This window comes from Carcharhinus amblyrhynchos, chromosome 8, assembly GCF_965287045.1.
Source record: "Carcharhinus amblyrhynchos chromosome 8, sCarAmb.v2.hapA, whole genome shotgun sequence".
NCBI lineage: Eukaryota > Metazoa > Chordata > Chondrichthyes > Carcharhiniformes > Carcharhinidae > Carcharhinus > Carcharhinus amblyrhynchos.
Window position 1 is genome coordinate 80,340,473 of NC_137331.1, and position 67,805 is coordinate 80,408,277.

General features: G+C 42.0%; 1 protein-coding gene across 3 annotated transcripts; it reads left to right on the forward strand.

The window, feature by feature from the left end:
* Nucleotides 1-324: 324 nt before the first annotated feature.
* LOC145346707 (uncharacterized) lies at nt 325-59,459 on the forward strand. Of its 3 annotated transcripts, none has more exons than XM_080194331.1 (23): nt 325-398; nt 2,880-2,970; nt 4,890-4,955; nt 5,294-5,457; nt 8,753-8,843; nt 12,574-12,616; nt 14,496-14,593; nt 17,764-17,824; nt 21,587-21,639; nt 28,141-28,260; nt 29,651-29,878; nt 31,064-31,227; nt 31,431-31,628; nt 33,688-33,867; nt 34,789-34,887; nt 36,608-36,697; nt 38,422-38,536; nt 39,497-39,615; nt 44,494-44,607; nt 45,862-45,919; nt 47,237-47,333; nt 54,835-55,003; nt 57,055-59,459. In XM_080194331.1, the coding sequence occupies exons 1-23, from the start codon at nt 354-356 to the stop codon at nt 57,133-57,135; spliced, it is 2,544 nt and encodes an 847-aa protein (XP_080050457.1). In that variant the 5' UTR covers nt 325-353; the 3' UTR covers nt 57,136-59,459. The 3 variants fall into 3 exon arrangements, with proteins under 3 accessions (XP_080050457.1, XP_080050456.1, XP_080050459.1); XM_080194330.1 differs by having other exon boundaries at nt 29,612-29,878; nt 57,055-59,458; XM_080194333.1 differs by lacking the exons at nt 44,494-44,607; nt 45,862-45,919; nt 47,237-47,333; nt 54,835-55,003; nt 57,055-59,459 and adding an exon at nt 41,757-42,348 and having other exon boundaries at nt 29,612-29,878.
* Nucleotides 59,460-67,805: the final 8,346 nt, after the last annotated feature.

The window sequence follows — 67,805 nt, forward strand, 5'->3', positions numbered from 1 at the left end:
GATGCGAACTTCTTGGAAACAGTTTTTCCTTATTTATTATAACAAAACTCTTGATGAATTTGAACTAGGTAATTAAATCTTCCCTAAACCTATTCTGAATTCAGGTGAACAGCCTCCGATAATGTTTTTGTAAGGGTGTAGCTAGATACTGCATTGTTGCTCTAAAAGGCACCATGTCTACTGAGTGGCACCATACCAGCTGACTGCACCATATTAGCTGAGTCACGTGCACCGCCAGTTGTAACAATTCTCAGCTGGTCAGGTTCAGATCACGTGCTCCTCTGCTACGTCATGACGTTCTGAAGTTTCCGGTTTCGCTCTGAATGCTGAAGGGTGGACCGTGCAGTCGGGGGATGTTGAGTGTCCCGGAAAACTCACTGCACCGCGGCTTGATCGAAGTGAGTTAGACCCAGGGGCTTCTTACTGCGCTGGGAACAGAGACTGAGCCGGCACAGCGCCTGGGACAGCCCCAGCACAGCAGCCAGAGAGCGGCATCTGGATAGTGAAAGTGTTTACACTGCGCTGAGATCTGGAGTTACAGGGCAGAGTGTTTACACTGCGCTGAGATCTGGAGTTACAGGGCAGAGTGTTTACACTGCGCTGAGATCCGGAGTTACAGGGCAGAGTGTTTACACTGCGCTGAGATCTGGAGTTACAGGGCAGAGTGTTTACACTGCGCTGAGATCTGGAGTTACAGGGCAGAGTGTTTACACTGCGCTGAGATCTGGAGTTACAGGGCAGAGTGTTTACACTGCGCTGAGATCTGGAGTTACAGGGCAGAGTGTTTACACTGCGCTGAGATCCGGAGTTACAGGGCAGAGTGTTTTACGTTGCATTGGGATCTGGTGTTACAGCGTGGAGCGTTTTACGTGCATTGGGATCTGGTGTTACAATGCAGACTGGTTACACTACACTGTAATCTGGAGTTATAGTGTAGTTGTGTTTACGCTGCATTGAAGTCTGTACACCACAAAGCTGGAGTGTCCTCTTCAGTATACTGGTCTGGGCAAATAGTATGAAGACCCTGAGTTGCTGTATTATCAGGACCATCTCCTCCTCCCTTGTCATTGTTGGTGTCATCCAAAGTAAAGGTTGAGACCAGTATATTGTATTGTACTAGTGCTGCCCCTGGATATGCTGGAAAACTGCCTGACAGATTTCAGATTACTGGACTCCTCTCCTGATGTTCTGCCAGGATTTACTCACCTTCTTTCTCAAAACACCCACATGGCAGTGTTGCTATTTACCCATTGCTGGGCATCTGATTCGTGGGCACCAGAGTGATGGGCCTGTATGTCCCTTGCCTATCTCCACAAGGAGGCTTTACATTTGTCTTGCTTATCTTCTGGTGGAAGAGGCGTACACTCTCAGCTCTCTCTTCACAGTAGTTTTACTAGCCAGTTGTCAAAACTGAAAGCAAGAGGTGAAAAGCAGATTATCCACTATGCTAACACGCTTGATGCATTGCGTCAACCAGACACTGCTGTTTATACTTTAGCTAATGTTCCTAAAACAGTTATCTATTCAAAATTAGTTTTTGTTCATTGGGCTTTGCTCTATACCTATTGGCTGCCTTGCTTCTCTATTTTACAAAAGTGAATGCACTTCAGAAATCCTTTATTCAAGTCTGTGGGAATGGCCACCTGAATTGGAGAGAAAGAGAGAGAGAGACAAAAACAGGCAGGCAGTAGCAGGAAGATAAGCATTGAGAGCGTATACCGTATTAAGAGCCCCAAAATTTTCAGCCAAATTTGCTACGGCAAAGATAGGAACGAGGGATTGCTGTGATGGCATCTCTCATGGATATGGAGTGAGGTGGTGCTGTTAATCAGTATTAGAGCCAAACGAAGACATCTAATACTCTGAAGCTGTTACTCAGCTGCAGCGCTTTAGAATTAGGGTGTATCTTGGCTGTGAATGGCACAAGTGTTCACCTTGTACCAAGACTAAAAGAAAGGACATTATTAAACTAGAAAGTATGCAGAAAAGATTTACTAGAATGCTACTGACACTTGGTGTTTTGAGTTATAAGGAGAGGCTGGATAGACTTAGACCTTTTTTTTCTGGAACGTAGAAGGCTGAAGGGTGATCTTATCGAGGTCTATAAAATAATGAGGGGCATAGATCAGCTAGATAGTCAATATCTTTTCCCAAAGGTAGGGGAGTTTAAAACTAGAGGGCATAGGTTTAACGTGAGAGGGGAGAGATACAAAAGGGTCCAGAGGGGCAATTTTTTCACAGAGGGTGGTGAGTGTCTGGAACAAGCTGCCAGAGGTGATAATAGAGGCGGGTACAATTTTGTCTTTTAAAAAGCATTTAGACAGTTACTTGGGTAAAATGTGTATAGAGAGATATGGGCAATTGGAACTAGCTTAGGGGTTTAAAAAAAAGGGCAGCATGGACAAGTTGGGCTGAAAGGCCTGTTTCCATGCTGTAAATCTCTATGACTCTAAAGAAACTCAGCAAACTTCTTCCTCGTGTTTATGTTCCTGGAAATATCTTGAAAGCCTCAGTACATGATTGCCTCAAACTAATCAAAGAAGGAATAGGCTCCATGGTTTTCAGGGAGCATTAAATTTCTAAAGTGATCAGACTTTAAAAATAGCATCAGTTGTGTTGGCCAGTTTTATTTTGCAGACTGTTATGCATTAGGAACATGAATGAAGCCATTCATAAAGTTCACAAAAGATGCTTGAGGCTGGTAGAGGAAGCTTATGTTGGGAAGCTGGGTTATTCTAGCATCGTGTCCCGAAGACAATGACACTTTATTTTTTAAGGTTTACTTTTATGGATTTTGAAAACTTAGTAGTAACAGGAAATTAGGTTTTGATCTTGTAATATGCAATGTTGTAAGTGACTTTATTATTTTTCTTTTACAGTGTTCCTACTGTTATCCAGCAGAGGTTGTGAAGGAACTTAAAAATGTACAAACAAAGTACAGAAATCTCTCTGTATGTTTTGACTATTACTGTAAGTAATGATTTAGTATGTGCAGAGAAAGTTTGATAAATTACATTTATTTGTTCTATTCATGATTAAAATGCATAACTCTATATTTGTTAATGTAATATGAAAGATCCTGGAGAACACTTATTGTAAACTGCAAGTTCCTTTTGCTTAAGGGTGCATGAGAATGGGATGGTGGCACAGTGGTTAGCACTGCTGCCCCACTGAGTCAGGGACCCGGGTTCAATTATAGCCTTGGATGACTGTATAGTTTGCATGTTCTCCTGTGTCTGCATGAGTTTCCTCCAGATGCTGTGGTTTCCTTCCACAGTCCAAAGATGTGTAGGTTAGATGGATTAGCTATGGTAAATGTGTGGGGTTATAGTGATAGGGTGGCGAAAAGATGCTCTGTCAGACAGTCGGTGCAGACTCGATGGGCTGAATGGCCTTCTGCACTGTAAGAGTTCTATGATTTTACGTTTTTTGGTGAGTTTAAAAAGAAAATACAACATTTTATGATAAGGGAAAACTTCTCTGCTGTAGGGATTCTATGATGAACAGTAGCAGAGCATTTACACAGCACTCAGTAGCACTTATCAGTTTCAGGAAGACATCACTGGCTGTTGCTACATTGAAGCTTGTGGAACCCTGCTGCATACATTTTACACATTAAAAAAAACTTCACTGTGAAGTGCTTTGGGACATTCTGAGATCTCTATCAATTCAGGCTTCCACTTTGGAAGAAAAAAGAAGATTTGAAGAGAAATTAAAAGAAATGGTCAAAATGAATCCTGAAATTTTGAAAGCAGTGTGGATGAAACTGGGTGAAGTAAGTCAGAATGCAAGAGCCTAGGACAACTTGCATGGTGCACAGATTCCACAAAATTGCAAAAGATATGGACATCTTGGGAGACTGCGAACCACCACAGCCAATGGTTGTAAGGGCAGTGTGTTTGCGCTTGTAAGGCAAGAGGAAATCGCTAAAGTAAGGTGGGGATGAGGACATCCAAGCTGAGTCCACTTGACCAGTGCATGGCTTACCAGTAAATGTTGAGACACTGACTACATCAGATAATAAAACCATTTCCATCTGTTAAACTGCATTGTGCAAATATTATATTCAATCAGCCAGTTGAGCCTGACCACTAGCGCACTTTCATTACTCTAAAATAAAAGCATTATTTGATATTTCATGGTAAACCAGTGTCCCTGGCATATTCACAAAAGTGCACTCTAATTGTGGGACACAATTCTCTCAAATTCAAGTATGTTACTTGGATATTAAAAGGGATAGGCTAAGGATGGGGTGAGGATGGAATTTTAGATTAGAAACCAGGAACTCTGGCTTAGTATGCGTCTTTTATCCTTGATGAGTTCCTTGTCCAGAAGTCAGCAGAAAAGAGCAGCAACAGGACTGATTACTGACCCCTGAGAATGGAGCAGTGGTGTCGTGGGGAGCTTAGCTGATTTTGAGGGGGATCCACACCAAAGACTTGTGTTCTTTAGATTGTGGGATTGAGGGGGCTTGAAAAACCAAACAGTGCACCTGCTCCTCCAGGCCCACAAACAAAGCTGAAAAGGGTCTACCATTCTCCCCAAAAGCAATCCCCATCTTCCTTCAGGTACTGTGTTTCTAAGGCCTGGGAATCCAATCAGTCCAAGGTTTAAACAGAAATACAGGTTAAATTAGAAATTCCCAACCCGCTTCCTGGAAGCAATCTTGCTTCTTGCCCTTAATTCCAAATCTGATAAACTTGGAAGTGGGTGGATTGGGAAGTGGGTTAGGCACAGATTTTTTTTTAATTTGAACCTCTGATCTAATTTTAAGCCATGTATTTTTAGAGTTAAAACCCAGCCCTTTATGTCTAAACAAACATAATTGATTCAAATCATTCAATTTTTTTAAATCCATTTGATGAATTTCTATTTCTTTTCCCTTCCAGGTTGTGGAACTGGCATTAAAAATAAGTTTGTTAATTTGAGTGGCACTATTCCTGTGTTATGCAGAGGTAAGAACGTAGTTTGGTATCTACATAAGAGTATTCAATCTGCATTAGATTACAATTTGGATTAATGGTTAAATTCCAATAGTTGGGACGCTTCTCTAGTCTGAGGAAACATTGTTTGAGAAACACTATTGACAATCAAGTTTGGTTTTACTTGAAGCAGCACTGTTCCCTGGTAAACTAATGGTGTCAATGGTCCTATTTGTGAGTTAAATTCCATCTTACGGTCTGATGACGGGCTGAAAACCATGATGGGGTGAAACGGTTCAAAACCAGTATTGATTAGGTTTACATGTTCAATTTCAGTTTTGTTAACAATGTATTAATGTGTTTACATTCAGGTTTAATTTATGATGTTCCATTAAGCATCTGGTTGCATAACACTCACCCCCAAAATCCACCAAAATGTTTTATGAAGAAGTTACCAATAGTGTGCCAAAACTCTGGAATCCATTTGGATAACACTGGCAGGGTGTCTTCAAGTTATTTATGCAACTGGAAATATGTAAGCAAAAATATGTTATAATTTTGTTCATACATCAAACTTGATGATACTTTAAGTAAATATGTGACAAAATGTCTGAAACATACTGGTTTGGGCGAATATACACACAAAAATGTGATCTTGAAGACTGTGTTGGTTGATGGCTATATTAGAACATAAACCATATTGCCAAATTCAATGTAGGAAAATTATGGGGATAGGGGCAGGTGGCGCAGTAGCACAGTAGTTAGGGACAGCACAATAGCTCAGTGGTTAGGGGCAGCATGATAGCGTAGTGATTTAGCACTGCTGCTTCACAGCACCAGGGACCCAAGTTTGATTCCCAGCTTGGGTCACTGTCTGGGTGGAGTTTGCATGTTCTCCCTGTGTCTGTGTTGGTTTCCTCCGGGTGCTCCGGTTTCCTCCCACAGTCTGAAAGACCTGCTGGTTAGGTGCGTTGACCCGCTGGAATGTGGTGACTAGAGGAATTTCATAGTAATTTCATTGCAGTATTAATGTAACCCTTACTTGTGACTAATAAATAAATATTATAGGGCCTGGATAGGATTGTTGTCAGTGCAGACTCGATGGGCCGAATGGCCTCCTTCTGCACTGTAGGGATTCGATGATTCCATGATTCTAAGCACACACATCAGATATATTATTCAATCATCAGACCATGTCAAATTATGTATAAGTGACAATTAAAAGTTGTTATAAACGTTGCATTTAGAAGGCGGTGTGAAGGGAGTTTAAGAATTTGTAACAAAATAGTGTATCAGGTTTTTTACTTTGTAAATTCATGAATTGTAATGTTTTCAAATATAGGTACTGGGTAGAAGAGGATTTTTTTGTTTGTATTATTTCCCAAGTTATGCATACGTTGGTAAACGTAGAATTACTTCTGAAGTACACAGTCCTTATAGTAATTTTCAAGTGCCATCGTAATTTAAGAGAAATGTTGTTGTGAGCCAGTAATTTTATGCAAACTCGATATCCCCCTCCCTCTTTATCCTTCTCTCTGAACCTTCCCACATTTTTAATCTTTTAATCTCCATGTATATGCAATAAAATTAGCAAGCCTGCTAATTCTGTCTAATTGTGACTAGTGCGGTAGACAGAGGGGAACCGGTGGATGTGATGTTTCTCAATTTTCAAAAAGCGTTTGATAAGGTGCCACACAAAAGGTTGCTTCAGAAGGTTAGGGGGCATGGAGTTGGGGGTAAGGTGTTAGCGTGGATAGAGGATTGGCTGTCTAATAGGAGGCAGAGAGTTGGTATCAATGGGTGCTATGCTGATTGGTAGTTGGTGACTAGTGGAGTGCCGCAGGGTTCGGTGCTGGGGCCTCAGCTATTTACCATTTATATAGATGATCTGGAGGAGGGGGCTGAGTGTAGGGTAACGAAATTTGCTGATGACACAAAGATGAGTGGAAAAGCAAATTGTGCGGAGGGTGTGGAAAGTCTGCAGAGGGATCTGGATAGGCTGAGCGAGTGGGCGAGGACCTGGCAAATGGAGTACAATGTTAGCAAGTGTGAGGTTATCCACTTTGGCAGGAATAATAGTAGGAGGGACTAATGTTTAAAGGACGAAAAGCTGCAGCATGCTACGGTGCAGAGACACCTGGGGGTCCTTGTGCATGAGTCGCAAAAACCCAGTCTGCAGGTGCAGCAGGTGATCAAGAAGGCAAATGGGATGCTGGCCTTTATAACGAGGGGGATAGAATATAAAAGCAGGGAGGTCTTGTTGCAACTGTACTGGGCACTGGTGAGGCCGCAGCTGGAGTACTGTCGCTGCACTTGCGCAAGGATAGTTTGGCCTTGGAGGGAGTGCAGAGGAGGTTCACTAGGCTGATACCGGAGATGAGGGGGTTAGACTATGAAGAGAGACTGAATAGACTGGGTCTGTACTCGTTGGAGTTTAGAAGGATGAGGGGAGGATCTTATAGAGATGTATAAGATAATGAAAGGGATGGATAAGGTAGAGGTAGAGAGATTCTTCCCGCTCAGAAAGGACAGCAGGACTAGAGGGCACAGCCTCAAGATAAGGGGGGGGGTTGCAGTTTAGAAAGGAGTTGAAGAGTAACTTCTTCATTCAAAGGGTGATGAATGTCTGGAATTCTCTGCCTGTTGAAGTGGTGGAGGCTATCTCACTAAGTATATTTATGTCACGGGTAGATAGGTTTTTGACAGACAAGGGAATTAAGGGTTATGGGGAGAAAGCGGGAAAGTGGAACTGATCCACTTCAGATCAGCCATGATCTTATTGAATGGCGGGGCAGGCTCGAAGGGCTAGATGGCCTACTCCTGCTTCTATTTCTTATATCCATATGTCCATCAAATACATATCTTAAAGTAACGTTTAAGAAAAAGGTTGGCACTGTCTTTCCTTGGTAGCCATGATGTGGAGATGCCGGCGTTGGACTGGGGTAAACACAGTAAGAAGTCTCTCAACACCAGGTTAAAGTCCAATCAGTTTATTTATAGTAAACCCACAAGCTTTCGGAAACGCTGATCTTTCCACACACGTGATGTAGGAACAGCGTTTCCAAAAGCTTGTGGGCTTACTAGCAAATAAACTGGTTGGGTTTTAACCTGGTGTTGTGAGATTTCTTACTGTCTTTCTGTGCCATTGGATAGCTGTTTTACAATTGAACTGCAAAGTTCTTAACACAATCAAATAGTTCATAGAATCCCCATAGTGTAGAAGGAGGCCTTTCAGCCCATCAAGCCCACCCAGGCACCACTCTGACAACCCCATCCATTTACCCCACTAATCCCTTGACACTAGGCTCAATTCAGCACAGCCAATCAACCTAACCCACACATCTTTGGACTGTGGGAGGAAACTGGAGCACCCAGAAGAAACCTATGCAGACATGGCAAGAATGTACGAACTCCACATCAACAATGACCCGAGACCAGAATTAAACTTGGGTCCCTGGCACTGTGAGGCAGCAGTGCAAACCACTGTACCACCGTGCTGCCCTGAGTTCCTTTTTTATTTAAGATATATTAGATATAGTTATGCGTATTAGAGTTTCTCCAAGTACAATAAAATACAAGAGTGAAAGTATGATGTAGGAGTGGTAGTAGCCCAGAATTATAATGGAATTTTAAAAATATTTAATTACATAATTCATATGGGAGTAGCTTTAGTGTGTGTATTTAAATGAGAGAATTAAAAATGCAAGCTTAACTTGGGTTAAGAAAAGATGCAGTAAAGTAATTACTGGGAAGTAAGAATACAAAGGTCAAGGCCAAGCTAGTAACGATTTTCTTTGTTATATCTTTTTGGATGATTCTGCTTTTTTCAGCCAACATCACATTTGGAAGGTCTTATTGAAGACCTAAGAATATCATTTATGAACTGCTTAAATAATCCAACACAGATTCCTTTTTCACAAGGTAAAGTGTCAATTTACTGTCACTGCATTTTATTCTTATATATTGAATGATTTTAACACAGTCCATTTTCTCCTACGTCTTTGAATTTGAGCTTCCCATTATTTTCTTCTCTTCACTGGTCTTCCTATACAATGCATTAGCAATGGCTGTAAGGAAAAGCAGTCTTCTTGCTGACCTCATGCTGCACAGAAGAAAGAAAGGTGCATGACAAATTGAGGGATATATTTTCTGTTTTTTATTTATAATGCCTTCCAGTGGGAAAACACAAGGGGGAGAGTTGATTCTGTCATCCCGCTGTGTTGCTTTTGTAGATTTGCATTCAATTTAAATAGCACTAGCTATTAGCTGATCTCGGCGCTGACAGATCAGCATATGTGCAGTGGCCCACCCAGCATTATGCTGCTGGCCTCTTCAGTGGTGATGGCCCCACCCATTAATTTTCAACGGGTTTTACACTAGTGCACTAGAGTTTGGGAGATCCATTTTGAAACTCCTGCTGACAAAAACAGCGTTATTTCCTTCAGTTTTTATGCAAATTCAAAACTTAAATTTTATTTGGGAGAATTGTTCCCCCAAGATTTCCACTTAGCCTCTTCTCAAAAAAAGGACCCCACTTTGCACATTGCATGGTACCAATATTTTGAATTTCACTTTATAGATTGTTATTAAGAACATAAGAAATAAGAGCAGGAGTAGGCCATCTAGCCCTTCGAGCCTACTCTGCCATTCAATAAGATCATGGCTGATCTGAAGTGGATCAGTTCCACTTTCCCACTTTCTCCCCATAACCCTTAATTCCCTTGTCTGTCAAAAACCTATCTACCCATGACTTAAATATATTTAGCGAGGTAGCCTCCACCACTTCAATGGGCAGAGAATTCCAGAGATTCACCACCCTTTGAGTGAAGAAGTTCCTCCTCAACTCTGTTCTAAACTGCACCCCCCCCCCCCCCCCCCCCATCTTGAGGCTGTGCCCTCTAGTCCTGCTGTCCTTTCTGAGCGGGAAGAATCTCTACCCCTACCTTATCCATCCCTTTCATTATCTTATACGTCTGTAAGATCCCCCCTCATCCTTCTAAACTCCAAGTACAGACCCAGTCTATTCAGTCTCTCTTCATAGTCTAACCCTGTCATCTCCGGTATCAGCCTAGTGAACCTCCTCTGCACTTCCTCCAAGGCCAAAATATCCTTGCGCAAGTGCGGCGACCAAAACTGCACACAGTACTCCAGCTGCGGCCTCACCAGTGCCCTGTACAGTTGCAGCAAGACCTCCCTGCTTTTATATTCTATCCCCCTCGTTATAAAGGCCGGCATCCCATTCGCCTTCTTGATCATCTGCTGCACCTGCAGACTGGGTTTTTGCGACTCATGCACAAGGACCCCCAGGTGTCTCTGCACCGTAGCATGCTGCAGCTTTTCGTCCTTTAAATAGTAGTCCCTCCTACTATTATTCCTGCCAAAGCGGATAACCTCACACTTGCTAACATTGTACTCCATCTGCCAGGTCCTCACCCACTCGCTCAGCCTATCCAGATCCCTCTGCAGACTTTCCACACCCTCTGCACAATTTGCTTTTCCACTCATCTTTGTGTCATCAGCAAATTTCGTTACCCTACACTCAGCCCCCTCCTCCAGATCATCTACATAAATGGTAAGTAGCTGAGGCCCCAGCACTGAACCCTGCGGCACTCCACTAGTTAGCAACCGCCAATCAGCATAGCACCCATTGATACCAACTCTCTGCCTCCTATTAGACAGCCAATCCTCTATCCACGCTAACACCTTACCCCCAACTCCATGCCCCCGAACCTTCTGAAGCAACCTTTTGTGCAGCACCTTATCAAACGCCTTTTGAAAATCAAGAAACACCACATCCACCGGTTCCCCTCTGTCTACCGCACTTGTCACATCCTCATAGAAATCCAATAAATTTGTCAAACACGACTTCCCCTTAACGAAACCGTGCTGCGTCTGCTCTATCAAGCAATTCCCCTCAAGATGCCTCGCTATTTCCTCCTTGATGACGGATTCTAACATTTTACCTACAACGGATGTTAAACTAACCAGCCTATAATTCCCCGCCTTTTGCCTGCCACCCTTCTTAAACAACGGCGTAACATTAGCCGTTTTCCAATCTTCCGGCACTTCCCCGGAATCCAGCAATGTTTGGAAAATAACCACCAAGGCATCCACTATCACCTCCGCCATTTCTTTCAGAACCCTTGGATGCATTCCATCCGGTCCTGGGGACTTGTCCACAATCAGTCCCTCCAGTCTGTCGAGTACTGCCTCTCTAGTAACAATGTCATTCAGGCCCTCCAGTCCTACCACCTTTCCATCGCTAACACCTGGCAAATTATTCACATCCTCCTCCGTGAAGACCGAAACACAACAAACAAAACAAAAAGGAGGCATGAAAATTCGTGTCACTGTCATGCCAGTGTGTAGATTTTCTGGCACCAAGTTACCCCTGGATCACATTCCCGGAGGCAAGATTGGGGCCAGTAAGATTACCTCTCAAAAGCATCTGAGGAACTGAATAACTATTGTCAGAGGCCGACTCGAGTTTTCCAGTCAGCCTGCAATCATAGAATCATAGAAACCCTATAGTGCAGAAGGAGGCCCATCAAGCCTGCACCAACAATTCCATCCTGGGCTATGCCAGTAACCCCAAGTATTTCCCCTGCTAATCCCCCTGATTCTAAGGGGCAACTTAGCATGGATAATCCATCTAACCTGCACATCTTTAGAGTGTGAAAGGAAACTGGAGCACTCAGAGGAAACCCACACAGACATGGGGAGAACCTGCAAACTGCCCATGATTGGAATTGAACCTGGGTTCCTAGCGCTGTGAGGCAACAGTGTTAATGCTGTGCCACCATGCCGCCACAGTTGTTGAAACTAGACCATCTGCCTGAAGGCAGCCTACTGCAATGCTCCCATACTGGCTCCAGGCTGGCTTTCAGACATTCCCCGTCTGCCTGTTTACAGTTACAGACACAGGTTCCTTATGAAAGGGTGTCCCTTTCACAATGGCGGACAAGCTGTTGAGGTCATTTTTTCATTTCAACCTTTTAAAACTGGCAGAGACTGTCCCTCAAGGTGGAGGTGTCCTCTCCTGAACTGAACTGCAGGCTGGTGCTGCTTCAGAGCTGGAAGGCCTCTGATTGGGCCTGCAGCTTCAAAAGATTGCCCAATAGCTGGCCTGCGCTCTGGCCACTAATCAATTTGTGGAGAGACATTGTAAGAGACTGTTTCCCATACAGTGTGGGGTCGTGATTCTGAGGTTGGAGTCCTGAACCAAAAGGAAAAATCCTGTCCCAAGTGCAGTCTGCAGGTGAAGCAGAGTTAACGGATGTGGGAGAATTGGAACAAAGCATTCAGACATAATTCAGACCCTATTTTAATCTCATACATTCCAACCTTATTTTTATGTACCCATCATAAATCGTTCAGTCTACGTTTATAATAGCACTGCCTATCCAATGACGAGGAGAGCTTCTGCAGCTCTAAAGAAGTCATACGGACTCTGCCAGCAGACCTGTTGAGTCATTTCAGCATTTTCTGTTTTTAATTTCAGATTTCTGGTTTCTGCAGTATTTTGATTTCATGATATTTAATGTTAAAGCACAAGGCAAAAACAGGCATGATGTACAAAGGAATGTTAATATTGATGTTTGTGAAGAGTACTTTAGAAGAACATGTTTTAATTACTTCCCTTTCAATTTAGGACACTACTCCACCAACCCCATCGCTGCATCTTCTCAGCCAAAGTAAGTCTCTGTTGCTGGTGATTACTGTTGTGATGGATCATTAGAAGTTAAATACTTGGTGTGACCTCTATTAATGCAGTAAAGATTTATTAATTGAAGTTACAAAGTGGTGAAGTAATAGAATATTTAAAAATAAACAGCAACCTGCAAAACATTTGTGGGCAATTAGTATTTTTATTGCAAAAGTATTTCTACAATTTCTTCTAAGTACTTCTAAAGTTTTAATTGAATCAAAACTTCTTATTCTTCAAGATGCTACATATAGAAAGTTATGGGTTCCCTGAGTCACTGACAACAAGGACTTGTCTCTGCCTGTGCTCCCAGGAACAATTCCCACACTCCTGCTATGTGGCCTCTTATGTAGCTGAGTCATCACTTTCTCACATGACCGCGTGATGTACACTACATAAAGAATCATAGAATTTTACAGTGCAGCAGGAGACCATTCAGCCCATCGATCCTGCACTGATGATAGTCCCACCCAGGCTGTATCCCCACAACCCCAAGCATTTATCCTGCTAATCCCCCTGACACTGAGAGCAATTTACCATGGCCAATCAACCTAATTTGCACATCTTTGGACTGTAGGAGGAAATCAGAGCGCCTGGAGGAAACCCACACAGACACGGGGAGAATGTGCAAACTCCACACAGACAGTGACCCAAGGCCAGAATTGATCCCAGGTTCCTGACGCAGCAGAGCTAACCATTGTGCCACTGCGCCCACATGTAAAAAGAGGCCTAGAAATATACTTACAAATTTTGTCAAGAGCCTGGCTTGTCTCATTTATTAGCATAGAATGTAAAAGTCTAATTGAAAACTATTCTCCTGAGTTGAAAAGATGGATTTACATCCAGTAGGCTCAATATTATTTGAAGAAGAAACACTATTTCCTTAGGTAGCTGTTATTGCATCATCAAAGAAAACAATTTCCCAATGTTGTTCCATGATGCATTCCTTCAAGTTTTGCAGCAGCATAATAACTGCTCCTTCCTTGAGGTTTAAGTTTGGCATTTCCATTGGACTTGGACATTGCAGAAACTCTGGAGGATATTGTTTGTTGTCTTCATCAATAGAAACAATGCTGATGTCCGTATTTGATTCAGCAGTCAGCTATTCTAAATATAGTGCATCTTTTTTTAAGAGAATAACTTTTGAATGATAAGTTTTTTTGTGAAATAATTATCCCTGCCATTTTGGCACACTGACCCAATTCTATCATCCATCCCTCCCTTCCCTACCGTTCCCACTTGATACTATTCCATCTTTCCCATGCCATTCTCCCATATCAGCCCTGTCCAACTCTTGCCATCCCTAACTCTCCCACCCATCCTTTCTCTCACAAAAGCAATCTCTCCAGCCAGGTTAACTTAGAACCTCATCAGCTGTTTCTGTCCTCCACCAACACCCCCCACCTCTACTGTGACCCCACACAACCCACCACCAATACCACCAACCATTGGCTGCTGCATGTGAATCCCACGCCCTTTTCTTTGCATGCTCTGTGTGCCAGGCACCACCAACCCAACCACCAGCTGACATATCCCTCAATCTGACTAGTGAAAAATAGTCTGGACAGTCAAAACCTAGTATGATTATAGATGTTATTGATGAACTGGACTGCAGTTGACTAATGTAGTAACACTACATTAAAGATCAATGTACCACTAATATGGCAACTCTTGTCGGTTTACAGCTGGCAAGTTTTATTGAGAAGCAGAAATGTGGGGTTGGTAGGAGAGTGTGAGCTTTTCTGCAGTGCAGACGAGACTTTTCCAGCTCTGTGACTGACTGAAATAAAAGCTTTGCGGTTCAGATGGTTCTGTATGTCATCTCTAAAAGATAAAATCTGATAAAGAATATTGTTTTTCCATTGTAGTACAGTCCCTTCGATTGGTAATTGTGGTCAGAGTCTCCAAAATATTCCTCAGCCTTTGAATTCTGGTTGTTTCCTGCCTGCCTATTCAAACGTATGGCGTAAGTAAGCGGGTTAAGATAACTGGATAATCAGTTTAATTAGTAGATGCGTTTCCAGTAATTTTATTAAATATTAATGCCTATCAACTTATAGGCATATTGGTTCAAAAGGAAACAACACTTCTATTGGACTATGCAAAATCTTTCTATCTCACTTTATATTTTACTTACTTAATCTATCAATATTTCTTTGTAAACATTTTGTATCCTTCTTCTAACTTGCATTTCCACCTGTCGTCTGCAAGCAAAAAGCATGCAAAAATTGAAGTTACAGAGTTTAGGATGTTAATTTTTGATCAAGTGAAGATTCAATGAGAAAAGGCAAGATCTATAGAGTTCAGTGATTGACTTTTTACTGTTTGTGGCTGAGGCAGTTTTATGCTTAGTCCTTGGTTTCATTCTGGAAGCACTAGTTTGGAATTTGAAGTCTTATTTAGAATTTCTCTTGTTTGCTCTTCACACTGGGATATAAGCAGGCATGATTCAAGTTAGCTGAGAGAGAGTGGAGAAGCTGACAGCCTTTGGCTACTGATGTTGTCTGCTTTCAGATATTACACATAAGAGATTTAGGAGTACAGGTTCATAGCTCCTTGAAAGTGGAATCACAGGTGGACAGAGTGGTGAAGAAGGCATTTGGCATGTTTGGTTTCATTAGTCAGAACATTGAATGCAGGAATTGGGGCATCTTGTTGAAGTTGTACAAGACATTGGTAAGGTTACACTTGGAATACTGGTTACCCTATCATAGAAAGGATATTATTAAACTAGAAAGAGTGCAGAAAAGATTTACTAGGATGCTACTAGGACTTGGTGGTTTGAGTTATAAAGAAAGGCTGGATAGACTGGGACTTTTTTCCCTGGAGTGTAGGAGGCTGAGGGGTGATCTTATAGAGATCCATAAAATAATGAGGGGCATAAATGAAGTAGATGGCCAACATCTTTTCCCAAAGATAGGGGAGTCTAAAACTAGAGGGCAGAAGTCTAAGGTGAGAGGGGAGAGATACAAAAGGATCCAGAGGGACAATGTTTTCAATTAGTGTGGAGAGTGTCTGGAACAAGCTGCCAGAGGAAGTTAAAGAGGCGAGTACAATTTTGTCTTTTAAAAGGCATTTAGATTGTTACATGGGGAAGGTGGATCTAGAGGGATATGAGTCAAATGCGGGCAATTGGGATTGGCTTAGTTGTAAAAACTGGGCAGCATGGATAAGTTGGGCCAAAAGGCCTGTTTCCATGCTGTAAATCTCTATGACTCTGTTAATTTTCCAAACTGCTCCCAAAGCAAGAGCAATTTTTTGATTTCAGCAAAAAACGTTGGAGATCCCAATCATATGACTTCTCTCTCCATAATGATTGAGTATTGGACAAAACATAATTGATTAGTTCATTCTAGACAGACCTCAGCTGTTGTATTATGGCCTAGATGATTAATTTTTTAACACCCAAAGCCATTACTTCTAAATGATTCATTCTCCCATGTAATGAGCTAGAAGAAATGTCTCAACACCTTGAAGGTATAGCCATTCGTTGGAAATCTACCACCCCGCTCGCCACGGGAATCAGAACGGGTGAGGGGCAGACAATGGAAAGGTCTGTTGACCTTGGGCGAGATTTTCTGGTCTCAGGTCGAGCAAGGATGTAAAATCCTACCCATTATCTCTGTAGATTCTCCATCTCCAGCCTAATAGAAATGGAACGTGGCTATTATAAGGATGCCAGTGAACCATTTTAAAGTTTAAGATGTTTTTGAAGTCATCCTTGACATCAGCAGGTGTGAAATTCTATAGAAGGCCTGCCTGGACATGTCCTAATTGTAACTCACATTGGAAACTTCCAGAAACTTGATGAATTTGCAGGTGCAGACATGTCAGATATCTTTGGCAGCCGTATTAAATCTGCCTCTTTTAGCAGTTAAAACTGCCCTTTAGGTTACTTGGATTGACCATGTTAAATTGCCACTTAGTGTCCCAAGATATGTAGGTTAGATGGATTCACCGTGGTAAATGTGTGGGATTGCAGGCATAAGGTGACGGAGAGGGCCTGGGTAAGATACACTGTCAGAGAGCTGGTGCAGACTCAATGAGCCAAAAAGTCTCTTCGAGACTAAAGTGGTGGTGAATGCTGGCATATCATTGGATGGATGCAGCAACTTTGCAGTTTCTTTTGTAAATGGCCATCTTAGGGAGTGAATTCTTCCATCCCACTGTGCTGATTTTTAGCGCAGCGGGATAGGAGATTTCAGCAGTATCAGATTAGCACGACCTGTGCTGGTGTTCGGCCCGGAGCACGTCTCTCAACACCAGATTTCCGACACGGACCTTCATGAATTACTTAAATGAGAATTAAAATATAATTTAAAAACATTATTGGGCCTGGGACTAAAACCTGTGGGCCAGCTAGCCTCTTCCACCTCGTCAGGTGTATTTCACTCCAGTGGGATTTACAGTAGCTCTCCACTTTCAGAAAGCTAGCAGCCTGACCTCACTGGAATGAAGTGGGGTGCAATCGGAACATCCCCCTAGAGGATCGGGCGGCGGGGGATGGTGCCCCCTGGGGATTGTAAGCTTGGCAGTACCAGCCTGTTTGGGGTGACAGAGGGTTGGTGTTGATGATCAAGGTGGGCCAGAGGGAGGGGGGTGGTGGCTGGCCCAGGAATGTTGGGGGTGGGGGACATGTCAGCGATCGGGCCATGGACGGGTGGTTGCGGGTCTGGCCGACGATCGACCTGGTCAACAATTGGGTGGCCAGCAGATAGGTGCAATTGCGCGTGTGCCGATCTTGGCATATTCGCAGTGGCCCACCCAGCACTATGTTGCCAGCCTCCCAGGAATAGGTCCCACCCACAGCTTTTCAGCATGATTCACAATAGTACACTCTGCGGAGAGTGTCAGAGATTCATTTTGAAACTCCCTCTGAAAAAACCAGCATGATTTACTCCAGTTTTCATGCAAATTCAACACTTAAGAATTTTTTTAGTAGAATCCCAACCTATATGTTTGATCTGAACATTAATGATAATGAGTGTTGCATTATATAGGGTACTCACAAATGCAGCTATTGAGGAAGCTTGCCCTTTATAAATGAAAGTATATGTTGTAACTTTCTGACAGTGCATGAACTTGTCATGAGCACTGTTTAAATATGTTAATGTCTTTACATTTTACCTTCTACAGCTGTCAGTTATCAACATCAAGGCAGTGGTTATTCTGTGTCTCCTGCAAGACCTTCTCCAAGGTAATACTTGGTGCTAAGAATTTTAATGTTACATGTTAATTCAATTTAAAATTGTGCATGAACTACCTAGCCTATGTCTTACGAAATCGCTTAATTGGAATTATTGGATCATTCAGTATTTATTTTGGCATTTTTTTTAGCTAAAAGGAACAATTTTTGTAAGGTGGAAATTTTCCAGCGCCACTGATGTAGTCACCCCCTCCTCCCCCCACCACATCTCCCGAGGACAACTTCCTGACAGCTGGAGCGTCACTAGTCCAGTGTTTACTAGCCTTATTCTTGAGCCACATGAATCCAAAAGCTGTGCCCTCAGCCATAACCATTCCCACGAAGGAGTTTCTCAAAATAACCAAAAGAGTTGTTAGCCTTCCTTTTTTTTTTCAAACCTCCTTCAGGTGGCTTCTGAGGGTGCCTTCATCCCTTCGTACTCCCCTACTTGCCTCAGCAATGCCCGCCTCTATCAATGGAGTTATCATCCGCTGAGTACTACAGGTGCTCTCACTGGACCTCCCACATTGGGAATCCACTGATTGAGCTGGCCACTTCCTGGAAGATTCTACCTCCCAACGGACTTCTGATTCGTTCTGGTCAGGGCCCAGAAATGCCTGGAATTTTTCAAGGCGAGTAAGTCACAGAAGCTGCATTGAAAGAGAAGCACATGTGCAAGGATGAGGGGGGATCTTATAGAGACGTATAAGATAATGAAGGGGATGGATAGGGAGAGAGATCCTTCCTGCTTAGAAAGGATAGCAGGACTAGAGGGCACAGCCTCAAGATAAGGGTGGGGTGGGGGGGGGGCAGTTTAGATCAGAGTTGAGGAGGAACTCCTTCACTCAGAGTGATGAGTCTCTGGAATTCTCTACCCACTGAAGTGGTGGAGGCTACCTCGCTAAATATATTTAAGTCACAGGTAGATTTCTGATAGACAGGGGAATTAAGGGTTATGGGAATAAAGCGAGAAAGTGGAACTGATCCACTTCAGATCAGCCATGATCTTACTGAATGGCGGGGCAGGCTCGAAGGGCTAGATAGCCTACTCCTCCTATTTCTTATGTTCTTAATGAAATATCTGCTTTCAGTTACTGTATTGCGCAAAGTCATATGACTCGGAATCTTCTGGATCAATAAAAACAGGAACTGTTAAAAATACTCAGGTCAGGCAGGGACCTATGGAGAGAGAAATAAGAATTACCAGGCTAGATTTTAGCACTCATTACAGCACTGCACTTGTGGGCAAGGTGGAGCAAGAGTGTCTCCTCATGGCTGCCTAAGCTCTCCCTGGCACCCCACCGCCCTGGGGTCAATGATCAAAATCCTGCCCAGATTGCTGCATGTCACCCGGGGGTTTTGTGATTTGATCCGGAATGCTACCCGCCCGACAGGCAGCTAAGTCCTTCAATCAGGCTGACCTCGGGGTGGATAAATCCGTGAATGACAAAAAAAAGATTAGAACTCACATACAGTAAATGGCAGAACCCTTAGGAGTATTGATAGGCAAAGGGATCTGGGTGTACAGGTACTCAGGTCACTGAAAGTGGCAATGCAGGTGGAGAAGGTAGTCAAGACGACATATGGCATGCTTGCCTTCATCAGCCGGGGTATTGAGTTTCAAAATTAGCAAGTCATGTTGACGCTTTATAGAACCTTAGTGAGGCTGCACTTCAAATATAGAGCCTGATTTTTACCAAAATTTTGCGTGTGTTTTTGGGCCTTGAACGCAATCTGCACCCGAATCTGAGCAGATCGCAGTATTACAGACACCTGAATCGGGCGGCCCAACGATTTAAGTGCATTAGCATGCATTTAAATTGATTTAATGAGCCACGCATCCAACTCTACCACCAAATCCCATTTTACCTTCTTCTGGTCCATTCCAGATCCACACTTCTAGCGACCTGCAAAAGAAAACTCCGAAGCCGATTTTGATTTTTCAGGGGAACCTCCAAAGCAGCTTCAGAGCCGCTCTCTCCTCCCCCTCCGTCCTCCAGCGGATGATCTGTGTCAGAGCTGCTGTCTCTGCTTTTTTTTTTCTTCCCGACCCGGGCGTGCTGTTTCGAATGTTTTCATTTCTAACTGCGCATGCGCAATTCAGAGCTCCAATCGTTCCAGCAGCGCTAAGCCCTGCCCACAGCGCAAATCAGACTGGAGCCGGCAAAAAGCATATGGATGCGCTGCAAAGAGGACTCCAGGCTCAGATCTGTACTATGCCTGGATTCGGCCCCTTAGACTCCAGATGGTAAAACTGGGCCCATAGTATTCAATTCTGGTTGCTACACTACCAGAAGGATTTGGAGAGGGTGCAGAAAAGATTTATCAGGATGTTGCCTGGTGTGGAGGGCATTATCTATGAGGAGAGATTGGAGAAACTTGGTTTGTTCTCATTGGAGTGATGGAGGTTGAGAGGAGACCTGATAGAAGTCTACAAGATTGAGAGGCGTGGACAGGATGAATAGTCAGAAGCATTTTCCCAGGGTGGAAGAGTCAATTACTAGGAGGCATATGTTTAAGTTGCGAGGGGCAAGTTTTAAAAGAGATGTATGAGGCAGATTTTTTACATAGTGTTGGGTGCCTGGAACTCGTTGCTGGAGGAGGTAATGGAAGCGGATACGGTAGTGACTTTTAAGGGGCGGCTTGACAAGTACATGAATGAGATAGGAATAGAGGGATATGGTCCCTGGAAGTGGAGGGGGTTTTAGTTAAGTCAGGCAGCATGGTCAGTGCAGGCTTGGAGGGCCGAAGGGCCTGGTCCTGTGCTGTAATCTTCTTTCTTCTTTGTTCATCTGGGAAAATTGGGTCTAATTCTAGGCTTCCCATTCTAAATACTACCCACCAGCCTACACAGCCCCCACCTTTCAATACCCTGACCAACATTTCAGATCAATTGAAGAGTCATCAACCTGAAACATTGACTATATTTCTCTTTCCACAGACACTGTCTAACCAGCTGAGTATTTTCAGTTTATATTTCCGATTTCCAGATTCTGCAATGTTTTGGTTTTGTAGTCAGAAGATTTTTTTTTTCTTTGCCAAAGATATATCGTGGTTTCCTAATGCAGTACAAAAATTCACATGCTTCTTAAAAGCCTTTCCAAAAGTTATGCAATAAAAAATAGCTGGGAACCTTTTCAGCAAGTAAGGTAGGGTGGCACGATGGTTAGCACTGCTGCCTCACAGTGCCAGGGACTCGGGTTCAATTCCGGCCTTGGGTCACTGTCTATATGGAGTTTGCACATTCTCCCTGTGTCTACGTGGGTTTCTACTTGGTGTTCCGGTTTCCTCCTACAATCCAAAGGTGGGCGGGTTAGGTTGATTGGCCATTCTGAATTGACTCTAGTGTCAGGGAACTAATAGGGTAAATATGTGGGGCCGTGGGAGTGGGACCTCGGTGGGATTGTGATCGGTGCAAACTCTGGGCTGAATGACCTCCTGCATAATAGGGATTCTATGATTCAAGTAAGCCTATTAAAACTTTTAATAAGTGTCTCTTACAAAATTAAATATTAATTTTTTTTAGCAAAATCAGTGGCTTGAAACACATGATGCTGAAAACATTATTCGGCAGAGGTCTATCAGATAATTGAATCAGTAAAGTTAACTCTGCAAGCCACTGGGGCCAGTTTGCTTTTTCTGGATGAAGTCTAGAGAGTCTTATTGTAAGCAGTGCAATGGAGGCCTTAAATTCATTTATTTCATAGTTTGTTAAAATTGCCAGTAAAGTTGCATAATGGATTTGAAGTTTAGCTTATTTTGTTTCTTGTACAGTTCCAGCCTATTTCCTTCCAAATCTTCGCATGAAGCTATCAAGGGAAAATCCGGTACGTTTTAGCATTTTATAATCCAATAATTGCTATGATCAGATATGTCTAATTCACAGTACAACTTGTCCGTGTGCAACAATGTGAAAAGAATTAACACATTTTGTTTACCCACATGGGTGGATCACACTGCCTGGCTTAACTAAAATAAATAGTGGGATTAGGCTGTATAGTAAGTCCTCTTTTTAATGTTGTGGTTGCGTTCCTGGAAATAATGACTTTAAGTGAAACAGCTATGCGAAGCATGGTTTCCCATTAGAATCCATGTTAAAACTGGAGTTAGGTTCCATCAGATATTTCTCACCCAGAAGAAAAAAAAATCAGTACACAAATTAAAATATTGTACTATACATATGCAGCACTGTGTTCCTAGCTGAAATAACTTGCAAAATAAAATAAATCATTACATATAAAATAAACCCTGTATAAATTCAAATTAGATCACACTCACCAGCCTCTCTCTCCTTCAGCAGTTCCCTGGGTTTGGGGATGAATTGACCGGCAACTCTCCAAGGCAAGACTTCCATCCAGGTGAGGATGGAATATTGTCTGCTGCCGATCACTGCTCATTAGAGTGTAAAATGGCAGCCAGCCTGTCTGAGTCAGATCCCCACCAACTCCACAGCGGGCAGGGTCCAAGCTCCTGCCACCCTAAATATTCAGCCCGTGGGTTTAATGGATACTAGAGCATCAAAGGTGGAGGTGAAGATGTGGTTGAATAAATTGGTATCTGCAGAATGTTCACAGTGAACAGGTGGCCAAAACTAGATAGTTGTGATTTTTTGAAAGCAAGGTTGTAAAGTGAATTGGGAGATGTTTCTTTTGTTCCCCTGGGGCAAGGTGAAGCAGTGGGGTTGAGAGAATGAATTTGGGTGGAAAGCTGTACAAGGAAGTGATCCTAGGTGGCTTTTTCCCTTTTTTGGGTTGGGAGCATCACTGAACATAAGAACAGGAGTAGGCCATCTAGCCCTTCGAGCCTGCCCTGCCATTCAATAAGATCATGGCTGATCTGTCGTGTCTCAGTTCCACATTCCCGCCTTCTCCCCATATCCCTTAATCCCCTCGCTTATCAAAAACCCATCAACCCGCATCTTAAAATTATTTAGTGAGGCAGCCTCCACCGCTTCAACGGGCAGAGAATTCCAGAGATTCACCACTCTTTGAGTGAAGAAGTTCCTCCTCAACTCCGTGCTAAACCGCCCCCCCTTTATCTTGAGGCTGTGCCCCCTAGTCCTACTGTCCTTTCTGAGCGGGAAGAGTCTCTCCACCTCTATCCTATCCATCCCATTCATCATCTTATACGTCTCAATGAGATCTCCCCTCATTCTTCTAAACTCTAACGAGTACAAGCCTAGTTTATTCAGCCTCTCCTCATAGCTCAACCCCCTCAACTCTGGTATCAGCCTAGTAAACCTCCTCTGCACTCCCTCCAAGGCCAAAATATCCTTGTGTCAGTGCGGCGACCAAAACTGCACACAGTACTCCAACTGCGGTCTCACCAGTGCCCTATACAGCTGCAGCAAGACCTCCCTACTTTTATATTCAATCCCCCTCGCTGTGAAGGCCAGCATCCCATTAGCCTTCCTGACCACCTGCTGCACCTGCAGGCTGGGTTTTTGCGACTCATGCACAAGGACCCCGAGGTCCCTCTGCACCGTTGCCTGTTGCAGTTTTTCACCACGTAAGTAATAGTCCTTCCTACCATTATTCCTACCAAAGTGGACCACCTTGCACTTCCCAACATTAAATTCCATTTGCCAGTTCCTGGCCCATTCGCCCAGCCTATCTAGATCCTTCTGCAGACTCTCCACACCCTCCGCGCAATTTGCCGTTCCACCAATCTTGGTGTCATCAGCAAATTTCGACACCATACACCCGGTTCCCTCCTCCAGATCATCTATATAAATGGTAAATAGCTGAGGCCGCAGCACCGACCCCTGGGGCACTCCACTAGTCACCAACTGCCAATCCGAATAGCACCCATTTACCCCCACTCTCTGCCTCCTATTTGACAACCAATCCTCTATCCACGCTAACACCCTACCCCCAACTCCATGCCCCCTTACCTTCTGCAATAACCTCTTGTGAGGTACCTTGTCAAACGCCTTCTGAAAATCAAGAAAGACCACATCCACCGGCTCTCCTCTATCCACCGCCCTAGACACATCCTCATAGAACTCCAATAAATTTGTCAGACACGACTTCCCCTTAACGAAACCGTGCTGCGTCTGCTCTATCAAGCAATTCCCCTCAAGATGCCTCGCTATTTCCTCCTTGATGACGGATTCTAACATTTTACCTACAACAGACGTTAAACTAACCGGCCTATAATTCCCCGCCTTTTGCCTGCCACCCTTCTTAAACAACGGCGTAACATTAGCTGTTTTCCAATCTCCCGGCACTTCCCCGGAATCCAGCGATGTTTGGAAAATAACCACCAAGGCATCCACTATCACCTCCGCCATTTCTTTCAGAACCCTTGGATGCATTCCATTCGGTCCTGGGGACTTGTCCGCAATCAGTCCCTCCAGCCTGTCGAGCACCGCCTCTCTAGTAACAGTAATGTCATTGAGACCCTCCAGTCCTACCACTTTTCCATCGCTAACACCCGGCAAATTATTCACGTCCTCCTCCGTGAAGACCGAAACAAAAAAGTTATTCAAGACCTCAGCCATTTCCCCATCCCCTACCACTAAGTCCCCCTTCTCATCCTCTAAGGGTCCAACGTTCACCCTAGCCAGCCTCTTCCTTTTTATATATTTATAAAAACTCTTGCTATCCTTTTTTATATTAAGCGCTATCCCAGCTTCATAGTTTCTCCTACCCTTCTTTATCAACTTCTTTGTCAATCTTTGTTGACATTTAAACCTTTCCCAACCCTCTTCTCGCCCACTACTCTTAGCTACTCTAAACGCCTCCGCTTTTAATTTAACACTTTCCTTCACCTCCTTCGTTATCCACGGCTTATTACCTCTCCTCCTATGGTCCTTTTTAACCATCGGAATAAATTTCTGCTGAGCACCAAGAAAGATCTCCTTAAAGATCCTCCGCTGCTCCTCAGCAGACTTACCTTCCAACGCGCTCCCCCAATCAACATTCGCCAATTCTTCTGTCATCGTACCGTACCCCCCTCTGTTCAAACAAAGGACGCGTGTCCGGGAACCCACTTCTCCATCTGCACCAGAAACTCCTCCATACAATGATCACTCTCCCCAAGAGGATCCTTCACCACAAGGTCCCTAATTCTACCCGCCTCGTTACATAACACCAGATCCAAGATAGCTCGCTCCCTCGTCGGCTCCAACACACACTGTTCAAGGAAACTATCCCGGCAGCATTCCAAGAACTCCTCCTCGAGCCCACCGCGTCCAACATGGGTCGACCAATCAATATGTAGGTTGAAATCCCCCATAATTATCGCCGTTCCATTCCTGCATGCCGCACTTATTTGCGCGTTAACAGCCCGCCCCACCTCCAGATCATTATTCGGGGGCCTATAGACAACACCCACCAGCGTCTTCCTTCCTTTGCTGTTCCTAATCTCCACCCACAACGATTCCACTTTCTGCTCTTTGGTTCCTATTATCATCCCTTGCTACCACCGTGATGCTATCCTTAATCAGCAGAGCTACGCCCCCCGCTACCGGCTAGGCTATCACTCATTGCCCTTATCTGTGATTGGCTTAATGGGAGCAGTAAGGCTTCTTGAAATAGCCAGGTGAAGAAGGAGACAGTGAATGTGGGTGGGGGAAATCTATATGCAGGGAGAGGAAAGGAGGATAGAAGGGCAGTGAGCCCTCTGGAGAGAGAACATGATGAATTGAGAATGAAAAGTTGTTCTGTAGAGAGGCTGAGGGAGGAGAGTTGTGAAGGTGTCTGCGACTGTGTCTGTCATTGTATTGAATGGATGGTATAAAAACAGGATTCTGCAGGAGAGGTGGGAGCAATTGAGTAAGGTGAAGGAGGAGTGGAGGGGGCGTCAGTGGTGGATGATTCTCACAAAAAAATTGTAAGTGTCGAATTCGCATAAAACTGGAGTAAATCATGCTGGTTTTTTCAGCAGGTGTTTCAAAATGAATCTCCCACACTCTGTGTGCACTGCAGAGAGCACTACTGGGAATCCCATTGAAAATCAGGAGACGGGGTCTATTCCCACCGGAGAGGCAGGCAGCATAGCGCAGAGGGCCATTGTGCAAGCACTGATCTGTCAGTGCCAAGATTGGCACATGGGCAGTGGCCCCTGTCTGCCAGCCTCCTGATTGCTGGCCAGCCTCGCGACCCCTGCAATGCAGCTCCCCCCTCCCCACCCTTCTTCCTCCCCCCAGACGTGTCTGGGCCAGCCTCAACCATCCCCGGCCACCTCGATCTCTTCACCCTCATTATCCCACAGCACTGATCCTTTCCTGCAGGCTCGAACCCACCCCCGACCGCTGGCCCCCTCCCTCTAATTGCAATCCTAGTGCAGAATGGCAGCGAGACCCACTCTCCCCAAGGTGCCTCCTGGCCATTGCCACTTTTGCCCCTTGGGCAATGCCAGGAGGCCCAGTCAAGGTGGCAATGCCCAGGGAACACCTGGGTGAAACACTACTGGCAGAGGACTAGGGTGAGGGGCTAGCAGGCCCAGAGATTTCAGTACCGGGCTCACTAATGATACTTAAAGATTTAAATGCATATTTACGAAACTTAAACAGCTGCATGCCAGAAGTCAGCAGGGACCTGACTATGCCAGAAACTCACGGAGGCCGTGGCGCCCAGCAGGAAGCCCGCGAAAAAGCCAGCGCTTGAGTAAACCAGCCCACTACGCTGAGATGGGAGAATCACCCCAGTGATTTGGTGATGAGACACCTCACCCCTGTGATATCAGTCTGAGCAAAGTAGCTGGTAGGAGGTATGGCCCAGCAGGGAAGTTTCACACTTGTGCGATATCCTCCGTTTCTTTTACAGATGATCTATGCTGGAATTGTTAGTGTGTGGGAAAGCCAGTCTTGGTTGTGGCAACACTTCATCAGAACATAAGCTGTTAATCTGTTCTTTCTGAGCTTTCTTAGCCAATGAACCCAGTGTACTTTGCTAGCATCTTATGGTTTAATTATTAAACTAATCGTCAAGGTATTTCCCATCTTTCCCATTTCCTTAGCATTTCCCTATCTTTTATACTCCTTTAGCTAGTTGAATGTTCTTTGTTCATTTGTTTAAAGGAGACAAAGTTGTTTTCTTTATTCATTCGTGGGACATGGCCATCGCTGGCTAGCCAGCATTTATTACCCATCCCTAGTTACCTTTGGGGGGACAGTTGAGAGTCAACCACACTGCTGTGGCTCTGGAATCATATGTAGGCCAGACCAGGTAAAGATAGCAGATTTCCTTCCCTAAAGGATATTAGTGAACCAGATGGGTTTTCCTGACAATCGGCCATAGTTTCATGGTCATCAGTAGATACTTAATTCCAGACTGTTTTTATTAAATTTAAGTTCCACTATCTGCTGTGGCATGATTTGAACCCGACTCCCCAGAACGTTAGCTAAGTTTCTGGATTAATAGTCAAGCAATAATATCACTAGGCTATCACCTTTAATAGTGTTATCCACTCAGTAAATCTGTTGCAGCATTCCACTAATACTTCCTCTGTTTCTACCCCACTCTTTTTCCATTGTTGTTCGTGCACTTATCGTTCCTCTCATCAGAGATGAATAAAACTTTAACTGTTCTCTCCACAGATGCTGTCCTACCTACTGATGTTTGCAGCTTTTTTGTTTTTGTTTCAGGTTTCCAGTATTTGACTTTTACTTAACTTTTATTTTTCTTGTTTTAATAGCCTGCAGGATCACAATTTCCCTGGAAATGGGGAATAAGACTTTCCTTGAACAACTTATTAGTTAAGCTTTTTTTTGAAACTTTATCTTCACAAGGTTTACTAGACCAAGAAATTGGGAATGTTGCAGTGCTCTAGGTCTGTACTTTCCAACTTGAGTTTGAGTGATGTGGGAGAATGGTATAAGAACATAAGAACATAAGAAATAGGAGCAGGAGTAGGCCATCTAGCCCTTCGAGCCTGCCCCGCCATTCAATAAGATCATGGCTGATCTGTCGTGGCTCAGTTCCACATTCCCGCCTTCTTCCCATAACCCTTAATCCCCTTGCCTATCAAAAACATGAAGTTGCCTATGCCTCTTCTCTGGTGCATTTTCCTTCTGTCCCTGTGTGGCAACACCTTTATTTAATAGGTGTGTTGACATTTAGAACAAAATTGTGAACCGGCACCTTGCTACTGCACAGTGCAATGCACCAGCACGGTGGTCAGGTGTTAATGCTCTTTTGCTTGCTAACCTGTGATGTTTGTGCATTATATTGATACAGCAGTGTAAAAATCCAAGCCTTTGTGTCACCTGACTGCCATAAGAAGTATTTAATTTTGAAATTAAGATTGTCAGTATGTCCTGTGGTGTTCTTCATTGAATCATTTGCTTGGAATGTTATATTCTTGTTTCCTTTATTTGATAGATTATGCAGTGAAGAAGAAAATGAATTCTGTAGAACAAACCGTAGATCTCTTTCAAGACTTGCAGTTGGACAAAGTGCTTCATGCATTTAACTTGGAAACACCTTCCCAAACCAAACAAGGTACCTCCTGTAGATTACAACAGTCAGCCTGAAATTTGAAGTACTTAAATTGAATAATCACCTTGTATTTATTTTATCCTGCATACTGGCTCATTTCCTAACCAAATATTTGCTCCAGAATTAATGGTCTGGTGTTAGCCTGAAGGCAAGTTCTGTGCATGATGGCTATGGTGCAGCTGGGAAGATAAGCAAAATACTGTGGATGCTGGAATCTGAAACAAGAACAGATGATGCTGGAAAAGCTCAGCAGGTCTGGCAGCATCTGTCAGGAGAGAAAGCAGAGTTAACGTTTCGAGTCTTTTTGATTTCGTTCTTGTTTCCCATTCTTTGTTCTTGTTTGTGAAATCGAGAAGAGTGGATTTCTGATCGTCCTGCAGAATTTAACTGTCGAGCTCCTTTTTGATTTTTCTTTTCTTTGGTAATTCTGTTCATAGGCAGCTGGTTGAGAGGCCGTGGATCTACAGTGTGGGCAATCATCTTGCCAATTAAATTTTTAAAGTTTAAGTTTATTTGTTAACTCTGTTTTCTGTCCTGACAGATGCTGCCAAACCTGCTGAACTTTTTCAACACCCTCTGTTCTTGTTTCTGATTGGAGCATCCAGAGTATTTTGCTTATCTTCCCAATTTTGCCATAGGCTTTATGCGCAGAATCTGCCTTGAGGGTAAACACCTGCCCATTAGTTCTGGAGCAAATATTTAGTAAGGAAGTAAGCCAGTATGCAGAATAAGATGAAGGCATGTAAAATCGCCAGCTGCAACCCACCCCTCCTTGATGAGCTCAATGCATTCTAAGCCTGTTTTGCATGAGAGATCAGTGAGAGCACACCCTCCACCCTGGAAGCCTCGGATGAACCTGCATCTGAGATCACCATTACAGATGTCAGAGCACCCTTCACGAAGGTCAACCCACAGTCAGCCTCTGGCCCAGGTGGAGAACCTGGACAAGTAGGCTTACATTAACACCGTAATGAAGTTACTGTGAAAATCCCCTAGTTGCCACACTCCAGCTTCTGTTCATGAAAACTGAGGGAGAATTTAGCTTGGCCAGTGCATCTAACCAGCACGTCTTTTGGACTGTGGGAAGAAACCAGAGCATCTGGAGTAAAGCCAAGCAGACACAGGAAGAACATGTAGACTCTGTGCAGAAGGTGACCCAAGGCTGGAATTAAACCCAGGCCTCTGGTGTTGCGGGGCAGCAGTGCTAACCACACTGCCATCATGTAGATGATGTTTATCTTTGACAAGTAACTATGAACGTAGAGGTGTACAGATTTCCATTATAAATTTTCCTGTGTCAAATCTAGTAAAACTGTCATAAAGATTTTAGAATAACATGCTCTGTCTTTTGAAGATGTGGCTGATACTTTTTCTTCCATTTGGATTGAATCAGAAGAAGCAAAACCTTTGACTTTACGCGACGCTCAATATTCAAGCACTTTTCAGGATAAACGCAGAGTGCACGTGCGTAACATTCCTGTTGAGTTTCCCTGGCACAGGATGAAAGATAAACTTACCATATTTTTCCAAAGAGCTACAAACGGCGGTGGGGAGATAGTTGATTTTGAGTTTCTAACTAGAACTCCGGGGTCCGCTGTTATCACTTTTGGTGATGCCACAGGTACAGTATACTCGATATATGACATGGTGTTTCCAAATAGTAATGCAGAAATTTACTTTTTATGCACTCATTGACATAATTTTACTTTAAAATTTTATTTTTTTTCACCAATAAAGTAAGATTTATCCTTTGTGCACAAAGCCAAGGTGTGTTGGAAACATGAACAACTGTAAAATAGCGCCATCTACAGGATAGAATCATAGAGGTTTACAGCATGGAAACAGGCCCTTCGGCCCAACTTGTTTATGCTGCCCTTTGTTTTTAAAACCCCTAAGCTAGTCCCAATTGCCTGCATTTGACCCATATCCCATATGGATGAAGGAGTGTATTAACAACTATTATGTAAAGAACATCATCAACCATGGGTCCATCCAATGTTTATCTCAGCCAGCTTATTAACTCCTCAAAACTGACTCAATGTTGTAATATAATGAAGTCTTATTCACTTTTTAAGCAAAAGTTTTAATAAATAATCGAAAATGCTCCACTGTAATTCTGTTTGAAAAGAGCGCTGGATATGTTTATCCTTCAGTGAAGGCAGTGCATTAACTTGACAGTAAGACTTTTTGAATTATAGGTAAGGGTGGCACAGTGGTTAGCACTGCTGTCTTACAGCGCCAGGGACCAGGGTTCAATTCCGGCCTTGGATGACTGTCTTTGTGGAGTTTGCACATTCTCCTCATGTCTGCATAGGCTTCCCCCGGGTGCTCCTGAACCGTTAGTACCGGGGGAATTAGAAAGGTAAATACATAGTTTACGTTATAGGGCTTGGCTGGGAATGTTGTCAGTGCAGGCTCAATGGACCAAATGGCCTCCTCTTATACTGTAGGGATTCTGTGCGATAAGATACACCTGATATTTTCCAGCAAGGAGCTGTATTTTTTCAGCAACTTCATAATCATCTATGAGGCAGTGCAACACTAGCTTACAAATTACAATAACATCTAATTGAAAAATGGCAATCTGGTAATGTGATCCAGAAGCTCTTCTAATAGCCTTGGCAAACTGACCTTTAAAGCAAATCTTTGGTTCAAGCCACTAAGAAAAATCCAATAAAATTTAAAAGACACAACAAGGTTTAAGTGAAAATACAGATACAGTGTATCTTCTCTTTCAGTCATGGATATGAAAAAATATATGCCCTATTCACATCCCAAAAATATTTTGAACTTATTTTCTATTCAGTTGCAGAAAGAGTTGTCCAACAGGAACATCATGTGATCACCATCAATAATAAAAACTTCCCCTTAGAGGTGAAGTTGTATGAGGAGAAAGATGATGTGTCGGCTAAAGATGACATTGGAGCTAAAATTCTCCCTGTGGACGTAGCACATTCCAGCAAAACTTGGGTAGGTAACTTTAAATACCAATATATTAGTGCTTGTGAACTAGAACTGTAGTTTCCTCTATGCAATATATTTTAACACCTGCTTATTTACTGTGACAGCAGATATCATGTTGAGCATATGTATGGATGATTGTGATGTGGACTTTTATGTCACAAAATAAAGTTTTTAGTCTTAACGCAAGATTTTGTTTTATCAATTCACAGACAGATTTATTATCAATTCCTGTGGCTCTACCAAGGGAAAAATCTGAAATTTTTCAGAGATTACTGAGCCTTCAAGACCAGAATTTCAATGCAGAAGATGTGCTGGAAGCTGTGCAGTCTGGTTTAAATTATGAATCAGCTTTGCGGTATCTTTCTCATGAGTGCCCCATTTGTGGAGAGCATGTATCTTTTAGCAAGGTTTGGTATAATGTATAGAATTCTTGGCTCTGATGTGAAATACAGGCAATATATGCACTCACTTGCTTTTACAAAATCTATGACCCAGTACAGTTTTACCCTATTCAGAGCTGAAGGGGTTAAGTTCTGTCATTATGATTAATGTATCCAGGACACACAAAAAAATCAGTCCCAGGTGTGTTTATTCATATCATTCGGCAGATTTAATTTCCTTGCATTAACCATCCCTTCTCTTCCCTCCAGCTTAGAGAATCATGTAGCCAGTTCAGCAACCTGAAATTTCTTTAAAGCTGAAAGTTGGCCTTGTTAGGAAACAACCTATTGCCTGTAAGGACTACAAACAGTTCTTTATTTTGATTCCTTTTCCCCTTTTAACCCACCACACTACAGGACATGAACTGTGACTGTTGTGCAACATGATACAGTACTGCTTCCCCATGTTACAATACCCTGGAGCCATTCATATTAAGAAGTTTCGCAACACTATACTTTCCATGCACCTGACGAAGGAACAACATTTCCGAAAGCTTGTAGGTTTACTATCAAATAAACTGGTTGGACTTTAACCTGGTGTTGTAAGACTTCTTACTATGTTTACCCCAGACCAACGCCCGTATCTCTGCATCATGACAGCCATTCATATTGACATAGTTATCTGTTTGCAAAAAACCCCAAAATGCCTGTCATCTACAAATTTTGATTTTATGCCTCATGATAGAGTACATCATCTGCTCCAACTGCTGAAGTTGTTCACCCTGCATTGATAATTGGAAAATTATTAAATTTGTTTGGTCCAATTTGTGAATTGCTTGTTACAGTTCATGTTTAAGTTTTTAAGTATTCATGTCACAAGTAGGCTTACATTAACACCTGCAATGAAGTTACTGTGAAAACCCCCTAGCCGCCACACTCCGGCAGGTAGGCTGAGGGAGAATTCATCACAGCCAATGCACCTAACTAGCACATCTTTCAAACTGTGGGAGGAAACTGGAGCCCCCGGAGGAAACCCATGCAGACACAGGGAGAACATGCAGACAGTGACCCAAGCTGGGAATCGATCCCCAGTCCCTGGTGCGGTGAGGCAGCAATGCCAACCACGTTGCCATCATGTTGCCCACGTATCTCAATTGTGCTTTGTAGGCACAATTGAGATACTTTCAGTAATTATTTAAATTTATATATCAAATGATAGTGAATTTGCCTCTTTAAAATATATATTAGGCATGAAAATGTTAGATTAGACATGCTAATCAAGGTCATTCAGTGCAAAAACAGTACCAGCAGTTCCACTCAGCAGGGCTACTTTGAAGGTATGTGCAGGAAATAGAGAAATTGACAATAGTGCACTGGGAGTGATCTTTTGAGTTTAGCCGTAAGGTAAAATGGTGCGTCATTTTAGAAAGAACTACTGCACCTATACCTAACATGCTGCACCCAATCTGCAATTGCTTGATGAAGATACCAATGACCTCACTGCTCTGACATGAGTTGCCTTGTTTAAAACTAAAACTTGCTGTATGATTTAAAAGGGTAATGAGGTGCGCAGGGAACTTAGCGGTAAATGTCTGACAGCCCTTCATTGAATTTAAGAGACCTCAGCTAATTTGTTTAGTGTCCTAATTTATCAGTTTGTAAAACATTCAGTTTTATATTATGTGATGCAAAAATTGTAATTTGCTATTTTAAAATGCATGCAGTTGCTTTCTAATTATTTGAAAAATATGCATGTGGAGCAATATTCGGTGAGCGCCACAGCAGCTTCTAAGCATCCTTCAGATCCCAGGTTAGACTGCTGGTCAATACTCACTTTCAGTAATCAATTATGTTTCATGTGTGGTTTCATACCACAGATATTACAGATATGTAATAAAATGAGTCTTACCTATGCATTGTGCAATTCCTAAATCTGGATTTTTTTCAAGCTCAATTGTGAATGTGGCATAGTGAGTTTTGTCTTTAATTTCTTTAAATCAAATGACCTGTGTTAAATTAGATTAATTATTTTGGTTTATTGCTTAAATGACACCCTCATTGAAAGCATGTTTTTTTATTTCTGTAGATTGTCACAATGACGCACTGTAGCTGTTCATTCTGCGAAGACTGCTTTAGGAAGTACTTTTCATCAGTCATAAAGGAGAAGAATATTGCGAACGTTGTTTGCCCAATGTGCAGAAAACCTGATCTGCAAAGTCACCAATCCCAAGAGGATATGGAGTACTTCAATTTATTGGATATTCAGGTCAGAGTTTTAAAATCTGGGAATAAAAATCCAGAAACACGAAAAGCAACAGAAGCTTAGCTCAGATTAAGTTGGATAACTATATTAATAAGAGTAACCAGTGGAAGGCATAAAAACAGATGATCTAGCAAACAATTCAGGATAGTAAAATACTTCAGAAAGTCACAAGTTTGGTTGTGGAATTAATATTTATAGACATCGTTTTTTTTTTCTTTTCGTCGAATTTTTTCGTGAGTGAGGGACGGAGGTTTGTCACATTTTATTTCAAAATGATGCTCACATAAACCCATCTAATGTTTTACAAACTGTAAAACATTTAACACTCAGTTGCTTACAAGTCATTTGAAATGTAAATATGAACGTTATCTATTTTGTGCTTAATATTAAATTTGTCGTCAGACCTCTATGGGATGAAAATGGAGGAAAATTCCAAGTTTTTGTTTGTTCATTCATGGGACGTGGCTGTTGCTGGCTGGCTAGTATTTATTGCCATCCCTAGTTGCCCTTGGAGAGCAGTTGAGTCAACCACATTGCTGTGGCCAGACCTGATACGGATGGCAGATTTCCTTCCCTGATGGACACTCGTGAACCAGATGGGTTTTTCCAGCATTGACAATGGTTTCATGGTCATCAGTGGATTCTTAAGTCCAGATATTTTTTGCTGAATTCAAATTCTATCACCTGCTGTGGTGGGATTTGAACCTGAGTCCCTCAGCTGAGTTTCTGGGTTAATAGTCTAGCAATAATAGCGCTAGGCCATCGCCTCCTCTGAACTGTGTCTATTGTACTAAATTTATGAAAACGGGCTTGAAGCGTTTACTTCTGTGCTTTAAATCCCTGTCTGTGGATATTTTGGTTCTGTAGAAAATATGATAATTTTAACTGAAATACCTGTGTAAAATGTTTTTACATAATATATAGATTCGCCACTATCTTGATGGAGAAACTCATGCGTTATTTCAAAGAAAGCTCCGTGACCGAACTCTGATGGAAATGCCCAACTTCAGATGGTGTGCACACGTAAGAATGTTTTGCAGCTGTCTCATTTCACTTTGCAAAGAGTTATTAAAAAAAACCGTAAATAGAGATTTGATTTTTGTAATCATCTGTATCTCAGTGCTGGATTTTTACTTTTCTATGTTCCAAAAGGTTGTTGAGGCCAGGCCAATTGAAAATTTTAAAGCTGAGATCTGGTGGATTTTTTTGATTGGCAAAGATGTTAAAGGTTAAAGAACTGAGGTGGGCGGATAGAGTTACAATACTGATCAGCCATGGTCTAATTGAGTTTTGAAACTGGCTTGAGATGTTGGATGACCACTCCAGTTGATTTGATTTATTATTGTCATGTATTGGTATACTGTGAAGTATTGTTTCTTGCATGCTATACAGACAAAGCATACCGTTCATAAAGTACATCAGGGAGAAGGAAAGGAGAGGGTGCAGAATATAGTGTTACAGTCGTAGCCAGGGTGTGTGGAAAGATCAACTTAATATAAGGTAGTTCCATTCAAAAGCCTGTTAACAGCAAGGAAGAAGCTGTTCTTGAGTCAGCTGGTACATGATCTCAGACTTTTGTACCTTTTTCCTGAGGAAGGAGGTGAAAGAGAGTGTGTCCAGGGGGCATGAGGTCCTTGATTTTGCTGGCTGTTTTTCCGAGGCAGCAGGGAATGTAGACAGAGTCGATGGACAGGAGGCTGGTTTGCATGATAGACTAGGCTATGTTCATACCCTTCTTGCAGTTTTGGTCACAGCAGGAGCTGCACCAAGCTGTGATAATCCGGAAAGGATGCTTTCTGTGGTGCATCTGTAAAAATTAGTGAAAGCCCAGTTCCTGTGTTCTTCTTTCTTCCCGTGAAAGTGATGACTCTGTGATATTCAGTATTGCTTGTGTTGTCAGTTGCCTCCAAATATCTTGCTCGTGACCACCAGACTGAGAGTTTTGGTAGATTGTTTGGCAGATTTACCCAATATTTATGCACCTGTTATGAACAACTTGGAAATCATCAGGGGCAAATACTTCATTTAACCCTCCCTAGTTTATGATGTAAATGCTGTTTACAGTACTCCAGTTTGTCTTGGCTGACTTCATCCAATTAAATGTGAACTAGGAACCGATCTTTCTAGTTTGTGATTCTGCACTAAAGTGAGCGATAGTTATCCACTGAGCTCAGGGGAGCTCTGAACTTGCATTTCTCTATTAAAAGGTATTGTTTATTTCCCATGCAGCTCCATTTTAAATTTCAGAAGAGCCCACTATTTCTACAATACTGTAGACTCCAAAGTTAGGGTCAGTTGCAGAATTGTGAGTGCATCCAAATCTGAGTCAGATTGAAGTGCAGAGCTGCAGTTTTGTGATTAATGGTTACAAAGTGACAGAATTTTTTTAAAAGTTGTGTTGCGTCTTTTTAGATCAATTTATTTACAACATTACTAGTTCTGAATACCAAGACTTTGTGTTTGAATTGCTCGGTGATCTCTATCAAATCTGTGGAAGCTGACAGAACATTTAAACATTGTGGCTTCGAATGATGAACTGCGTAGATAGATGTGTCCTTGAGTAATGGATGTGGATAACCGTTCTTGACTTCCTTCAATTTCCTGATTATCAGAAAAACGCGTCATATGGAAGCCCTGGGTTCAGTCAAAATTATTTAATCAAGTTTGGAACACAAATGGATTAGTAACTTCAGTTTTATTTAAAATATGATTGCTATGCTAAATGTTACATTGTTTCTTCCAGTGTTCCTTTGGACTGTTGCATGAGATAAATAGATTGAGAATGGATTGCCCTTCTTGTAAGAAAAGCACATGCTTTCAGTGCAAGATTCCGGTAAGTAATCTATTGGACTGGATAATTCTTCTTGTTTAATTGATCTTCATTCTAGTTGTTGTGGAAATTTCACAGAACATAACCAGTTATAAAAGCCTCTGACATCGGCCATTTAGCCACTCATGTCTGTAAACCAAGAAAGAACAAACCAACCTAATCTCACTTTACGGATGGCACAGTGCTTAGCACTGCTGCCTCACAGCACCAGGGACCCGGGTTTGATTCCTGGTTTGGATCGCAGTGCGGAGTCTGAACATTCTCCCCATGTCTGTGTGGGTTTCCTCCAGCTGCTTTGGTTTCTTCCATAGTCCCAGAGATGTGCTGGTTAAGTGCATTGGCCATACTAAATTCTCCCTCAGTGTACCCAAACAGGCACCAGTGTGTGGCGACAAGGGGATTTTCACGGTAACTTCACTGTAGTGTTAATGTAAGCCTACTTGTGACACTAATAAATAAACGTTAAAACTTTACAGCTGTCAGTCGGTAGGCTGGTGGCTGTCCAGACTTCCAATGTACAAGAACGTATGAAATACCATGAGAGTTTCTGCCTCTAGTGCCCTTTTGAACAGCTATTTCCATCCCTTGAGGTGCAAAGGAGCAATCATCCTCTCCCCGCTAATCTTTTGACCAATTACTTTAAATCTTTGCTCCCTGTTGTTGATCTCTCTGGGGTCACTGTTTTAAAATTTGGAGATGTCCACAGAAAGGAGGAGAAACATTTCCTCTCAAGAGATTCGTGAGTCTTTAGAACTGTCCTTTTTAAAAGGTGCTGGTAGTAGAATCTTTGAATATTTTGAAGCAGAGTGAGAGAGATTCTTGACAAGTAAGGGAGTGAAAGGATATTGGGGATAGGGAGGAGTGTGGAGTTGAGGCTACAATGAGATCTTATTGCCATGATCTTATTGAATGGCAGATCAGGCTTGAGGGGCCAAGCCCCCTACTTCTGCTCCTAATTCCCTGTTACTGGAAACTGGACTTTCTTGTCCACTTAGTCTAGACCTCTTATAATTTTATAAACCTGAATTAAATCTCCCCTTTGGTTCTCCTTTCCAAAGAAAACAACAACAGCTTATTCAATCTTTCCTCACGGTTAAAATTCTCAGTTTCTGGTAACATCCATGTAAATCTCTGTACCTTCCATAGTGCAATTACATCCTTCCTTTTGGCGCAGTGACTGAAACTGTTTGCTGTACCGAAGCTGTGGCCTGTCTAGTATTTTGTTCAGTTTTTCAGCCTAATCTCCCTGCTCTTGTATTTTGTGTCTCATCGAATAGAAGAAAAGTATCCATACACTCTAACTACTTTTTCTACTTGTGTTCTGCTACCTTCGGGGTTCTGTGGGCATGCACTCTAATGGCCTGTGTTCCTATACATTCATGCCCTATTGTGTATTCTCTTATCTTGTTTGCTCTGCCCAAATACATTGGATGGGATTTTCTAGTTCCATCACCAACAGGTATCATCGCAGGCAAGGCCAAAAAATGTGGAGAGTCATTAACTTTTAAAGCCTCTGGTTTTGGGGCTGGGAAATCCTGCCCATTATCTCTCACTGTTCTGGCTTGAACATTATCTCGCTTCATGCCCGACTTTACCAAATTTTCGTGCCTGAAAACAAGCGCAACTTGATGATAAAATCGGGCCATCAGGGTCTCATCCCTCTATCAAGCTAGTTTAGATTCTCCCCAACGGTATACATAATGACACTTCATTTTCTTTTTCCTCAGTGGGAGCAACAGCATGAGGGAATCAGCTGTGAAAAGTTTAAATTATGGAAGCAGCTGAATAACCCTGAGCTTCAGGCGAGCAAATTAAACACCTACCTCTGCAAGAATGGAATAGGTAATTAATTGGACTTAACAGCAACTGAGATTATAGATGAATTTACTTTTTGAAATGCCAGAGACAACTGTAGTCGTCAAGTTGTGCCTTTATTATATGGGCTATCAAGAAAATTGTTCTTCAGACAGAATTTTATTGTTTAAGAATTTTATTTGCATATGAACAATGAGGGTACAACTGTAATGTCATGGTGGGTCAATGCTTGCCATTCAATTAACTTTTAAAATTGCACTTTGGGGTAAATTTTTGGGCAAATAATTTTGACACTTTTTGAAGCTGTTTCCATTCCCACAATATTCCTGAGGACAAGACAGCAGAAGAAACAAGACAAATGTAAATGTATTTTGTTTAAATGGGGAATACATTGAACAAGGCTATGCGACATCCAGACTAGTTAAAATACGACAGTAGAGAAGGGAAGAGGATATCATCACAAGATTTTTAAATTTATTTAAGTTGCATCATTTATTTGTATTAAGTAATAAAACATTTTGCAACATTTGTTTGCACTTATTATTATAATAACAATTGTTTGCAGGCTTGTTCAGCATGTGAGCTGAAAACTTACAGAAAATATAGTCCATAACATCAGGAATTTTCCCAGATTGTTGCTAGTTTACAGGCTAAAGTTATTGCTGGAACACCAAAGGAATGAAATTATTTCCTGATACGAAAATCTTTGAGTTTCCTCAGGGGAATAAGTTAGCTATCATTGTTCACCATTGTGGTAATGGATATCTCTGTTATGCCCTACTTATATTAATATAAATATGTTCTTCATGCATGGATTTTCTGTGTACTGTAAAAGAAAAACAAATAACATAAATCTTTCCTTCATGTGATGAAAGACATCTGTTTTCTTGAGTTTATGATATAGTATCTAATTGATTGTAAGCAGACATTTTTGGCCAGCTTTGTGAGTCCTTATTTTCTTTAATTGTATATTTGTGTCTGCTTTAGAATGTCCTAATTGCAGAGTTCAATTTGATCTATCAAGAGGAGGCTGTATTCATTTTAATTGCACAGAATGCAATTATGATTTCTGTGGTGGCTGTAAGAGACCCTTTAAATTAGGATCGGTAAGTTGTTTCCGGATCCTTGAATGCCCTTTCATTCACAAAATATATCTGTTTTATTTTGCTTTTCACCATAATTTAAAAGTTGTTTTTTCAAAATCAAAGCCAATTTACTAGATTATTGATCAGTGTGGCATTGAGTTACGCATTCACATTTGAAGACATTTTTTAATTTAAAGGTGTTTGAATATTGTCCTGTTGTAACATTCTTCTCCCAATTATCTCTTACTTCTATGAAAAGATGGCTGGCACCATCCCCAGCTAAAGGTTAACTAGTATTCATCTCTTATTTTGCTGCAAAACCTTTAAGTACCTATCAGGATGTTGACTGGTATGGAGGGCTTTGGAGAAACTTGGTTTGTTTTCACTGGAATGACGGAAGTTGAGGGGAGACCTGAAAGAAGTCTACAAAATTGAGGGGCATGGACAGAGTGGATAGTCAGAAGCTTTTTCCCAGGATGGAAGCGTCAATTACTAGGGGGTATAGGTTTAAATTGTGAGGGGCAAGGTTTAAAGGAGACGGACGAGGCAAGTTTTTTTACACAGAGGATGGTGGGTGCCTGAAACTCGCTGCCGGGGGAGGTAATGGAAGCGGATACGATAGTGAGTTTTAAGTAGCGTCTGGACAAAAATACATGAATAGGATGTAAATAGAGGGATATGGTGCTCTAAAGGGTAGGGAGTTTTAGTTATGTCAGGCAACTTGGTCAGTGCAGGCTTGGAGGCCCAAAGGGCCTGTTCCTGTGCTGTAATGTTCTTTGTTCTTATTTTAAGCTTTTCAAAATGTCCCATAATGTTCTCTTTGACCTCTGCTCACTACCATCCTGAAAATAGTGGAGATATTAACAACTGATTCCTCTCCCCACTTTATATTTCAACATGTGTAATTGCAGATCCTGGAAGCTATCATATTATAGGATTTGGATGGGAAAAACAGTCCCTTTTAATGCATGTGGAGAAGCAGAGCATGTTCATCATTTTGTATTGGCACATAGTTAAATCAATATAAAATATCTCTATGTAAACCTGATCATGACTACTCATTTGTATGTTGCTGTGCAATAAAGCTGCTCTCAAAGGGAAGCATGCAAGATAAAATTCCCCAGTTCAGACCATAAAGGCTAACTATTGCTGCATCTTTAAGTTACAATTTTGTATGGTTAGATAAGGGACAGAGCAGCCACACAACTAAACATAAGACTGTTTACAATGTTTTGCATAGCTGCACTTGAAAGAATACCAAAGGCAAGATTCCAAAATTGTAACAATGGCTATTTCATTCATGTTCATCCATCCAAAACCCAGAAGCACTCATCCTCCATTGTAGCACCTAGTTATGTCCTAATTAAGTTAAAGGTTTTCACTGTTGTATCTGGGAGTCCATTCCATTTACTGGTCGCTCTTTAAACATTCTTCATAACATTCGTAAACTTTTGTTAGTTTACTAATCCTACTCGCAATTTAGCGATAATTTTCCACGCTTACCTTTATCATTTAGTTTACTGTCTTCCACAACTTTAAGAGCAGACTTCTTTTAGGAGTGAAAAGCTTTAACTTCCTCCAACATTACTCTCAACTTGTATATCTTTGAATCTAAGAATGCTCTTTATGGCTCATATTTGTATGAAGTCCAGCACTAAAATGCATTTTTGTTTTGGTGATAAAATCTGAGCATATTACTCAATATTTGATCTGACCAAAGCATCGTACAGTTTGATCTCAATTTCTTCTAATTTCTGTTATACGGTTCAATATTCTGTTGACTTTATTGATTACAGTCCTCCACTTATTGGACATTTTGTGCATGAAATCTGCCAAGACTGCTAAGTCTCTTTCAACTCCCTCCTGAGCTAATTCAATGCACGTTGCCCAGTACTTCATGTTTATCCATATTAATCATTAGTTCCCTTTGTTTTGCTAACTTGCATGTTTTGTCCAACTCACTTTGTAATTTTTGAGCTGATTCCACAACTTGACTTAATTTGGTTTCATCTGCAAATGCGACCACGTTGCTTTGAGCATCTAGGTCCAAGTCATTGATGTAAATTAGAAACGGTAGTGGTCCAAACACTGATCCCTGAGGTTCCCCATGCAGTACTTGGCTCCTCTAACAGACAGCTAATGTTTTTTTTAACGTTCACTAGGTTTCTGAACCTGAAGATTCACCTTGAATTCCCACATGATTCCACATGAAAGCTTGTTAAATGCCCTTTGGAAAGCTGGGTATTACCTTTAGCTAAGTGACCTCTATTTGTGAATAGTATGTTGCTTGTGCCTTCTTTAGGGAATACTTGCTTGGAGTGTAGGTCATTATAATTACGCATATTTATTATCTTATGCTCATTCTGTTTTAAATCTATTTGTATCTTATAGGACTTCAGCCTGTTCCCTGACTGTCTGTCTGACTATTGAAGTACTGAAATAATTTCTTGCAATTTTGTAACAAAGCTGCAAATATACTTTATTTCCTGGATTCTCATTACCCTTTGGCTATGCTTTAAACATGTTTCCAAATGTTTAATATTTTCTGTAATGAATACTCTACCCCTTTTTTCTCTCTGGGATTTGTAGAGCTTATATTGGATCTTAATTTCACTTTTCCGATTTATTCACTAAATTGCATAATATATTAAATTAAATAATAAACTATATTAACTTCCCTTTATTTCTTGTTGCATCATTGAGCAAGCTGTCTACCTCTTCATGTTCACGTGGTTGGCCTATACTATTACTAAGGTCAGGCTTTTTTTCACATTAACATATACAGTAATTCATAGAAATCGTAGAATGCTTACATTACAGAAGAGGGCCATTGAGCCCATTGTACCAGCCACAATCTCTCCCAGATCCCATTCTCGTGATCTTCATTTGCCCTGGTACTAGAGTCAATTTAGTATGACCAATCAACCTAACCCACACATCTTCGGACTATGGGAGGAAATCAGAGCACCTGGAGGAAACCTATGCAGATATGGGGAAAAAGTGCAAAGTCCGTACAGACAGTGACCCGAGGCTGGATTTGAATCTAGGTCTCTGGTGCTGTGAGGCAGCAGTGCTAACCATTGCGCACTGTGCCACCCAAACCTTCACTTAACGTCCTAGCTGCCTTCTTCAAGAGTGAAACTTTGAGCAAAACAATATTTAAATTAATCAGCTTTTTACATAAGAATTAATGTATAAATGGGAGTTTGGATCCACAGCGAGTTTCTCCTTGATCCTCAGTTATACTTTCCTTGCCTCCTAATTGCCAGCAATTCTCTCCCCATTCTCTCCCTGGTCTTTATTACATGGATGTGGACAAAGCGAATTGATTTTACTTTTGGTCATTTGAAGTGAGGCAATGAACAAGCCAGCGAACAGTACAGCAAACAGAATGGGAGAAGGCAGGAAATGAGCCAGCGAGCAGGGCAGGAGCAGAGCGGGAGTGAGGCAGCATGCAGGGTGGGTGCAGAGGAGGAACAAGGCAGTGCGCAAGGCGGGAACAGAGCAGGAGTGAGGCAGCGAGCAAGGCAGAAGCAGATTAGGAGTAAGGCAGCAGTCAGATTGGAGGCCGCGCTGGTATGATGCGTCTAACAGGAAAGATGGGAGGCAACCATCAGGGCATGAGCGGGTGCAGGAATAAGTTCTCAAGCTAACTCCTGGGTTTTCAGAGAGAGCTCCTGATGACACTGTTCCTTCTGTTGTGTGTTGACAATGTGCAATGCACAATTGTGATGTATAAATGGAAATTGCAATATATGTTGGAGAAAAGGGCTCTGAAGAATAAACAATTTTAAAGCAAAACAGTGTAAAGCAGGACAATTCAAAGCAAGGACTTATTGAATGACCAGTGTAGTTCATTGTATAATATGCTACCTCCTGCAGAATCCACTTTTTTAACCTCTTACATGTCATGTCATGCCCTTTTTCTGTTCACTCTGTCCATTCACCAGTATGTTATATTAGAATCAAAGAATCCCTACAGTGCAGAAGGAGGTCATTCGGCCCATCGAGCCTGCACCGGCAACAATCCCACCTAGGCCCCATCTCCATAATCCCATTAATCCCCCTGACACTAAGGGGCAATTTAGCATGGCCAGTCCACCTAACCATTGTTACTATTCTCACCATTATTCCCACTGTTGTAGTTCCATGCAGCCGCAATAGTCTCCAGTTTCTACATCTTATTTCTAATGTAGTTTTGTGTTCTTCATCCTGGATTAAACCAGCATGGCAGCAGTTATTGCTTGAGGGCATAAAGAGCCTGGTACTGGAGAGCTTGTAGGTCAAACCAGATGTGTGTGGCAGGTTTTCTTCCCAGATCAGAATTAATGATCTGTTTGAAATTTTATGATATTCCAGAAGCTTTCATTGTCATTTTTATTTCACTAACAATTTACGGATGACTAGATTTATTCAATTTGGTTTCACAACTTGACAAGATATGATATAATTTGAGCAAATAAATCTTGATGTTTTTTAACTTATCTATAGTCTTTAGAGCTGCCTTTTCTGTATCTATGCTCAAAATCATCTCAACAACCTTCCACCCACTGCTTAGTTTTCTCTGAGAACTGGTTTTGTCATAGCCTCCAACTTAAGTATATTTCACTCAGATAATTCTCTTATCTTGTTTCTCTCACTTATGCATTTTGATTAAATATTTTTACCTTGATTCTAGATCAGTCTGAGATTGATGGATTTTTGCTAACCAGAGACATTAAAAGATATGGAAAAAAGAGGTCAATGGAATCAGGTTGCACATCAGCCTCATCCCATTTCCCTTTTTCCCGCATTTCTTTATCCTGCATTCTTATGTGTGCTTTGCCAGTTATCATAGCCTGATAATAGAAACAGGTTGTTTTATATATTTATATATTTAAATGTGTTTGATTGCAACAGGCTTGTACGTTGATGAGTAACTGCCGTACTAAGGGTTTGCATGCACATCATCCCCGGGACTGTTTCTATCATCTCAGAGACTGGAGTGTGGAACGGCTACAGCAACTATTACATGTGAGTCGTAGCTAATTTCTTGATGTTCTATTCCCGAGTAATGCACTTCAAATTATTCAACAAGAGGGAATATTATCATGGCAAGAGATCTTCCAATACAAATTACTTCTTGATTTCCAACCCTGCAACCTTCCCCCAAGCCTGCCACTAGTTATAGTGGATTACATGAAGAAAACCTGTACTGATAGGAGGAATAATTGAATTGTGCCAGACCAGCTGTTAATCTAGTAAGATCTACCAGTGCGTTTCCTGCAGACAGGCTGTGTCACAGAGTTGGGTTGGGGGAAGGTGGGGGGGGGGGGGGGGGGGCGCGGTGGCGTTGGGGGAAGGTGAGGGGGGGGGCGCGGTGGCGTTGGGGGGAGCGAAGGGAGCGAGATGGTATCTCTTGGTAGAATGTTTGTATGTCAACACAGACTTTTTGATACAGTAGCCATTTTTGAGTGAAAGCTGACCCTTCTATAGTCAGATCGTTCTTGAGTCAGACTGGATTTTGTGGTCAGTGGTCAATGGCAAAGCAAAGCAAGGATGTTCACCTCTGACCTTGAAGAAAGTCTTGTAGAGAGATGTGCTATTTCCACAAGAACCTTTCCTCCTCTCGCCATTCAGTGAGCGAATTATTCTCTGGGGATTCCCAGTGTAGAGTTGCAGTGATGTTCTCAAACTGTCCATACAGCCAATAACATTAAAGAATTCCACAACAGACGTAAAAGGCACTAAAATGAAATTACTTCTTAAGATTTTTACATAAAGCAAAACAAAATGAAGGTAGAAGCTGAATTAACATGAAAAAAATTTCTAAAATTATTCAGTTTTTAAAAATCCAGTAATTGATTAAAATGGAACAATTAATGCTGCACAAATTTAAAACAAAAACCTCAGGGCCAGACTTCATTGAACAATGCGCAACTTTTAATGGGGCTTTAAACAACGATTTGCGAAAGGAAAAGGGAAAGTTCTCATCATTTCAACTCATTTCAATGATGGCTGGTTTTAACTGGGGGGCATGGGGACTATTGGTGGTAGTGGGGTTGGTTCAGTTCACACAACAGCCTATGCGAAAGTAGTGAATGATAGACTAACTTCAAGATCGAAGCATTTATTTGCACTTATTGCAGCCACTCTGAGGAGGAATCACAGAGAATTCAGAGTTTGTCATCAAAAACTCAAACTCGAAAGTTTTATAATTTATTGAATACAAAAACAATCGGTTTATTATTCAGCCGCTTCGTTAATGTCTGATTTCCTTTTGTATAGAGAGCGAATATTTCCTTGACTGCCATTGGAATAGATAACAGCCCAGGACAGGTGGAAGGTAATAACTATCATCTTTGATATGATATACTGCAAAAAAATAAGTTTTGTGTGAATATATGTGCAACTCCTTGATATTATCATAGAATAGACTCACTACATTACAGAAGGAGGCCATTCGACCCATAGAGCCTGCCCTGACACCAGCCCTATCCCCGTTACCACACGTGTTTACCTTGCTAATCACCCTGACACTAAAGGTCAATTTAGCATGGCCAATCAACCTAACCTGCACATCTTTGAACTGTGGGAGGAAACCGAAGCACCCAGAGGAAACCCACATAAACCCAAGGAGAATGTGCAAACTCAAGGCCAGAATTGAACCCAGATCCCTGGCTATGTGAGGCCTCAGAGCTAACCACTGTGCCACCCACATTATGAATGGGTTGGGTGTGGTGCTGCTCTCACTAGTTTAGCATAGCTTATCAGTATTTGTATATACACACAGATGTGTATATAAGAACATAAGAACATAAGAAATAGGAGCAGGAGTAGGCCATCTAGCCCTTTGAGCCTGCCCCGCCATTCAATAAGATCATGGCTGATCTGTCGTGGCTCAGTTCCACATTCCCGCCCTCTCCCCATAACCCTTAATCCCCTCTCTTATCAAAAACCCATCAACCCGCATCTTAAAAATATTTAGCGAGGTAGCCTCCACCACTTCAACGGGCAGAGAATTCCAGAGATTCACCACCCTTTCAGTGAAGAAGTTCCTCCTCAACTCCATTCTAAACCGCCCCCCCTTTATCTTGAGGCTGTGCCCCCCAGTCCTACTATCCTTTCTGAGCGGGAAGAGTCTCTCCACCTCTATCCCATTGACCTACTGACAATGAACTATACAATTCACAGAAGTGAACTGTTCACTTTATCTCATAGCTTCCAACCCCATTATTGGCTCTGCAGGATTTCTTAAGCAGAGATGGAGAGAGGAAAGATTACTTTCTAATTTTTGTGAAATTAAATATTAATAGTTGACAGATTGTAACCCAGAATAACAGATATTGTTCCCTAAAGAAAGAATAGTGAAAAAGTAATGCCAAACTTTTTAGCTGTAACAGAGAAACAATTTTGGAACATATACTGTTTTGTGATCATCTGGATTTGCATGTTGACTCCATAATTATGTGGATTTAAATGGAGCTCCCATAATATCGAATTAACATTTTGTGTGTGCAATTTAAAAGCCGCCTTGAAATTATGTTACTTCTAATGATAATGGGCATTTGCACTTAATTCATATTTTCTTTAAATATTGGAAAATACAATCTTCAGCATCTTCAAAGCTTTGTTTATCATGATTAATACTGTCCTGCTTCAGGTAAATGCAAGGTTATGGAGCAGCGAGAAACCTCACATGGTCTGAAAGATGAACAATGTGGACGCACCTCAATTAAAAGCCACTTGGATCTTTGCGAGTAAGTGAAATGATAATATTTGTTGGCAGTGCTCTAAATTGAAGCATGTTAAGAATGGTGGTTGACGTAACTACAGTAGTTCCTACTCATTGATAATAGTACTTAAAAGCTTAACCTAACTCCAGGTGTAGCAATTCTCATATCTGGAAATCACCAACTCAGTCCCAAAGCACGGACCTGGCGTCTTCACCTCCGAGGGGGATTTTGGAGGTGAGCGCTCAGACAGCCAGCACCCTTCAGGGTGTTCACAGCTGTGGGATGACCAGGCCCAGGGGGCACTTCATCAGCAAGGGGCTAGGCAGAGCCCTCCAGCATCCCTTTGGGTGCTGGTTCCCTGAGACCTCTCTGCCTTCGCCTGCTGTGGATCTTCAGCTGTGAGATACTCACCAGTGAGTGACAGAAACTTGTGTATTGTGCTGGTGTCAGCTGTGGGTGACACCTGTGACACCTCTTCAACAGTGAAGTTGGAGAAGTCCCCCCGTGAGCTTCTGGACTCCGGTGGGTCTAGGAGATCAAGGATGGTCCAGCCTGTTCCAGTGGTCAGCCTGCAAGAGGAAAAACATGGCATCAGTGCATTACAGGAGATACAGCGCAAACATTGATTCCTTACTCCAAGACTTGAGGAATGAAGTATATGTGTTGAAGATTCTCATGTTTCTCTGCTGCCTCACTTCACCAGCAAGGCAGAAATTCTCATCCTCCTCCCCAGTCAGCTCGGGGGCTTGCTCCTCAAAATGTATAAGGGTTCTGAATTTGGGCATGACTCCAGCTGGCTGCGCCTGCTCACACTTGTTATGGTTGAGTTTGTCCTGCAGTGACACAGAGAGGAAAATTGTAGATGGGAGTGTTGACATTTTAAGATGGTGATGAGGTTGGGCAGGTGTGGGACTTGGGTAGGAGCTGGAATGTGAGGAGGACAGCAGCTACGGAGGGAAACGTGGTGATTGTGGGGGGAACCTGGCGCTGACAAAAGCCAAGGTGGCTCAGTGAGAAAGGATTGGGGGTGTAAGTGGGTCCAGTGGAAGACTTGGGACGGTTCATTTACCCTGACTGAGTGAAGATCATTCATCTTATTTCGACACTGCTGTTCCTGATCTCTTCTGGAGAGCACTTGCAATGACTAGGGCTGCCACTGCATCCAAGGCTGGGGTGGTGACCCTTCTGGAAGGCCAACTCCTGGAGCTGGGCTAGTGTGTGTCCCACCTCTGCACCACTTCATCCAGCATCCTAGTGAAACCTGCCATTCCCTCCAGAGAATTTATTTAAGGCATGTTGGCAGAAGGATAAATGTTGTCGACGAAATTACGGTAAGTAGTCCCATAAGATGACATATTTTTAGCAGTACAGCATTCCCTTAGTTCTGCACTGAAATGCCAGCCTGGAATATGTGATCATCTCTAAAGCAGACTTGAACCCAAGACCATCTCATACTGAGGCAAAATACTACCACTGAGCTGACTTCTATTATTTTGTCAGGTTTTGAATGTCATTTAAAATCATAAGGTTTATCTCCAAGCTCCACGGAGTAGTTTGAGATTTAATTTTGATGGTACCAGCTAACGTTCTTGCCACTTCTATGAGCATCTAATCTAGCAGAATTCATAGAATCCCTACAGTGCAGAAGGAGGCCATTTGGCCCATTGAGTATGTTCTAACCACAATCCCACCCAGCCCCTATTCCCGTAATCCCATGTACTTACACAGCTAATCCCCCTGACACTAAGGGGCAATTTAGATCGGCCAATCCACCTAACCTGACATAGGTCTCTCTCTCATAACATATCTGGTGAAACTATTCCTTTTTTTTTGGTCTTGTCTTCCCCTATATTCTCTTTGACATTCAGAGAGTTATAGATTTGGGAATCCCTTTTCCTTTACGGTAACATATTTGTTTTGAATGCTTAAAGTGTCTCCCACTGCTTTGACTAACCCGCACATCTTTGGACTGTGGGAGGAAACGCAGACACAGGGAGAATGTGCAAACTCCACGGACAGTGACCCGAGACCAGAATCGAACCCGGATCCCTAGTGCTGTGAGGCAGCAGTGTTAACCACTGTGCCACCGTGCTATCCAAAGTGACACGGTTCTTACTTGTACTTAATTGTTCTTTCTTCAGCATCTGTGTACTCCAGATCTTCACACTTGGTGCCCTCTAATTCTTAATTTACATGCAACTGCCCAGTGACATTATTGACAAGCATGAGGTCAGCTTCCAACCTTCTTTTCGTAACATTCAACTCCATCTGTCGATGGACAAAAAGTCCAAGGTTGTTTCTGCATATCCAGCTTCCTGTCAAACATAATCTTGGGATGTGCCACTTTGTTAACAAACTGAAGTCATCTTTTTTTGTGTTCCAACATTAAGTTTGCAGGCTCTTTGCTCAGTCTAAAACTACAGCATTGCGACCATAATATTCTGAGTATATCCACATACTACGATCTTTCTCTCCCATTTTGTCTCATTTGCGAGGCAGAATTTTCCCAGAAACCAGCAAAGTTCAATACTGCCTTGCCATCTGCAAAGATTTGTGAATTTGCACTCACCCTAGTCCCCCTTACATCAAAAGTAGGAAAAATACTAGAATCTATTACTAGGGATATAGTAATAGCACATAAATAATAGTAATATGATCAGGCAGAGGCTACATGGATTTATGAAAGGAAAATGTTATGAGGCAAATCTGTTTTCTGAAGTTGTAACTGACAGGATAGATAAGGAAGAACATGTTGGATTTTCAAAATACATTTGATAAGGTATCACACGAGAGGTTATTGCACAAAATAAGAGCATATTGGGTTAGGGAAAATAGCATGGATTGAGAATTGCTTCAAAGACAGTAAACAGAGCATAGGAATAAATGGGCTATTTTGCCGTAACTAATCGGGGTGCTGTAAGGATCTCTATATTAATGATTTGGAGTCAAGGTTGCCGAATATAGCGTCCAAGTTTGCAGGTGACACAAAGTTAATTGAGAAGGTAAGCTACAAGAAGCATGCACACAGGTTGCAAAGGGATACGGAGGAGTTGGATGAGTGGGCAAGAACATGGCAGATGGGAAGGCACAGTGGCATACTGGTTAGCACTGCTACCTCACAGCTCCAGGGACCCAGGTTCGATTCCTGGCTTGGGTCACTGACTGCAGAGTCTGCACATTCTCCCCATGGCTGCATGTGTTTCCTCAGGGTGCTCTGGCTTTCTCCCACAGTCCGAAAAACATGCTGGTTAGGTGCATTGGTCATGCTAAATTCTGCCTCAGTGTAACCGAACAAGTGCCAGAATGTGGCGACTTGGGGATTTTCACTTCATTGTAGTGCCAATGTAAGCCTACTTGTGACACCAGTAATAAATAATAAGATGTAATATAATGTATGGCAATATGAGGTTATCCATTTTAGATTGGCTGTTTCACCACTACGCCTCTCAACTCCACTATTGTTTTTTGTATTATTAGACTGCTTTTTAGATTTCCCAATCTGGTTTGCAGAAATTTCCTCCAACTAACTATTGGGAAAACTGAGCCCATGGTCAAAGGCTTCAGAACAGTCATTCGAAGAAGGACGTAGCCCATGGTCAAAGGCTTATGTCCTCCTTCTAGTGACTGTCGGAGATTAAACCAAATTGTTCACAACCTTGATGTCATATTTGACCCCAAGGTGAGCCTCCAACCACGTACCCACAGCATCTCTAAGACCTTTTTCCACTTACCTAACATTACCTGACTTCACCACTATTTCAGCTTATCTACAGCTGAAATCATACATGTCCATTGTATGAGCTCTAGTTCTATCTTCCAAAAGCTTGAGGTTATCTTTTTGTTGCCCAAGTCCCATTCCCCTATCATCCCAATAACTTACTTTGACTCCTAGTTAAACAAAGGTACGATTAAAAAACAATTCTCACCCTTGTTTTCAGATCCCTTCATGGTCTTGTCCCCTTTATGTGTCTAATCTTTAGACCCACATCCTCTAAGATACCTGTGCTCAATTAATTCTGGACTCTTGTGCATCCCAAATTTTAATTAAGATTGATAAGCGATAGGAGCAGGAGTAATTACTCCACCATTGATGGATGCACGTTCAGCTGACTAGGTCTCAGGCTCTGGAATTCTGTCCCTAAACCTCTCCACCATTTTCATCTCTTAAAACCTATCTTTGATCAAGCTGTTGATCGTTTGCCCTGATATCACCTTGTGCAGTTTAGTATCAAGTGTTGTTTTGCATTGCTCCGATGAAATGTAGAAGGATGTCACTAGAGAGGTAGTGCTTGATAGACTAACGGGACTGATGGTGGACAAGTCTCCAGGACCGGATGGAATGCATCCAAGGGTTCTGAAGGAAATGGCAGAGGTGATAGTAGATTCCTTAGTGATTATTTACCAAACTTCGCTGGATTCTGGGGAAGTGCCAGAAGATTGGAAAACGGCTAATGTTACGCCGCTGTTCAAAAAAGGTTGCAGGCAAAAGGCAGGGAATTATAGGCTGGTTAGTTTAACATCTGTAGTTGGAAAAATGATTGAATCCATCATCAAAGAAGAAATAGCGAGGTACCTAGAAAAGAATGGTTTGATAGAGCAGACGCAGCATGGATTCGTTAAGGGGAAGTCATGTTTGACAAATTTATTGGATTTCTATGAGGATGTGACTAGTGCGGTAGACAGAGGGGAACCGGTGGATGTGGTGTTTCTCGATTTTCAAAAGGCGATTGATAAGGTGCCGCGCAAAAGGTTGCTTCAGAAGGTTAGGGGGCATGGAGTTGGGGATAAGGTGTTAGCGTGGATTGAGGATTGGTTGTCTAATAGGAGGTAGAGAGTTGGTATCAATGGGTGCTATTCTGATTGGCGGTTGGTGACTAGTGGAGTGCCGCAGGGATCGGTGCTGGGGCCTCAGCTATTTACCATCTGGAGGAGGGGGCTGAGTGTAGGGTGACGAAATTTGCTGATGACATGAAGATGAGTGGAAAAGCAAATTGTGCGGAGGGTGTGGAAAGTCTGCAGAGGGATCTGGATAGGCTGAGCGAGTGGGCGAGGACCTGGCAGATGGAGTACAATGTTCGCAAGTGTGAGGTTATCCACTTTGGCAAGAATAATAGTAAGAGGGACTACTATTTAAAGGACGAAAAGCGCAGCATGCTACGGTGCAGAGGGACCTGGGGGTCCTTGTGCATAAGTCGCAAAAACCCAGTCTGCAGGTGCAGCAGATGATCAAGAAGGCGAATGGGATGCTGGCCTTTATAGCGAGGGGGATAGAATATAAAAGCAGGGAGGTCTTGCTGCAACTGTACAGGGCACTGACGAGGCCGCAGCTGGAGTACTGTGTGCAGTTTTGGTCGCCACACTTGCGCAAGGATATTTTGGCCTTGGAGGGAGTGCAGAGGAGGTTCACTAGGCTGATAGCGGAGATGAGGAGGTTAGACTATGAAGAGAGACTGAATAGACTGGGTCTGTACTCGTTGGAGTTTCGAAGGATGAGGGGGGGATCTTATAGAGACGTATAAGATAATGAAAGAGATGGATAGGGTAGAGGTAGAGAGACTCTTCCCGCTCAAAGGACAGCAGGACTAGGGGGCACAGCCTCAAGATAAGGGTTGGGGGGGGCAGTTTAGAACAGAGTTGAGGGGGAACTTCTTCACTCAAAGGGTGGTGAATCTCTGGAATTCTCTGCCCGTTGAAGTGGTGGAGGCTACCTCGCTAAATATATTTAAGTCACGGGTAGATAGGTTTTTGACAGACAAGGGAATTAAGGGTTATGGGGAGAAAGTGGGAAAGTGGAACTGATCCACTTCAGATCAGCCATGATCTTATTGAATGGTGGGGCAAGCTCGAAGGGCTAGATGGCCTACCCCTATTCCTATTTCTTATGTTCATATGTTCTTAAGTATCATAATATCAAAAATGTTATAAGAATATAAGTTGCTTTTGTTGGTGTTTGGTAGGAACATAGACAAAGCTGAATGTTTATTGAAAATGGTGAAAGGTTGTGAAATATAATACTCGGTGAGACTGAATGTTCTTTTATAGAAATTACTGAAAGCGCGCAGGTACAGCAAGCAATTATAATGCTAATGGTATATTAACCTTGTTACAAAGGGATTGGAGTATAAGAGTGTGAAAAAGTCTTATTGCAGTCACGTAGCATCTTGGTGAACTACACCTGGAGTACTGTGTACATGTTTGGTCTCCTTACCATTGGAAGGATATGCTAACCATGGAGGGCATCCGACAAAAGTTTACCCAGGCTGATTCCTGGAATGAGCAGATGAGGAGACCGAGCCGATTGGGACTAGAAAATGGAGAGCTGATCTCGTTGAGATACATACGCTGGAATCTTATCACTGTTTACACTGGCGGAATTCTCCCAGCTCATTGCAGTGAACAGAGATTTGGCTGGGTACTAAATTCTCCGACCTCACTGCAGATCAAGCGTGATGTGAACGGCAGGCAAAATCATGCTTACAAACTTTAAGGGATTGATTGGGTAAATGTTGGAGGGATGTTTCTCCTGTGTGGGGAGTCAAAATCTGGAAGTCACAGTCTCAGAATAAGAGATTCGATATTTAGGATTGAGATGAAGAGAGGTTTCTTATCTTGAGCATTGTGAATAATTGTAATTCTGCACTCCAAAGGGTTGTGGATGTTTAGTCTTTGAACAAATAAATTAAGGGAAGGTGGATAATGCAGGAGGATGGAATTAAAGTTGTAGATCAACCATTATTGTACAGAATGTCAGGTCAGGCTCGAAGGTCCAATTGGCCTATCCCTACAAGAAGGTGTTAAAGCTGCTGCTGCTGCCGTTGTCATTGGGTGGGATTTCCCAGCCATGCACAGCCCAAGACCAGAAAGTCCCACTCAAGATCAGTGGACCTCCGATGGTCTGTGTCCTGCCTGCTGTTTCCGTGATGGGCGGAATGGTAAAATTCTGTCTGTTGTCTCAAAATAACCGATTTTATAACTTTGAAGTACTTTTACAATTTATTTTAACTTGGGTATGTTTGCATTTTATTTCTAAAGAACAGTATTGACGTTTTCAAACTGATGTCTAACCAGAATAAAACTGGTTAACTTTTAATTGTGCTTCTTGTGGGATACTTTTAATTTAAAATATATTAATCATAGAATTCCTATAGTGTAGAGGAAGGCCATTTGGTCCATCGAGATTGTACAATCCCAGCCAGGCCCTATTCCCGTAATCCCACATATTTACCCTGCTAATTCCCTAACACTAGTCAATTTACCGTGGCCAATGCACAACTTTGGACTCTGGAGGAAACCAGAGCACCCGGAAAAAACCCATGCAGTTAGTGCGGACAGTGACCCAAGTTGGGAATTGAACCCGGGTCCCTGGCGTTGGAAGGCAGTAGTGCTAACCGCTATGGCACCATGCCACCTATTTCTATTCAAATTTAGCAGTTTAAATAAAACTGCACTTGAGAAGGGAAATATAAAGCTTCACACAAGTATGTCAAAAGTCATTCATTTGTTGCAACTCTCATCTTCATTTCAGAATACATTTTAAACAGTTTTTGGTGGAACTCATTAATAAAAATTCTTTGGACCCAGCTGTATTATACTGCCAGGAGGAAATACTAATGGAACTACAACGCTGGGGTGTCACTATCCCTGACCAACAAGTGAATGAACAAGAAGAACAATTTACACAACGACTAAGAAATGTAAGTTTTTCAAAAAATCTCAAAGAAAATTAAGTTCTGGATACAATTGATGCATTGGCTGACACAGCATTATCTATTAAAATATATTAACTAAAATTGAATCAGACGATTCTGCACCAATGATCAAAATCAAATTATGTGTACCAACTACATCTCTTTTGTGGCTCATCTGTCTTCTTTCCCAGCTTACCTCAGTTTATTTTTACAGGCAATTATTGCTCTACTGAATCTTCCCTGCTCCTTCACAGAGCACTCGCCATAATCGCTACTTTGATGACCATAAATCGAGTGTGCCCTTCATCTGGCCGGCCTCTGTTCCCTTTGATGTGGCTACTAATCTGTCTCCAGACCAGTTCAAGGGGTTGTCACCATGTAAATCGTGATTGCATTCTGTTTCCAACCTCAGTTTGGGATTCAGAAAAAGTCCTAATTTCTATTTCCTGTCCCAATTTCTATTTCCTGTCCCCCAACTCAAAAATACAGCCCCCATTTTTTTCTCGGAGCTCAGGCTGAGGCGCATTATTGGGAAAATGTAACGAGCTTTATTCAGCATCCAACTATTCAATACCTGAAATGAAAGTGCTCAGTGCCTGGAACAGCGAGTGGTCTACCCTGGAGCATTAACATCCCTCATTCTGATAGCACAGAATTTGAAAATTAGGCTATGCTTGGATTCATTTTGATATGAGGACCTCTTTTAGACAGCAACAGAATGGAGGCAAAAGTCTGTTAGAAGCTGACTAGAAGGCTCTGTTATGCTGGGAGGCTGTACAAAAATCATAACCAGGAAATTCTCCCAGCGGCCATGTGCAAGTTCCATGGAGGTGTGTGTGTGTTAAATGGGTCGTTAGCACCACGAAGAACAAAGAAAAACTACTTAACAAATTTGCTACCCTTCGTACTGTGCACCTGACTTACGGCATGCTGGCAAAGTTATAGAAGTGGGGTTTAAGGGGCTGGAATACTCCTGCAGTTTGAAAAGAGTTGCACTGCAATCTGTCTTCAGCTAAGGAGGCTTGCTGGTTCTAAGACCTGACTTGCAGCATGCTGGCAAAATTATAAAAGTGGGATCTAAGACCACCAAGACCATTGTAGGCATCCCTGTCGGCTTTGTATTGAAAACTATTCCCCGGCAGCACCTTTTATTCTGCTGCCCCTTCACTGGGTGCTCAGGATTCACCCATACTGACATTGGCACTTGTTTTTTATTTCAAACTGTTCCTACTCCCAGAAATTTCACCAGGGTCAGGATCTCTTTATACCGACAGAGCACAGGTTTTCAAAGACACTGAATAAGCAGCAGTTGTTGTGGGAAGTAGTCTTCAAAATAAAATCGAGGATCACTCTTACTTAGTTGCCTTGGTTTGATTTCTTCCAGTGGGGTTTCAGCAGTAGGATTGAGATCTTCTTAGCAAGGTGACAGGGATGAAGATAAGTATATGCTGCTTGATTTACCTCTACCAGTTGATTGACAGCAGCTGTAATTTTATTCCTCAGACCTTTATTAACTTTGTTCAATTAGGAGAGGGTGAACAAATATGTTGTTTAATTCCATTTTTCCATTTGTTGTGAATCTCTAGTTTATGGTACATGTTAATATTTTAGGTAAATTTTAGGTCTGGAAAGATGTTGAACTGTAGAAAATGGGATAAATGCAACCCTTGCAAGTTTCTGTCTATTATACTGAAAGGGTTGGGGCCATGTTGACTTAAGGGGTTAACAGCCAGAAAGGCTGACTTAGATGAAGAACTGGAGACATAGGGTGGAATTTTCCTGTCCCTCCCGCCATGGGGGCAGACCATGCAAACGTCTGTTGACCTTGGGTAGGATCTTCCAGTCTTCGGCTGAATGCGGCTGGAAAATCCTGCCCGTAATGTCTACTTTGCTTACAAAGAAGTGCAGTCCAGAGATGTTTTGTTTTGGGTGCTAAAGGTAAATTAGAATTCCATGAACCCTGTTTTTCTTACTCAAACACACATCACACATACATACAAACACACACAGTTTCATAATGTGAGAGTAACCAATGTTATCTGGTTTATTTTTAACAGAAAATATTGAATGAACTAAAGCTGGACAATCAACAAACTGTTTTCGACAAGAATTCAGGATCATTTGCTTCCATCAGTTAGATGTTTAATGAGAAGTGGCTTTATCCACATGAACACAGATTTCAAACATAAAAACACAGCACGGAAGGAAGCCACTTAGCCCATTGTGTCTGTACCAGCAACCTACTGTGACAATGCTTTATATCAAGATCAGTCTTAAGATCACATTTACTTTATTTTAGTTATCACTTGTCAGGTATGTTTAAATATTTGTGGATTTTCATGCAGTATTAATCACTATCAGATGCATCATAGAGAAAGATTTGTGGTATGGCAGGAGGCCATTTGGCCCATCATGTCCATGACAGCCAAGAAAGAGCTCTTGGTCCATTGCCCTGTAGCTTATAGCTCCTTAAGTACTTATCCAAATGTTTGTATTAAATGTGATGAGGGTTTTGCCTCTTTCACCTTCTCAGGCAATGAGATTCAGACCCACACCAGCTGCTAGGTGGAAGAAAAATCATAGAATCCCCCAGTGCAGAAGGAGGCTATTCAGCCTATCAAGCCTGCACCAACAAAAACTCCACATATTTACTGTGCTAATCCCCCTGACACAAAGGAGCAATTTAGCATGGCCAATCCACCTAACCCACACATCTTTGGACTGTGGGAGGAAACCAGAGCACTCGGAGGAAACCCATGGGGAGAACGTGTATACTCCACACAGGCAGTGACCAAAGTCGGGAATCAAACTCGGGTCCCTGGCTTTGTGAGGCAGCAGTGCTAACCATTGTGCCACCATGACGTCCTTTCATTACTTAGAGAAAAAGAATGGGAGAGGCGGATTCGATTCTTCGATCACTATCTGCGTGGAGGTTTGCACCTTATCTGTGTCTGTGTGGGATTCCTCCGGGTGCTCCAGTTTCCTCCCGCAGTCCGAAAGATGTACTGGTTAAGTGCATTGGCCATACTAAATTCTCCCTCAGTGTACCTGAACAGGTGCCGGAGTGTGGCAACTCGGGGATTTTCACAGTAACTTCATTACAGTGTTAACGTAAGCCTAGTGATGACACTGATAAATAAACTAAATTTTAAGTGATATGTACCCAACGAACTTCAGCTGTGAGTGCAGAGCCTGTGAAGGTGCCCTATGCAAATCTGTTAAAACATCAGGGCAACATCGTTCAGTGATGGGCTCCTGAGAAATATTTTTCAGAAACGTATAATCAATCTGAAAGAAGGAATGTGACAGAACTCAATTACAGCTCAAAGGTTTCACATTTCACACATTTTTTTTAATGAAACGTTGGGGAAATGTAATATTTTTCAAAGTTTATCGTGCAAATTTTTGAGGTATAATTTTAAGAAAAAATAAGCTGTTTGCATTTCAGTAAGTGATCATGAAAATAATTTTCCAAACAAGGGCAGAAACTTGAAGGCTCCACTTCAAGTACAAAGCCTCACCATGCACACGCTTGCATTGAATTTGGGGTACAGAATTGAGTCGATGGTGTTTTTGCTCCATCTTCCTAATGGGACCATTGACAACAATTCAGCTTCTGTCCTTTCCTTTAGCTCAAATCCCCTATGCTATATTTACAATCAGAATTAATTTGTGTATTCTTATATACAAATTATACAGCTGGCATGTCACTACAGAGCTCAGGGAGATTTCAGACTTCCTGTTTAAGTGATTTTGCACTTATTTATTTGTTTTAAAGTAGCTCTCATTCTAATTAACTACAGATTTTATATTTTTATATGTTGGAAGTTGTTTCATTGTTCTTCTATAGAAATTTAATCTTGTAATCATAATCTTGATGTTTAAGAAGTTTTAATATTTTTATGCTAATTTGTTAATTACTATACTGCAGAGCTGTTCATAATATACCATGTCGATCATATTCAGCCTCTAAAATCTAGTAACTTTGTTCTATTTGTATTTATATCTATACCTTATTTGAAATGTGTGATGGGGCTGCTTGTTAGCCTCATTAGTTCAGTAAGTCCTCACGTAAAGTTGTAGGTGCTGTCTTGAAAAATATGACATTAAGTGAAACATGACTGAGAGGCAGACCCTCTAGGCCACCAAATGATTACATCATGGTGGGGTAAAACAAAGAAATAACTGATGCATATAAAATGGTACATCAGTTATCATGGGGGCTTTTAATCTACATATCAATTGGTCAAACCAGTTCAGTCAAGGCAGCCTTAAGGAGGAGTTCATAGAATGTATCCGCGATAGTTTCCTTAAACAGTATGTAGTGGACCTTACGAGGGAGCAAGCTACCCTAGATCTGTTACTGTGTAATGAGATGGGAATAATTAATGATCTTGCAGTTAGGGATCCTCTTGGAAGAAGCAATTATGGTATGGTTGAATTTAAAATACAGATGGAGCGTGTGAAGGTAAAATCCAATACCAGTGTCTTCTGCTTAAACAAAGACTATATAGGGATGCAGGAGGAATTGGCTAAGGTAGACTGGGAGCAAAAACTTTATGATGGGACAATTGAGGAACAGTGGAGCACTTTCAAAACAACCTTTCACAGTGCTCAGCAAAAGTAAATACCAGTAATAAGGAAGGACTTAGAAAAAGAGATAATCAGCCATGGATATCTAAGAAATAAAGGAGGGTATCAAAATGCTTACAAAGTGGCAAAGATTAATGGGAACTAGAGGATTGGGAAATCTTTAAACGTCAGCAAAAAGCCACGAAAAAGAACTATAAAGTAAGGCAAGATGGATTATGAGGGTAAACTAACCCAAATATTAAAAAAAAAGCAAAAGTTTCTACAAATACATAAAATGAAAAAGAGTGGCGAAAGTAAACGTTGGTCCTTTAGAGGACGAAAGGGGAATGTAATAACTGGAAATGAGAAAATGGCTGAGGCATTGAACAGGTATTTTGTGTCGTTCTTCACAGTGGAAGAACAAATAACATGCCAAAAATTGAAGACAGGAAGGCCATGGCAGATGAGAACCTAGAAACTATCATCACGAAAGAGGTAGTGTTGGGCAAGTTAATGGGGCTAAAAGTAGACAAGTCTCCTGGTCCTGATGGAATGCATCCCAGGGTACTAAAAGAGATGGCGGGAGAAATAGCAAATGCACTAGTGGTAATTTACCAAAATTCAATGTCCTCTGGGGTGATTCCTGCAGATTAGAAAACAGCAAATGTAACGCCACTGTTCTTTAAAAGGTGGTAGACGAAAGGCAGGTAACTATAGGCCAGTTAGCTTAACTTCTGTAGTAGGGAAAATGCTTGAATCTATCATCAAAGAAGAAATAGCAAGACATCTGGATATAAATTGTCCCATTGGTATGATGCAGCATGGGTTCATGAAGGGCAGGTCATGTTTGACTAATTTGGTGGAATTCTTTGAGAATATTACATGTGCAGTGGACAATGGGGAACCTGTGAATGTGGTGTATCTGATTTTTCCAGAAAACATTTGACAAGGTGCTGCACCAAAGACTGCTACATAAGATAAAAATGCACAGTGTTATGGGTAATGTATTAGCATTGATAGAGGATTGGTTAACTAACAGAAAACAAAAAGCAGGGGTAAGTAGGTTTTTTTGGTTGGCGATCAGTGACTAGTGGTGTGCCTCAGGGATCAGTGTTGGGACTGCAATTGTTTACAATTTACATTGATGATTTGGAGTTGGGGACCAAGTGTAGTGTGTCAAAATTTGCAGATGACAGTAAGATGGGTGGTAGAGCAAAGTGTGCAGAGGACCCTGAAAGTCTGCAAAGGGATATAGATAACCTGAGTGAGTGAGCGAGGGTCTGACAGGTGGAGTGCAATGTTGGTAAATGTGAGGTCATCGATTTTGATAGGAGTAACAGCAAAATGGACTTTTATTTAAATGGTAAAAAATTGCAGCATGCAGAGGCACCTGCGTATCCTTGCGCAGGAATCACAAGAAGTTGGTTTACAGGTGCAGCAGGAAATTAAGACAAATGGAATTTTGTCCTTCATTGCTAGCGAGATGGAGTTTAAAAAGAGTGAGATTATGTTGCAGCTGTATAAGGTGCTGCTGAGGTCACACCTTGAGTACTGTGTACAGTTTTGGTCTCCTTACTTGAGAAAGAATATACTGGCACTGGAGGGGGTGCAGAGGAGATTCACTAGGTTGATTCCGGACACGAGAGAGTTGGCTTATGAGGAGAGACTGAGTAGACTGGGGCTATACTCATTGGAATTCAGAGAAATAAAGGGAGATCTTATAGAAACATATAAAATTATGAAGGGAATTGATAAGATAGAAACAGGGAAGTTGTTTCCACTGGCAGATGAAACTAGAACTAGGGGGCATAGCCTCAAAATAAGGGGGAGCAGATTTAGGACTGAGTTGAAGAGGAACTTCTTCACACAAAGGGTTGTGAATCTGTGAAATTCCCTGTCCAGTGAAGCAGTTGAGGCTACCTCATTGAATGTTTTTAAGGCAAGGATAGATAAATTTTTGAACAGTAAAGGAATGAAGGGTTATGGTGAGTGGACGGGTAAGTGAAGCTGAGTCCACAAAAAGATCAGCCATGATCTTATTGAATGGCAGAGCAGGCTCGAGGGGTCAGATGGCCTACTCCTGCTTCTAGTTCTTATGAAACATTGGTTCCATTGAAGACATGTTAAAACTATAATTACGTCCTGTTGAACCTTCCTTATCAGAAAACAAACAAGTTTTAAAAAATTTTACCCTCTATATAAGTTGCCATATTTACAGTGTTAAATTCCTACATTGGTAAATGAAATAACTTGCATGTTTTTAAATTTAATTTCACAAGAGAAATGTAATTTTCAACTTACTGTACCCTCTGCTCACTGCAGATCCTGCTTCCTGATCCTCCATCCCAACCCCAATCCTCTTGGAGGCTGCAGATCCTCCCCACTCCCTCACCCTCCAAATTGTGACCTCTCCCCACTTCCCAGCTCTCCAAGTTGCAGCCTCTTTCCCCACCCATGACCCACTTTCTCACTGAAACTACTGCTTTCTGACTAAACCTCCCAGCAGTTCCCTCTCCTGGACTTGCATCCTGGTCAAGATCCAGATCTGATCTGGAGCTCCAGCATTGTGGAAATGTAAATCCTGATGGTGTAGACTTGGAGCTACTTCAATCAACGTTTTGTTTTAATGTTCCTGTTGGCTGCTAATTTCTCCTGAACGCTGGCTCCATGCAAGGGCTCAGAAGAGGAGCAATGAGGCAGGAGCAGCTTTTATAGTCTTGGCTGTTGAGGAGGTGGGAGTTGCAGTCCACAGCTGAGTTTGGTGAGATGGCACAACCCACACAGATCAGGGAGAGGCTGTGGCTTGGAGATTGGTGAACAGGGAGAGGCTGCAGTTTGGAGGTCAGAGGTAGGAGGGGAACTGCTCCAAAATGGCACCACTTGGGTCACACAGAAAACCACATTTAAACAAATTCTGTGATGCTCAAGATTACAGATCCTATTAACTCAGCAACACTGAAGCAAAACAGTACTAAACAGGGCAACATTAAACCAAGACTAGTGGATGTAATTTCTGAGTTAAAGATCAAGATCAGTAAATAGCCACAGCTTTCATCAGACCTATGTTTTAAGTTCATAGGCAGCCCATATAAGAGGCATGCCACTGTACTACCATTCTAGAGAAATGAGATTTTCTCAACCAGTCTAGAATGGTTTCAAAATAGAGGTGAAAGGACATATGTCATCTCACCCCCAGCACAAAACATAAATACAAACTGTGAAGTGATTGAATTTGTAGATTTTCTTGTGTAGTTCACAAATGATTCTCCACTGATTAAAGATCTAGTGCTAGCCTATTTTTTTTTAAGTACTAGGAATTCATCCAGTAAGTCCAGTAACAACAGGATGGGAATATTGCAAAATTGAACTTTGACTTGCAAGTACAATATACAATTTTATCTTTAAATAGCCAGATGCACAACATTTTAAGAGAATTGGGGAGTGGTGAACCCCATATTTACACTAAAGGATCACATATCAGACATGGAAAATGCAGACAACTCTCTTATTAGTGATAATAGTATAGATAATACAAGCAGAGCCAGAGTTCATACCAGTAGCTCCATCTGATAAAACCTAGAGGTACCTCTTCTAAAGCAAATCATGAAAGGAATCGCAAGATCTAGCAGGTGAACAGTTTATTGATGACCGCACCAGAAAATTAAAGACTTCCACTGATAAGGTAAAGTCTCATTATAGCCCAAAGCAATTCACACCTATCGATTAATCTATGTTTTTCCCAAGGTGCAAAAGAAAAGTGGTTCATAACTGTTTGATAATCTGAAGATCACATGCAGAGTGATGGAATTGCCTAGGGTTCTGGGTGGGGGAACTCAATAGTTAGTTCAAGAACTTAAACTACATTTTGACTTCTGGATTTGATGTTCCCAGTGGGCAAGGTGAGCATCTGCACAATGCAATCCCAACTCCAAAGAGACAATGTCCTAACTAGGAATCGAAGTTGCTTACAATGGATGCTGCATATTGAGTCTGGGTGCTTCCCTTCCTCTATGATGCTTCCCAGAAATTACCGCAGGATGCGGTCAGAAAGGAGGACATACTTGTCTGAAGAAAGGGGAGAAAAACCTCTGACTCTCATCAAGCAGGCATGGTTGGAGATAGGTGAGGGACGTGAGCAACTGGGAGAGTTGGATGCAGTACAGGAAGCTAATGACAACCAGATCTGGAAAAGTGAGCAGGGTTGCTGATTCATCTACATTTTGTGCATTCCCCTTCCCACCCCTTTATTAACCATCTCCAGCCCTGCAACCTTTGAAAAAATCTGCATTTCTTCAATTCTGGCTTTTTGTGCATCTTCAGTTTCCTTCTTTCCACCATAGATCATGTATTCAGCTAAGGCTGTGGCAATCCCTCCCTAAAGCACTCTCCTCTTTGAAGACATTGTTTAAAATCTACTTCTTTGACCAGCCTTTAGCTCAAGAGTCAAACATTCACTCGTGAAACCCTTGGGATGATTTCCTACAGTGGAGGTTCTATAAAAATGTAAATTCTTACAGTTCTACAAGTATGTGATGAATTAGGCACTGGTTGTCTTAACTCATCAGAGGCACAGAGTGTTCCTCCAATGATGCTCTTGGGTTGGAATTTAACACATTAATACCATTTTAAGTTAAAAGAGTGCACTTAATTGATCTTCCATGCAACATTGAATTTACACTTACTGTTCCATTACAGTTCATGTCACTCATTTTCTGATTGAAGGTCCAGTAGGAACATACACCAATTCATCTAAAGGACATTTAATGCTGCATTTTATCCTAGCATGTTGGTTAGGATAGAAATGGTATCTCATCCTGAATTGCCAACACTGCTTGTATATATTCTTGGAGGTTTCATTGCATGACCTCCTATCTCAATATATCTCACTCCACCCTCATGCCATTGGTCATGCACAGGAGGTGGGCTGCCACATGTTGCCCTGCTAACAGGTTCAGAGGAAGTGGCAGCCCAGGAGATAAGTATTATATTCCTCTCACTCACAGATGGAAAGACAAGGAGCTCATAGCTAAATAGTGACAATTATAAAAGCCTCTGATACATATATGGTACCTTCATCAATGACTGAACTAAGATTCAGTACAGTGATTGTCAAGATTGTTATTTTGCTGTGACCAAATTACATTCCTTTTGTTTTACAGGAAAGGTTGCTGATGTGCTGAGGGTTTCTCAAAGAATATTTTTCTTTTACAGGATGTATATCAATGCCAGCCAACTACTTGGGTGGCATATATGGTTGGCTTTTCACCTGATGATTCACAACTCAAGTGATAATAAGCAGAGGTGGGAGGACAGCCATTTTCTGTTAGACAGTTCTTATGAGCTAAACGAGTAAAAACCAACTCAAATTAACTTAGGGACACATTAAGAGGGGCAGCCCCCCATACTCTAGTCATCCAGGTTCAAAAAAAATTATATCCACAAGAACTCTTTGCCATATTTGCCAGCAGAAACACAGATTCCAATTGTAATAACTTTTATCTGGGTGAAGGAATGACAAGTTTTTACATTTTTTTAATTCATTCATGAGACAAGTACTTGGATGTGTGCAGCTCCAACAACAATCAAGCTCAACATCATCCAAGACAAAGCAGCCCTCATTTGATTGCTACATCTTCCACAAACATTCAATCCCTCCACAACCGCTGCATATTGGCAAAAGTACAATCTACAAGGTGCACTGCAAGAACTTACCAAGGTTCTTCAGGCAGCATCTTCCAAATGCACGACCACTATCATCTAGAAGGACAAGAGCAGCAGATATTTTGGCTACCACTTAGAGATTCCCCTCCAAGTCACCCACCATCTTGACTTTACTGGGTTGAAATGCTGGAATTCCTTCCCAAACAGTGCTATGGGTGTATCTACACCTCAGGGACTGCAGCTTACCATCACCTTTTGAAGAGCAACTTGGGATGAGCAGTAAATGCTGGCCTAATGATGCCTATATTCCATAAATGGTCTTTGCCCATTCAACACTTATTGTCCATCACTAATTACCTGTGAAAGTTTTCAAGTTTAAACATTTACCTTACAGCGCTCAATTTCACCTCAGTCAGTTTCTTGAGCCCATGAAAACCTGTGCTAGAAATGCTGTTAAATTCAGTGATTAACATTCCTTGGAGGCACTATATTAGTGTCTCCAAGGAATGTTAATCACTGCAATAGAGTCATAGAGGTTTACAGCATGGAAACAGGCCCTTCGGCCCAACTTGTTGATGCCACACTGACCTGTCTGTTTGCACTAAAGTTCCTGACTGCAGTTAGCATCCAGATTTAACAGAGGTATAATAGACATAGGTAGTGTTAGAGCCAGGTTGTGGGCACAATGCAAATAGTTATTTTAGCTCCCCAACTGACCCAGTTCAGGAATTAAAAGTCCCCCCTTTCATTTCCCCCTATCCTCAACACTATTTTCTTAGAATCCCCATACTGCAAAAGCAAGCCATTTGGCCCACTGAGCATGCACAGACATCAACCCTACTCAGGCCCTATCCCCACCTATTTACCCTGCTAATGTGCCTGACACTCAGGGGCAATTTAGCATGGTCAATCAACCTAACCCACACATCTTTGGAGTATGGGAGGAAACCTGCACAAACATAGGGAGAATGTGCAAATTCCACACACACCCACCCAAGGCCAGAATTGAACCCAGTTCCCTGACACTGTGAGGTAGCAGTGCGATCTACTGTGCCACCATGCCACACCTGGTTAAATGCTGCCTTGATTCAAGAGCAGTCACTCTCACCTCTGCAATTCAGTTATTTTGGCCAGTGATCCTAAAACTGTCTCCAGCTCTGCAACTCTTTGAAAAATCTGCATTTTCAGTTTCCTTCTTTCCACCATCGGTCATGCCTTCAACTAAGGCTGTGGAAGTCCCTCCCAAAAGCACTCCTCTTTGAAGATATTGTTTAAGGTCTACTTTTTTGACCAGACTTTAGCTCAAGAGTCAAACTTTCACTTGTGAAACTTTTGGGATGATTTCCTACAGTGAAGGTGCTATAAAAATGTAAATTCTTACACTTCTACAAATCTGGGATGAATCATGCACTGGTTGGCTTAACTCATTGGTGGCACATGGAGTATTCCTCCAATGATGCCCTTGGGTTAGAATTTAACAATAAGTTAATACCATTTTAACTTAAAAGAGTGAACTTAATTGATTTTCATGCAACATTGAATTTATACTTACTGTTTCATTACAGTTCATGTCACTCATTTTCTGACTGAAGATCCAGTAAGAACATACACCAATTCATGCAAAAGACATTTAATGCTGCATTTTACCCTAGATATTGGTTAGGATAGAAACACTATTCCATCCTAAGTTGCCAACACTCCTTGTATTTATTCTTGGAGAGTTCATCGCATGACCTTCTATCTCAATCCATCTCACCCCACTCTCATGCCATTGGTCATGCAAGATGTCCTTGCCATGGCACATACATTCTTCATTTTTCAACTGGATGATTTTTGACTATCAGCATTATTCCTGATCTCAAATAATTTTGTAACTGGTAAACAAATATCTAAACAAAATTTAAAATACACAGTACTTTTTGTACCTTGATGATTTCTTTCCTCCCGGGCTGCTTCCACCAATGGCCTGGAGTCTTTAATTCCTGGACACCCAGGGCAATCTTTTCTCATCCCTCTTTTCTCATCCCTCTTGTTGGCTGCAGCTTCCCAGTCTGTTGCTTGCAAATAGAGCTGGAAAAAGTAGTCAGGATGCCAAGCCGATTTTCACATGCTGCATTCCCTGATTCACAGTACTCAGAAAAGTCAGGTGAAGTCTGGCAGTAGTTCCAGGGACAATGACAGGAAGGCCTCAGATGTAGGGAGAGGATATTATCACATCATCCTCTTGCACTTACCTGGCAAGGCCTTCAGTAAGATTCGGTGTAGTCTTCGGAGCTGGTTTGCCCTTTCGTGTGTTTCCCACCTCTGATGATGCAAACTAATTTTGCACCTCTCAACTTTGCTCATGGCCACTAAAAACAGATTTTCATTTCCTAATGGAAATCTCTACAAACTCATGCTTCAAATACTTAATGATGTAGAAAACTAATCCAGAAACCCTGCCCTGATACTGTAGCTGCAAGAGGAAAATGCAACCCTTTTGCTCAATAGAATTAAGGCTGCCATACTACCTATAATATACAAGAGATGTTTATTGTTGTTGGTGTTATTTATTGCCTTTATAACCGTGAACTTC

Excerpts from the sequence above, each read along its gene's own strand:
- LOC145346707 (XM_080194330.1), top strand. The coding sequence starts at position 354 with ATGTTGAGTGTCCCGGAAAACTCACTGCACCGCGGCTTGATCGAA. Across the intron at positions 14,594-17,763 it reads TGCCTATTCAAACGTATGGC|CTGTCAGTTATCAACATCAA; the intron begins GTAAGTAAGCGG and ends TACCTTCTACAG. Across the intron at positions 31,228-31,430 it reads CACATTCCAGCAAAACTTGG|ACAGATTTATTATCAATTCC; the intron begins GTAGGTAACTTT and ends ATCAATTCACAG.